The following is a 72,089-nucleotide window of genomic DNA, read 5'->3' as shown; positions in this document are numbered from 1 at the left end:
GCCTCTGACTGTCAATGACTGTAGGGCAGAGCCCACCGTTCTCATGAAGCCCTGCAAAGTCGGCTGTGGTATGGTTGACAGCGACGATGGTGTTGAGTTGAGAGTTGGAGACAGCCAGGCTCCACTCTCTTTCTTTCTCTAACAAGGTTCTATAGTTGCTGCTACTGCTCTTGCCATTGTCTTTCTTGACTGAAAACTGCCCTCTGTCTTCATCTGATGTTGCTGCTATCTCCCCCTCCCGGGGCTTATAGATGGGGTTGTTACACATCTGAGTCACAGGGTGGGGGATGTAATCATAAACATGGCCATGGGAATGTGTGTGACTGGGATGCGTGTGTGTGTGCAAGCTGGAGGTCGGCTTCTCCAGTGTGCTTGTATTGCCGGCGCTACTCTGCCTCGGTGCGTCCTCAAAAATCCGGCACTGCATCTGGATCCCTGTCAGATCCACCTCTGACCGCTTCCTGAAGGGCAGTTTCTTCCTCCGACGAAGAACAAAGGCGAAGAGCCCGGCTGCTACAAACACAGCAGAGATGAAGAGGATAAGGAGGCTGAGGATGAGGACAGACAGTGGCACTGCGTCTCGTCCATCTGCCTCCCCCATACCAGTACTTCCTGTGGGGAGGTCATCCCTACCAGGCTGAGCCGGCAAAGGGCCTGAGGAATACTTAAGTTTGGGACAAAGGACTTCAACCTCTAGTGAACGCAAATCCTTACCAAAGGCAAATTCTGGCGTCTTGCAGATAACATCTCCGACCACAATGACAGAGGAGAGCTTTTCCAACCATTGTTTGAGGGGGATGATATCGCAGGAGCACTCCCAGGGGTTCCGATGAAGATCAATCTGGACAATTGAGGACAGATGCTCCAGGACTCCACGCACAGGCAGGGCAAGGAAGTAATTGTTGCGGAGGTTGAGGCGAGCGAGGTTGGTGCCAGCGAAGACGTCATCAGGGAGGGAGCGGAGCAAATTGTCATTGAGAAAAACCAGCTGCAGATTGGGCATTAGGGAGAAGGAGTTGGGCTGTATCTCACGTATAACATTGTACTCGAAGTAGAGATAACTCAACATCTGAAGTCCTCGAAACATCCCAGGGGTGAGCCGTTCAATGTCATTGCCATTCAGATATAAACTTTTTAAGTTTGGCAGGTTGATGAAAGCGCCCTCTTGCACATAAGCTATCCGGTTATTGCCTAAATGCAGTAAATCCAAACTTGAGAAGTTCCAGAAATCAGAACGGTAGATTTTCTGAATTAAGTTCCCACTGAGATATAATTTCTTGGCATTGAGAGGCCTTGGCAAAAGGTCAGAGATGTTGTGAAAGCTTTTCTCTTTACAGTTCACTGTTAGGCCCAAGTCATTGATGTGAAGGTTACAAATACATCCTGCGGGACAAATTATCGGGATTGGAGGTCTTGTCTGGTAGCCGGCAATTGGGGGCTGGTTGACACCTGGGTAGATGCTACGAGGTGTTGGGGGGTTCCTTGTGGGCCGAGGTCGTTTGGTGGGCTTTATTGCAGAAGACGCTGTGTTGTGAAAAGAAGAGAGCATGGAGGAAGGTTTGGTAGGCCACGTGTTCTCGTTGTTGAACGGGATGCGGGGAATTCCCAGTTTGGCCTCGATCTCGGAATCGGAGAGCAAAGGACAAAGCTCACTGCGCTTGATTTCCCTTAAGTCTTTCCCATGTAAATGGAATGGGTATTCACATGTGATTTCGCCCACCAGAGCAGTATAAGGAATCCTCTCCAGCCAAGTCTTTAGTTGAACAATCTCACACACACAGTTCCAAGGGTTCTCTTCCAGTTGAATTTCCATCAAGCTCCGCCCAACGTACTCCAACGTCCCCTTATAGGGCAACGTCTTTAGTCTGTTCCCCCTAAGGTCCAAATGTGTGAGTGAAACAGACCGGAAGAGATAATTGGGGAGTGCAGGAATCAGATTGTCATTTAATATAAGCACTCTCAATTTATGTAGGTGCCTGAATGCACCACTTTCTATCTTTTTGATAACATTGTAGTCTGCCTGGAGATACTCTAAACTCTGTAGTCCGAGGAATGTGTCATTGCGGAAAATCTCTAGTTTGTTCTCATGTAGGAAAAGCCGTTTGAGTATTCCTAACCCGTTGAATGCTCCAGCGTGGATGTCTTGCAAGGCGTTATTACCAAGATTGATAGATATGGCATTGTTGAGATGGAGAAAGCTGTTAAAGTAGAGCTTCCTCATGGAGTTTCTCTGCAGGTTGAGTTTGAAGGGCCGGCTCCATATCTGCGCAATCTGGCTCACATTTGTAAATCCTTTGCTGTCACAGTGCACGTGGAAGATGCCCTCTTTGACCTCGCAGTAGCAGGGCTCGAAGCACGGCTCATCGATCTCCTCCGATTCCTCTAGTAATGGGATCGGGGTGGTCCATCCTAAGGCTATGGAGCTCAGCAAGGTAACCCACAGCATCCTCGCTGACACCAGGTGGGTGAAGTCTGGGCTCCAGGAAGAGAGCCACTTCACAGCACTGCAACAAAGAGAAAAAGGGAGAATATAATGGGGGAAGGGAGTGATACACACACAGGTAAACACACACAAATCTCGCAAAATAAAGTTCAAGGTGAGACATGGCAAGAATTGGGGGCGCATTAGTGTCAGTTGAATGGAAAAGCGCTTTGAAATGAACACCACTGAATAATACAATATCACAGGAGACTATTTGCAATGTTGCTGGGTATTTCAAACGAAATGGACCGAGTACTCTCGGATGGGTGATGCGATATCCATGCAAGAGAAACAAATCTCCCGTAGAGTTAGCATCACCAAGCAGACCCAGGTCCATTTATAATACAGCAGATATGCTGCTAAAGTCGCAATAAATCACCTCAAAGATGCTTATCGCTATGAATAAACAATGGCAACACCAGGTGGGTGAGGTTAGTGGCGATAAGAGACACCGTCCCCTTGGTGTATTTATTACATAACAAGAGACTCAGTCACCTTCTTCTTAAGTAATGAGAGTAGTGGGGAGAAAAGCTAAACTGCAGACCAAAAGTACTGAATGAATGTAAATATTCAACATTTTAGAATAAATCCAAAGATTCCATATGATTGCTCTTGATATGATATGATTGGTATATAGGAGACATTTGTAGAAGCGCAATAGGTGCAAGATGTCTAACATGAAAAAAAAAATACAAACTGTAGGGGCAAAATTGTGATAAAATTAGAAAAAAAATAACAATACTGAATTTAAAAAGTAAATCAAGTAGTTTTCACGTGGATGATCTCACTCAAAAATGGAAAAAAGGAAAATTAACAAAATTATTTTTGGGGGGGAAAATGAGTAAGTAAGTAAAAAAATTCACGTAACGCACGTAATGCAACACAGACACACACACACACACACACACATTTTTGTTGTTGTTATTTGCCCTCAGTGATGGCATTTGCGTGTTATAGGGTCAAGAATTGTGGTCTGAGAGGGGCCTCAAATACATTTGTAGGATAACCTAAATCAAGATGAAGACACAAAGGGGATTCATTTTTTTAAAATTAATAATTCACTGAAAAGTTGACAATCTAAAATGTGAAATTCTTGTTCATTGAGTCTGTCGTGTAAGTGGTTAAAAGTCACACTTTAACACACAAGTGACTTTCCATCTACTCACACGTGCACACACAATCTGTCCCTCTAAAAATGGGTGCTGAATAATCCTGAGAAGATTTGCCAGAACACATCCGCTGTCCGTGGTTTTGATTAATGGAAAAAACAAAAAACAACTCCAATGAAAGGAGTGGATGAAAAGGGGGGAAAATATGTAGGAATTTAGCCTTTGCTCCAGAGAAGATGCACCAAAAAAATCCTCCAATCCCATGGCCTTGCTGCAAAATTCACCTTTTTTTTCTTCTCTTCATTGTGCGTGCGCTTCAGGATTCCTTGATTTCCATATTTTTACCGCAGATTTATTTGTTTGTATGTTTATGAGATAGAACACTTTATTTTAAGTCGTATGCATTGTATCAAATGGGATAGTATACATACTTAGCTTAGAGGGATTCCCAGTTCTTCATCCTCCGGTGGAGTGTTCTGTTTTGTCCCGCAGCGTCCTGCTCACTGTCCGATGCCGGGCTGGCGGGGGGGAAAAAAAGAACCAGAAGTGCGGGTGAGCGAAACATTCGAGAGCAAATAGAAGACGGAGCAGATATGAAAGCACAGAGTCAAAGCTTGGATGAGATGTGAATGTGGCACTGATTCAAAGTCCCCCCCCCCCCCCCCCCCACAAAAAAGTGCACTTTCAGTCCAAAATGCTGAAGACTTTATCTTGAATTGCAACAAAATGTCTTTGAATTAGTCCTGCCGAATCCTCTCTCACACTGAAAGCTTTGAGCTCAATCGAGCAGAGAGCACCCCGTTCGCTTGTGGAAAGTGATGCCAAGCATAATGCCGCAGCATTTGGTTGTGGCCAAAAAAGAACACTATTCCACCATCTTAGTGGTTAAAGTTGACATTGATGCATGCAAGACACACAAATGCACCCATATTTAAGGAGGCAATCACTTACTGCCTAAGATCTGTCAACTCACCTTAGGTTTGTGCTGCAGCTGGGAAGCATTGGGAGAGATAATAACAATAATAAAACAAACCAAAAAAAGAAAACAGGAGAGCAATACTTTGGATGCTGTTGGTTTGCGCTCTCTTCCTTCCCCGTCTCCCGTTCTCTGTCTCCTCACCCTCTCCCGTGGCTGTGGCTAAAGGAGAGGAGAAAGAGGAGAGATGAAGACGTGAGAGGAATGTGAAATCTCTCCCTCGCTCTCCGGTGACTCTGACACTCTCCCCCTTCTTCTTCCCACTCTCCTGTTTGTGCTTAAAATGCAAGTCCTCGACTCTAGCCCGTCCTGCTTCTTCTTCTTCTTCCTCCTCCTCCTCCTTCTCCTCCTCCTCCTCCTCCTCCTCCTCCTCCTCCTCCTCCTCCTCCTCGCAGCCGCCTCTCGGGTGAGCGCGCTCGACAACTGCGCAGCCGGGTGAGAATATGCTCCTCAGGATCACGTCCTCGTTATAGTTGGAGCAATAAGCAGCAGAAATATAGACGGAATCGCTCGGCTGCTTTTATTTATTTTCATTTGCCCCGGGCAAGCTGCCTCGCTTTCTTTTCCACGCGTCCGAAAAGAAATGCTTGCTGTCGTGCGTCAGAGGAGTGATGAGGAGGGACTGAGCCAACCGGGGAGGTGGAAGTGGAAGGAGGGAAAGGGCGAGAGACGCAGAGAAGAGAGAGAGATAGAGAGAGAGAGAGGACGAGGATGGAGGAAGAACGACCGAGACCTTTTGGATTCTTGGGTGAGAAGGAGAGGGCTTTGTGCACCAAGCTATAGAAATAAAAAAGAAAGAAAGAAAACGGGGCACGTCGTGAGGTGTGGGTGAGGCTCGTGGATGTCACACAAGGTGGAATAAGACATTGATCCAATTTTTTTTTTTTTTTTTTTTTTACAATTGAGAGTAGGTGTTCAGTAGTAGCACTCCAAATAAAATCACCCCTTTCCTCTGTGGCCAAGACTATTTAAAGCAAGAAGGGAGAGGCGTGGAGCACTTGGTGTGTTTTTTTTTTTTTTTTTTCTCCTCCCTGCTTGCTTGCCTTCCCACATCTCGCCTGCAGCGGGCAACACACGTCCATTCTTTGGCGGCAGCAGCAGCAGCAGCAGCAACCCGAGCCCAAGACGTCACCTCAATTCTGCAAAGACAAACGCGGTATCGCCTACCCCTCGACATGCAAACAGAGGAGGCACACTCTGCGCCGAAGTAGAAATAAAGATACTTTTGTAAACATTTATTTATATGAAAAAAATAAAGATCTGGTAAAAGTAGGAGAACTGATACAACTCTTACTTACTTATACTTGAGTAGATATTTAAAAGTAAAAAGGTACAGACACTGAGATGGATTTAAGTACCAAAGTGACGTCTCTCTATTTGTCTTTTTTTTTACGTTGTCATCATCCGAGAGGTTGAAAACCGTAATAAGTTTTTTTATTGTATTAATTTTTTTATGCCTAATAAATGGGCAAATCTCAGAAGTCCTTAACAGAAAAGAGCATAAAATTATATGAAAAATAATATATATTATATGATCACTGATGTCAAATTATTAATTTTATTTTTGGGCAAAATATTTATTATTTTATTATTGGGCAAAAGCCCAGCTGGTTTGATGGTTCCCTTTAGCCCACCAGAGAAGATTTTGGCAGTGGACGTGATAATTGAGAGGGACATTTCTGAGCAGCAGCTGGTCGACAAAAACAGACATTCATCTTTATAAAAAGCCATCATTCAATCCGTCAGTCTGTCAGCTAATGTCAGACATTGTGACATGGGGTCACTCTAAAGCCGTCATTCAACACAAAGAACATGCTGTACATACTGTAGTTCGGCATTTGTCACAATGAAGAGCTTATGACCTAAATATTACAGCTAATAATACGGACTGTGGGATTGGATTTGATGATTTTTTTAGTTATTTTTTTAGCCATAGCGGAAAATCGACATTGATTTGTTTAGGACATACAAGTATCTGTTTAAATGGCCAAACTCAATCTTAATAAGTAGTTAGAGTAATAAAAAAGAGAAAACAATTTGTAAAGCAACATCAATATGTTAAACTTAGCGTATGGGAAATTGCAGTTGGGCAGCACAGTGATACATTTGTTTAGCGCATCTGCCATACGGTGAAAGGTTCTGGGTTTGAATCTCTTCTCGCTCTTAAACTCTACATATTTGGTACCCATCCATCCATTTTCTGAGCCGCTTCTCCTCACAAGGGTCGCGGGCGTGCTGGAGCCTATCCCAGCTGTCATCGGGCAGGGGGCGGGGTACACCCTGAACTGGTTGCCAGCCAATCGCAGGGCACAAACAAACAAACAACCATTCGCACTCACAGTCACACCCACGGGCAATTTAGAGTCTCCAATTAATGCATGTTTTTGGAATGTGGGAGGAAACCGGAGTGCCCGGAGAAAACCCACGCAGGCACGGGGAGAACATGCAAACTCCACACAGGCGGGGCTGGGGATTGAACCCGGTCCCTCAGAACTGTGTGGCTGATGCTCTAACCAGTCGGCCACCGTGCCGCCCATACTTGGTACGTCGATTCCAAATCTCTGTCAGTGTGGCTGTGAATAGTTGTTTGTCTCTATGTGTTCTATGATTGACCGTCGACCACTACAGGGTGTACTCTGCCTCTAGAATATAGTCAACTGGGTCCAGCCCCGAGTGACCCGGAACAGGATAACCGATGTAGAAAATGCATGGATGGAAATTTTAACTGAGCTTTGACAAAAAAAGTGAGTGTCTTTGACCCTAGCTACCTCAATCAACTGAATCTAAATCAGCAAACGTTTTGCTTGGACAGAATAATTATTTTAAGTGTGTACAGGATTTAGGGAAAACTGTCTAATCAGTGAGCCTGGAAAGACAATTGAATATTTGGACTGTCACAGCCTTTTTGTGATGAAATTGTGATGGAAAGTAATAACCTGAATGGGTGGTGACAGGAAAGCTTGCTGGTTGCATCCTTTATCGCGTCTTGTCTTGTGATTTCACTTTGATCCTCAGGAGGCACCACTGAGTGACTGCAAAAAATAGTGGCTGGAACTGGAAAAAAAAATGCATTCAACTCTGCAGCATTCAACAAAAGGATCTCACAAAGTACAAACTATTTCAGAACACTGATCTCATTCTTTCACTCACTCCAGCAAACATTTGACCTCATGTAAGCGTAAGAATGTAAATCGACTGGTTCTTTGAGGGTTTCATCCTCTTATTTTCCTTCCAGTAGGCAGAGCCACCCTAACTCCCTATTGAGTGCATGCGTGTCGAATACTAAGTGCCTACTTGAGCAAAATGGGTGTTAATTGAACTTTTCAGGACATCTCAGGGACAGCGATGTGAAGGCACATCACTGTCACAACGGGGAGAACAATACACTGTAAACGGCAAACCTGGATGAAACCTGATCATGAGACGGAGCATGGTCAAATTTCAACTGAGGTCTCGATGCAAGAGATGTTTTGAAAATGTTAACTTTTATACTATGAATTGCAAAGATTATATTTGCTTGATACACTGGACCCATCACTGTTAGTGAAGTACTACATTTGTCTGACTTAAGTGCAGGCAGCACGGTATGTGTCATGACTTTTTAACAAAGTTAAGGTAGTCGGTGTTGTTAATGTTTTTAAAGTGTTTATTTTAATTTTAAAATCATGCAAGACAAATCACCTCCGCAGTACTCCCTTTTCTATTCTAACTGAATAGAAGAGTTAATGTGGTTGTTTTATTGTTTTTGCATTTTAAATGTTAAGTGGTGTCACTAATGGTGTAGTGGTTCACTCGCCTAACTCGAGTAAACATGCGGCTAACCTGGGTTTAATTCACACTCTGTGAACGTGCATCAGGATTAGAGTCCAAATGGATAAATGGATGTTAAGTAAGCCCACTCTTATGACAGTTAAGAAACGGGTGGTTCAAACATTTCCTATGCAGTTAATAAAATATTTTACTATGGCAACAGTTTGGCCCATTATTTGCTAGGGGACAAACTGTTTCAAAACCCAAACATAATGAGTATTAAAAAAAATACATAATTATCAATCCATAGCTACATACATAGAGTAGATTATCTGTAATCTGTAGTCAATTTAAATGTTCTCGTTGGAAAACAATATTACAAGATCATTTTGTTCTTCTCATTTATGCACAATAAATTAGAACAACATCTTACAAGAGATGAACAAAATCACTGGTAGATGCAATACTTGCGGAGTTGTGGAGTAATAATAGAAATGGCTAGAGGAGATGGACTAAAGACTCTCACTTCCATTTAAACTCCTAATGGTCTCCATTAAAAGTTTTCCCGCTTCTCGTTATCAAGCCCACAGTCAGCTTGACTGCGTAGGAGTCACAATGTCTGAAAACAGCCCTCAATGTCTTGCATACATCCTGGTCTGGCTGCCACCCCAGTGGACCACCTGCCTGTCAGTCCTTCTACCTGATGATGGCCTTACTGTTCTACCTGCTGGTGTGCTCAGTGTCACTTCTGACTGAATTCCTCCAAAAAAAAAAAAAAAAAAAAAGAAACCGAAATAGCAAGTGGATATGATTTCCGTACTATCTCTGTTCAATTGGACTCCATCTAGTCTAGAATCTAATCACTATCTGCTCGGATTCACCCTGCACCAAAACATTTTTTTCCACTATGTTGAATTTTAATATGTACTGTATGTTGCAATTTGAAGCAACAGATCAGAAGACCTAATTATATTATATTTCAAATATTTACGAATATTTGCAGGAACTGGCAGCACAAAAGGGCCACCAAAAGCAGCTCATAATGCAAAACGTTATTAATCTAACTTCAACACTGCAATGGAAGCATGTGCTTTGTTGCTATCTATTCAGTTCACTGTTGAAAGCAAAGAATGTATATGACATAACTGACAGTAGCAAGTAATGGCAAACAAGACTTTCTGGAACTTTGGAAAAAAAGAATATTTGTTGCTGTATGAGTGGTATAAACCTCCTTTGTATGGTCTGGCCTAGAAATTCTTATAATTTCTTCATTCTTAGAATGAAAATAATGGTCTCCCCTATGCTTAAAGAATGTGAGGGACGGGAGGGGGAGTTGAAAACACACATGAAAAAGTTGCAAACGGACATATGCTGCAAATGCAGGAATGACACTGAGGTGGATTTTTTTCACCTGTGGTTCCGAGTCGGAGGTCACCCGGGAGAACTGCGGCTTTCCGTTGGGCAGGGATGAATGAAGACTTCGAGACACTTGGCGTTTGGGCTAATTCGATTTATTGAACAAGCCTTAGTGTCAGAACAGCTGCTTACATGGCCAGAACAACGAAAAAGCCCCTGAAAACGCCTGGATCTCAGTTTATCAAGGTTTAATTCTCTGGGCGTGGAATTAGCCCCTCCCTGGGTGCCCCCGGAAGATGGCCGTTCCTCATGACCATATTTGGAATCACCCCCGCCTGCTGGCTTCTCTAGCTACGCTCACACCCGGTACCCTTATTTTATAAGATCCAAAACAATCCTCTTTGCAGACCGGGGCGCCTATTGTGAACCCAAGACATGTTACTGTCTGGGCGGAGAAAGAAAACCCTAATAAACGTACAAATGGTTGAAGGAAGTCCTTTGATGTAGAACTTCAAAGAAAAGATGGTTGGCTTGAATACAGATCTCCAAACATTTGGCCCTTGCAAAGGAACTCTGAGTGTGGTACTATTGAAATATACTATAACACAAAACAAAAAACACACAAGCAATTAAAACAACAGCAAAAGAAAAATGTTGCAATTTAAAAACGCTGCAATCACAGAAAACATCTGCAAAGAAATGTTTTTTAAAAATCTTGCATCATTTTTCTTTTGCTGTTTTTTCTGAAATTGCAGCATTTTTGTTTTGCTGGCGTTTTATGTGCTTGTGTTTTTTTTCTGTGTGTGTTTTGTGTCATTCCTGGATTTGCAGCATATGGCCGTTTGTAGCGCATTTGCCCGTGTAGGCCACTATAGAGAACATATTTTTATTATTAATGTATTTAGATTAAACCATAACATTGTTTACTTTTCCTGCCTCTTTTCCATTTAGATCAAATTTGTCTCCCACCAACCTTCCATCCATCTCAGTAACATTTGTGTGAGAACAAATGTGCTAAAAGTTTTTACAATTCTGACAGATTGAATGGAAATAAAACAACTTTTGACTTGTGTACTGTATGAGTGGGTGTAGTTTCAGTTTGTTAAAATACAAATAAAATTACACTTTGTTGATACATTTACAAGACAGACGTTTATAAATCTGTCCTCCTTTAAATTGGCCTCCTTTGAGCTCTTTGCATGAGACTGCACAGGCTAAATTGTATTGCACTTTTCTCTCCAATTTTTCTAATATTGGTCACTAAGTACAATAAATGCTTCAGGCACTTTCACACTGGGTACAGCTATCTTAACCACAAGGTCTGGCCTGTTTATAAATAATATCCAATGTGTCTACACCCTGCATGGGTCCAAGCTTTGTTTATCTTCTAGCACTCTCACTGCGTGCGTTTTTTTATCAGCGATGGTGTCCTCGACAACAGCCCGTGTGGAATATGCTCACACACATGCGCATGGTCATGTCTATGACTCTTGCCTACAATCTGCTTTGTGCTGTTACAGACTCAAACTGTCTGAGAAAAATACCCACAGCCCGACAGTTCAAATACCTAATTTCCACTGACTGCTCTCGTCCCAGGAAAGATGTGCGTGTGTGTGTGTGTTTGTGTGTGTTTGAGAGCAGGCAGTATAGGTTGTTGTCTCAACAGGTTTCTCTGGTTAAATTACAACAGAACAAAGAGAAATCAATCAATCAATCAATCAATCAATTAGTTTTTACTTCTATAGCACTTTTCATACATTAAAATGTAGCACAAAGTTTTTATACAATAAAAGCAAGGAACGCAAACTAACCTTCTGTCATACATAACATACAGAATGGAAGGCAAATGAAGCACTATTTTACAATCAGCAATTTGCTGTGAGGCAACACGAGAGGCTGGATTTAAATAAATAAATAAATACATAAAATCAGCTAAAAATAATAACAAAAATAATACAATAATATTAATCATTAAAAGGAGATGGGAATAAAATAGTTTATCCATCCATCCATCCATTTTCTACCGTTTATCCGAGGTCGGGTCGCGGGGGCAGTAGCTTTAGCGGGGACGCCCAGACTTCCCTCTCCCCAGCCACTTCATCCAGCTCTTCCGGGGGGATCCCGAGGTGTTCCCAGGCTAGCCGAAGGACGTTATCTCTCCAGCGTGTCCTGGGTCGTCCCCGGGGTCTCCTCCCGGTGGGACATGCCCGGATCACCTCACCAGGAAGGCATCCGAATCAGATGCCCCAGGGACCTCATCTGGCTCCTCTCGATGTGAAGGAGCAGCGGCTCTACTCTGAGATCCTCCCGGATGACCGAGCTTCTCATCCTATCTCAAAGGGAGAGCCCGGACACCCTGCGGAGGAAACTAATTTCGGCCGCTTGTATCCGGGATCTTGTTCTTTCGGTCATGACCCACAGCTCGTGACCATAGGTGAGGGTAGGAACGTAGATCGACCGGTAAATCGAGAGCTTCGCCTTTCGGCTTAGCTCCTTCTTTACCACAACAGACCGATACAAAGTCCGCATCACTGCAGACGCCGCACCTCACTCGTGAACAAGATACTTGAACTCCTCCACTTGGGGCAGGATCTCATCCTCGGCCGACCTGGAGAGGGCACGCCACCCTTTTCCGACTGAGGACCATGCTCTCAGATTTGGAGGTGCTGATTCTCATCCCAGCCACTTCACACTCGGCTGCGGACTGCTCCAGTGAGAGTTGGAGGTCACGGAGTGTGATCCCCCTGTAGTTGGAACACACCCTCCGGTCCCCCTTCTTAAAAAAGGGGACCACCACCCCAGTCTGCCAATCCAGAGGCACTGTCCCCGATGTCCACGCGATGTTGCAGAGGCGTGTCAACCAGGACAGCCCTACAACATCCAGAGCCTTGAGGAACTCCAGGCGAATCTCATCCACCGCCGGGGCCTTGCCACCGAGGAGCTTTTTAACCACCTCGGTGACCTCAACCCCAGAGATAGGAGAGCCCGCATCAGAGAACCCAGACTCTGCTCCGTCATGGGAAGGCGTGTCGGTGGAATTGAGGAGGTCTTCGAAGTATTCTCCCCACCGGCTCACAACGTCCCGAGTCGAGGTCAGCAGCACCCCCATCCCCACTATACACAGTGTTGATGATGCACTGCTTTCCCCTCCTGAGACGCCGGATGGTGGACCAGAATTTCATCGAAACCGTCCTTAAGTCTTTCTCCATGGCCTCACCGAACTCCTCCCATGCCTGAGTTTTTGCTTCAGTGACCACCAAAGCTGCATTCCGCTTGGTCAGCCGATACTCATCAGCTGCCTCAGGAGTCCTACAGGCCAAAAAGGCCCGATAGGACTCCTTCTTCAGCTTGACGGCATCCCTCACCATTGGTGTCCACCAACGGGTTCGGGGATTGCCGCCACGACAGGCACCAACTACCTTACGGCCACAGCTCCGGTCGGCCGCCTCAGCAATGGAGGCGCGGAACATGGTCCACTCGGACTCGATGTCCCCCGCCTCCCCCGGAACATGAGCAAAGTTCTGTCGGAGGTGGGAGTTGAAACTCCTTCTGACAGGGGATTCCGCCAGACGTTCCCAGCAGACCCTCACAATACGTTTGGGCCTGCCACGTCGGACCGACATCTTCCCCCACCATCGGAGCCAACTCACCACCAGGTGGTGATCAGTTGACAGGTCCGCCCCTCTCTTTACCCGAGTGTCCAAGACATGCGGCCGCAAGTCCGATGACACGACCACAAAGTCGATCATCGAACTGCGACCTAGGGTGTCCTGGTTGTTAGTTTAAAAATAAAAACAAACTTTAAAAATAGTTTAAAGCAAAGTTAAAAAGTTAGCAATAACAAGAAAATAAGATAACTAAAATGATACACTAAAAATGATCAGCAAAAGGCAAAAACTATGTTATATAGAGGAAATGGTATAATAAAACTATGAATAAGATTTCATCAAAGGCTAGGCCATGACAAAATGCCTAAAAAAATTTACATACTCGCAGCTGTTCCCGGATCTTCAGGAAAGGCGTTCCACAGGTGTGGAACATTATAAAAGGATGCTTCACTGTGAGTTTTTGACTCACTTTAGGGACTGATAAAAGATCTCTAACTGAAGACTTGCGAGTTCTGGATGGCTCATAAATTAAAAGCATATCTGATGAAGAAGATAGACAAAGACCATTAAGAGAAAGATGACAATTATGGGATAAGTATCATGGCGAAAACTGTAAAACGTCAAATATTCTTACATGCACAGACAAGAGAGCAAAAGAACCGTAATTGTTTGAAAATTTTAAAGCAATATTGCCAACAACTGACTGACTGATTCCAAAACAGATTTTGTCAATGCAAGACAGCTGCTGGGAAATGGAGCAATAAAAGGACTGTAAAGGGAAATTTAAAAAGTTGTTGTCACCTCATGAGAGAGACACCACTGGAGTAATCCTAAACTATTTTTAAGAACCTTTTCTTTCATTTTTCGCAGCCTTTGCAGTCATTCCCCAAAGCTCTAAAACGCAACCAAAACTCAAGGCAAATGACAATCTAGAACAAGCCTCGAGGCTTCGAAACATTGATTTTTATGTACACCCTTGTTAAAATACAGTTATATAGGTGCAGTTACGATGTTCTATGTTTAAAATATATTCTAAATACATGTGCATACATGAGTAGAGTACTCTTGCTTCCTCCGAGATTCCAAAAACCTGCATACTAAGTTCAGTAAAGACTCTAAATTGGTCATAGGTGGGATTGTAAATGGTTGTTGGTCTGTCTATAACCTGCAATTGGCTGGCAACTAGTTAAGGTGTACCCCGCCTCTCGCCCGAAGTCAGCTGGGATAGGCTCCAGCACGCCCGGCACACTAATGGGGATAAGCGGCACGGAAAATGGATGGATGGATGTTCTATCCTCAGGTTTAGGAAACTATGCTAATTGTCACGTTTTGTGCTACTTTCGAGGCAGGTTTTTTTTCCCCTAAAAATTTGAAAATGTATGGCCATAGGGGCCCGTGACCCTAGTGAGGATAAGCGGAATGGAAAATGGATGGATAGATGGATGGATGGCTGGATGGCCAGAGGGGCATTCCCCTTTAGAGATTTCACTGCAGTTGGACTCAATAACTTATAAATAGTGAACATGTGGCAATCAGGGAATAAAATGGCAGCATTATTCTCCTTTGTGTTTTTGTGGGACAAATATAACCCACAACAACAAAAAGTGGCATTCTCATGACCTGATTAGATCTGGGTTGAAGCTTAAATTTGTCACAGTGAAAAAGAGAGGTATCAGATTGAGTTATCATTCGACATACACTCGATACTGCATAGATATACCTAATAAAAATAATTGCACAGAAGCCAAATAGAACAGTTTCTAAAAGCGCAATTTTGACATGGATAGATTTTCGTGTCTTATAACGTTGCATGACAAAATATAAAGTATCTTAGTGAAGGTTTAATGCAATAAATCAAATGGGTCCAAAACAGCAGAAACCTAATTGACTTACAGTAGACAATTGTATAACTCTGTGGGTGGGACCATGCTTCTCACCCAGAGGACTGCGGGACAAAAGGCATGGTTTATGTTGACTATTCACTGTCATTTCAGAAAGTGTCAGTTTAATGGTGGGAATTGAAGAGTACATGTGAAAATAGCCAAATAAAGAATCCCAATGCAAACATGATCATGATACAACAAAAATGCAGTTTTATCAATGAATACATAATAAATGCATAATACATGAGTAATAAGATAATGAGGAAACAAAAAAACAACAACAACAATGAAAAAAGACAGTGTGGAAAAAGATACATAAACTAAAAAACTATTACTAAGGTAGGTGGGCGGAGTTACAGCGGAAAGACGACACCAGTAAGGAATAACAAAAGAATATCTAACAACAGCATGAATTCTACACAAGGAACAAATAAAAAAGTGAAATAGTTACTGTTAAAAGGTAGTCAGAAAAGACAATACGAATGATCAATATAATAATTAAATAAAGAGTATACAGAATACAACGAGTAAAACAACCGCAAGTGACAATGACAGTGACCACTGCTGCATTAATAAACCACATAGATTTCAACTGGCGAGAGGTGTGATGCAAGGGGCTCCGCCCACCACTGCTATCCCCGGAAACTGCAAAGCAAAGCAAACAAACAGCTACAAAACTATACAGTAAAAACATCAAACTCATCTATGGCTCCCGTGTCATTCTTTCAACTGTTGCAACACGAAATTTAAAGGAATACATACATACGAACAGAGAACATTCTCCCGGGTGATTGCGCAAAGTAGCTCCCTATTTTTAAGTACTTGTACTTATTTCTGAACTATAATTCTTACAAGAAATTAACATGAAAAGAAAGTGTATTGCATGGAGTTTTATTTCAAATTCGATATGGGCGCCAGCATTAGCCACCAGTTTCTCAAGCCGCCTGGGAACCGCATTAACTGATTTGACAAGGAACTCTTGTTGAATGGAAGGAATAACTTCTCGTATTCGCCCTTCAAGTTCTTCCAAAGTCGTTGGTTTGGTAGAATATGACATATGAATATGAATAAATTATAAATATGTTAAAATAGGGAGTTACTTTTCAATTACCATGTATTTTCATGCAATAAAGTATATTACTATAATGAAAAGAGCCTATTATTGGAGTCTTTTTTAGCCTCTCTGTTATAAATTTTCCCTTGCATTCCAGTTCTTCGAAAAGGGAATGAACCTATAAACAGGAAAAACTGGGTCAACTATCTGACCTCTATGAAGAAAAAGTAGCTTTGGGCTCTGGACAGTTTTGGACGGCTCTGCAAGGATAAAAATATCTAAGCTGAAAACATACCAGCAGCAAAACAAAAAACACCAGTTTGTTTTGAGCTTTGCAAAGAACAGCCAAACAGATGCAGTAATATATTTACATTGTATTAACTATTGATACAGACCTATAAATAAAATGATTAATCAGTTAGTTTTCAGTTTAGACATGCTGGGCAATTTGTGGGAACAGTTTGGAGAAGGCCCTCCTCTGTTCCAGCAAGACTGTTCACCCATGCAGAAGAAGAAGAATCATCATCATCTACTGTATGTTGTCATGAACATGGGTGCATGCACACAAAATTTGTTTTCTGCATTTTGACCATCACAATAACCTAGTAAATAATGATTAAGACCTTCAACATGATGTTGTCACTTATCTTATTTTCCTGTTGAAAAACAGTAATTTGCACATATAGCTATAGAAAGAGAAAGCTACAAAGTGTTCGTCTCTCATTGCTTTGGTCAAAGTAGCAAGTCTTTTCAAGTCAAAGGGTCCAAGTAAAGTCACGAGTCATTGCTGTTCAAGTCCAAGTCGAGTTGCAAGTCTTTTAACATATTCTCAAGTCGAGTCTAAAGTCATCAAATCCATGACTCGAGTCCACACCTCTGCAAACCTTTAATGGGCGATGAGCTGTATGGTAACTTAAATGGTTGTTTTAAAGAATTAATCATTTGAAGCACATCATTTCTCCCAAGAAGCAACAAAAGATTAATATCAAGTGGATGTCATATGTCATAAAATGTGACTTACATTTAAATTAAACATCAGATTAATATCAGCAGAATATTGTATAAAAAAAGTATATATCAGGGACCAACCTCGCTGACTAGCGACCGTTGTTGCAAACACTTGAACAATGGCTCATCAATACAAGTGAAAAATTACTTTTTTGTCTTTACCAACCAGTCTTTTATTTTGCCAGTAGAAAAACGAAAAAGTGACAGATTTGTGTTGTCACTTTGAAAGATGAGCAGGATGGCCATGTATGATGAACTGACTGGGATGACTGACACTGCTTAAGAAAACAACTTTAGAATTTGTTTTGTCCTTTGCTCAGACAATAAATAAAAAGAGAAGCACTTTTGCTTCGTGACACAGCCCAAAGTCTGACAATATTCAATAGTGAAAAGACATATGATGACACTGAAGCTGTTTAATTCGCAATTACAACCACACAGACATCATTAAAGCGTAAGAATTTTCTGTGCCTGTAGTAGGCAGAGATTTTGGTTTTCACAGAGGTCCGTAAGTCTCTCCATTTGTGCTGGAGCTCGGTGATAGGACGTATTTCGATTGCAGCCGCATCCTGAGCAATCTTGGCCCCAGATTTTAGCGTTTTTGGTGAGAGTCAACCTTCAACACTCCCTGACCAAACAAAACACATGGTGCCTTTTGACACACTGCACTATCACCTGCACGTTGTCATCCTTGAAATAAGGCTTTCATATTCCTTTGACAAATTTGAATGCCTTTACACATGACTTTGCCCAATAGCATTACCAATTTCTTAATCTGTTTAATTCAATCTCGTGTGTGTAGGGAGTGGGGGCGGCAGCATATGAATTTGTGACAGGTGGAGCTAATTGATTTAAATAATCTCCACAGAGCACAGTAGTCACACCCTCATTTTTAGTGATGGACCTCCACACAGTGTTCTGATTGAAATATTTAAGTGGATTTTTTTTCATACATCCATCCATCCATCCATTTTCTTTACCGCTTATCCTCACTCGGGTCGCAGGCTGCTGGAGCCTATCCCAGCTATCTTCGGGCGGGAGGCGGGATACAACCTGAACCGGTCGCCAGCCAATCGCAGGGCACATAGAAACAAACAACCATTCACACTCACATTCACACCTACGGGCAATTTAGAGTTTTCAATCAACCTACCATGCATGTTTTGGGGATGTGGGAGGCAACCGGAGTGCCCGGAGAAAACCCACCCAGGTACGGAGAGAACATGCAAACTCCACACAGGCGGAGCCGGGATTTGAACCCCAGTCCCCAGAACTGTGAGGCAGATGTGTTAACCAGTCGTTCACCGTGCCGTCTTTTTTCATACAGAGTAATAAAAAAACAAAACAAGTTATCCTAAGGCATTTTCAAATTTAAAATGTCAGTTATCTTTTTTCACAGATTTCAAAGACATTCACAAGTCTCAAGAACTCGATGTTCCATGATTTCCAGACAACCTCCATTGTCAATAAATCACACCTCTTTGATTGGGCTGCCTTGTTTCACAATTTACATTTGGATATGTGAGAAGACTGCATGGGGATGAATGAAATGTGCGTCCCAGCATTTGAAGAATTACTTATTCACAAACAGAAGAACGAAGCCTTTACTGCATGATGTGATTTTTTTTTTCTAATTGAACTGTCTTTCAATATCAATGTTAAAAATGGACCATGTGCATGGCAAAACATAAAGTATTTCCAATGGAAAGGTCAGATGGCATAACAGTTCCCGTTGTTTATATGTTACAGACTACTGAGACTGACCAGACTGAAAAATAACCCGTCATTAAATGTGTAATAATCTCAGGTTGTGGAACAGTAATTGTGTAATATTCAATAGTTCAGGGTCCTAGTACTTTTCGAACTTGAAATAACATCAAAAGTTTTTACTTATCAAACACAAGAAGAGGGCTCCTCCATGCAACACTGCTTTGTGGCGCTATGCAAAGTGTCAACTCGGGTTTTGCACCTTTCCCATGTTGTCACCATGCGCATAGATTTTATCACACAGACAGCTAAATTCATTCATAATTCACTATAAAACTTGGCCTATAAAAAGTATTCAACCCACTCCACTTGTTTACAGTTTATTTTTTGTTACAGCTATATTCCATAAAGGATATGATCATGTTTTCCCTTCAAATCAGTATTCACACTCTTTTCTGTTGACATGTAAAAATTGAGCTCAGGTACATCCTGTTTCCATTGGTCATCCTTGAAATGGTTCTACATCTTGACTTGAGTATACGTGGGGGAAATTCTATTGAGTCCACATTATCTGGCATTAAAAATCATAGAAGGTCACACCGTTGAAAGTGCATAAGAGCACAAATGAAGACATGAAATCAAACGAATTGTCTGTACACTTGATCAAGGCTCAGATCTGTAGAAGGGTATAGAAAAATCTGCAGACCAGATAGTCACCCTGATGGAGCACTGGCGTTCCTCTGTAGGGATGGGAGAACTCAGAAGGATAGCCATCTCTACAGGCTTTCACCTATTAGGCCTCTATGGAGTGACTTAGGTGTAAGCCAATCCTCACTAAGATTAGAGGTTATTAAAATGCATCTATGAGAAACAAAAATATCTGGTCTGAAGAAACTAACATTGGCCACCAAGCCAATACCTGCCCTACAGCCTAAATGTAACGGTAACAAAGTGGTAGGAAATTGAAACTAATACCATTTATACTAGTAGTATTAGCCAAACCATTACTAGTATTACTAGTAATAATATTATAGCTATAATATTCCAAGGCTAGTCATACTTAATATAATAAGATTTGAGGTCCATCTATCAAAGATAATTTCACTATTGGCAGCATGGTGAAAAAGTGCAAGGCATGCCTGCCTCTCAGTTATGATGTGTGCAGTTCAAATTTTGGCTTAGGCTGTTGTGGCACTGCCCAACATGCCTGGAATGCAGAGTTACAACGAGCCTGGAATATTTACTATCCCAACGATGTGACATAATTCTATATGCGGAGAAACTTTGTCAGTTTGTCCTATCATCGCTGTTGGTTTGTTCCCTGTTTGCTCTTAACTTAGTTAACTTACTACACAAGAAACAGGAGTTGCTTTTACATTCAAAGCACTCTTTACCGCTCTTGCACTCTGGAACACGAGGCTAAGAATCCAATCTCCAGGGACGAGGAGAGTAAATGGCAATTTGAGCTGCAGCACTTTGCCAGTAGATTGTGTGGATTATGTGTGCTCTTTCTGCTTTGTTGCAGGTCTGTAACAAAGTCAAAAAGACAGTGTGATGAACAGAAAAATAGAACAGAAATGACACAACGGACGGCAGACTGACAACCCAGCAAAGTGGATGTAAGGATGTGAATAGTTGCCGGGATGGCTTGTTAAAGAGTTTATTGAACTTCGTTAAGTTGACCAGCAGAAATATTCATGCACAGTAGAAATAGCAGTTGTAGTTTGACCCACATGTATGAAGCACAGCTTTCATATCAGTAAGTGTAATTGTCTGCACTTGGTGAATAACTGAAAAGCAACAGATAATAATGAATGTATAGAATGGAAAAGTGGTTATGTGAGATGTATGAACTAGGGTGTAAAGATTAATTCATTATATTGATGTATTGATTTATATTCCTATGATCCAATTGGATCGATCTGTCCTTGGCTAGTTAGCCTTCCGGACAAAAATATGTCGATTTAAATCGTTTTAAAAGGTAATCAATCGATTGTATCGTTACTAGAAAATAACGCATTGGATTTAACTCTATATGGATGCGCACGTGTGTGTTTTTTTTTTTAGCAGTTTTAATGATAAAGACATAAAGCAGGTCCGACATGCTCTGACACCGCGAGAGACAGCGAGATTTCGCAGAGGAAATTTGCCGGCTACGGTGCAAAACCAGATTAGCAACTAGATTAGCAGATTTAATTTCCTCCTCATCCATTATTAGCATCCACTTTTTTCCCTCTTTTTTCAGGTCTGATTATTATTGATTACTTTTTTCCAATCCCTGCTGACGCCAAGATACCATCGTGGAGCCACTCGAAGATATCATCAACGAAACTTTCGATCGCTTCGCCATGCAAGCTAACGGATCCCACCATGACAACCGCAGCAAGCCACTGAAAAGACGGAAGGCTAACTCATCCACTAGCACTGAAGATCAACTAGTCAGCTCACCCAATGCCCATATTCAAGTCCTCTCCTCCATTGACAAGAAGCTATTACTCCTCAAACTGTTATTCCAGGAGATTAAGGAGCTAAAAACCAGATTGGAGATCACACACCAGCAAGCCAAAGAGCTGAAGGAAGACAATTGAATGATCAGTTTCCACGCAAAATCAACGAGCGACGCAAAGTCCTGTACCCTGTAATGAAGAATTACCGGCAACAAGAAAAACGCGCCTCACTGGCTGTGGAGAAATTCACGATTCCAGAGTCACTCCTTGGCTCTTCGAATAGATGAGTATTCCTGCCAAGTTTGCTCTAATATTTGGTATATAGTGTAGAAAAACCGTGAAGTAATTTGTTTAGGGAAATAAAAGGAAATCATGCATGTTCCATTCCACCCTCCACTCACTGACATGGGACATTGCCCTTGTTTTCTTTTTATTTACTGGTATGTTTCTCAATGGTACTTCCTTTTCCCTTCTTTATGCCCCCCATTTACCGAATGCTCACTCCCCGTCCTTGTCCAAGGTACATATATGTATTTGCATGCTGTACTCATGCACATGTTCAATACCTCTATACATAATACCTCCTAACATAACTTCATATTACTAGCTACACAGTAAGAATGTTCCCATTAGATATATAATATTTCTGAGAATTATCTATCTTTCACACACAGGTATAGACGATACACTCACGCACATTGTCCCACATTCACTTATAACAATTGTATACTTAATCGTATAATAATTTGTTTATGCGGGGAAGGGAATCACGCACGTCCTATTGCACGCTCCACTCATTGACATGCCCTTGTTTTTCTTTTTACTTGTTGTTCTCTATGCTGCTTCATTTTCCCTTAAGCGTACCCCCCACTTAACAAATGCTCACTTCCCCCTCCCTCCCCCAACCGCACACATATGTATTTGCATGCTACTTGTGTTTGTATGTATAACTCATGTGATATATTTCCTTGTTTTCCATTTACTTTTTGGCTACGCTGAACCTATCTACAATACGTTGTAGCGTACACGTCATGGAAAGATGAAACCCAGCACCCCAGTCTCCGGCGAGACTCGCTCGTCCCACCGAGATAGACAACCATTGCGTGCCGAGACTCAACTTCACATACAGACACTAAGTAAATCACCAGCCATGATCATCAGAAGCAAGACACAGACATTTGCTTTGGCATGCCGACGCTAAGTGAATTACCAGCACCTGGAGGATCAAAGCGGAGACCAAAGAGTTCGCACTAGAATGCTAAATTAATTAACTACCACCACCAGCCAGCCAGGATGATTTCACCAACAAAGGGCTCTCCACCCTGCTGGGTACCGTGCCACTTGGCCAGTAAAGCTGGGAGTTTGAACAGGGCAACATCGACACCCACAGGCGACAGAACGGCACTACAGACGCGGGTTCATGAAACACAGTCTGTACCTGACTTGGCTGGGAGTTAATATTTTAAGAACTTTACATGAACGCCACTAGTGACTGCATTTCTGCAAACTTGAATGTTTGATGTCGAATCTGTTAACAACTGAACCAGATGAAATATTTCACTCCACACCACAGAAATGCAACATTGAAAATAATAGTGATCTCAACAATCACATAACACTTGAAACATGGGCGTGGGACAATCCAACGCGGGAAATTGGTCTTGTTATCCTAAATCCAATAATTAATATTTTATTCCACTGGTTTTAAACCACGAAATAATCCCAAAATGGGAATTTAACACTCAGAGGCGGTCCAGCTCCCCCTTTGGTCTGAAAGGTGGTGGGAAAGGAAGGAGGGCTAAACCACCGCCTTTTGGCTCACTTCAGCCATAAAATGGCCGGAGTTATGCTCTCTGAGGCAGCCTTTGTCTCACCTGACCAAGTTGCCGACGACTGGCCCAGGCAGGACACCCACCTCACCACGAGGTGAGGAGGACACATCGGACCATCCCCGACTGCAGAGCCTCCTGCAAGCGCTCTGAGCTACCCTGTTTGGGGGCCTGAGCTCACCCCGAGGAAAGTTCTTCTCTGCCCTGCCGGTCCTCCAGTTTTAATGCATTACACACCCGTCATTGGGAAGAGGGGAGTGTCGGGCTAGGAAGGACACTCGGCCAGGTATTCCAGCCTGCTCTCTGGCCCGCCATGCTTTTCCCCCGCGGATTTTTAATGCACCATATACATTCGCACATCCTTCGGGGTGCTGGTTGGCCTGGGTGGGGGGGAAAGTTACAGGCCATCATTGCCCCGTGACTGTCTCGCTTCACCCTCACCAGTCATTCAATTTTAATGCATGACACCCCACCCCACACGATCACGCTCCAGGGATAATGGTTGCCAGTCAGGGACCTGGTAACCATAGTAGTAGGGTAGGTGGTGGGTATTCACATTTTTCTTGGCTTGACTCCTGGGGCCTGCGCCTTGTGTTCATTCACTCATAAGGTCCACAGACACGCTATAGGCTTTAATTGCTTTTGTTGGGACCACTAATAATAACACAGGTTATTTTAAGATAGCAACTCACAGGTTCTCACAGGTGTTTACACACTATAAAAAGTATCCCACCGCACCACTCATCAGTAGCACTGCCTTGCTCATTTCCCACATCCTGTCTTGTCGTTCCCTTTCCTGCCCTCTCTCATCTTGTTCTATTGGTTAGTTGTTGCATGTCACCTCCTGTCCATAATAATAATAAGAAGAACATGAGTGGCCTGTTGCCTGTTTCTTCATGATAGGACGGTTGAGAGTAAGAAAGTTGAACACGCTTAATGAGCCACAGTGCAAAATTCCAACACGGACATGCTGTAGCTGTTTCAGCGAAACACTAGCACCAACAGTTCACTAAGAGACAAAGACCGAAGTAGCGAATGAGCACATCGAGCAGGCCTACTGTAGAACAGTACCACCAAGTACCACCTCAAAAAATACTTAGCACTCCAAGTATCACCATCATGACCAACATTAATATACAGTAGCGTAGTAGGCAAAAATGTTTATCAAAAATGAGAGAGGTTTTATTGCTAAAACGTATTTAATATCTACAGTATATCATTATTGTAACCTACTGCGAAATTATGCAGTTTGCACATTAACACTACTTAAATATAGGGGAATAAAAAATAATGAAATAATGATTAATTAAAATGTATTGCACATAAAAGTTAAATAAACATTGGACCTAAAGAAATGTCTCTAAAACAGTTATAAACAATTAAATACAAGTGTATTGTGCTAAAAAGTTAAATACAACTCATTCATTCATTCATTCATTCATTCATCAGAATCAGAATCAGAATCATAATCATCTTTATTTGCCAAGTATGTCCAAAAAACACACAAGGAATTTGTCTCCGGTAGTTGGAGCCGCTCTAGTACGACAACAGACAGTCAATTGATAGAGAACACTTTTGAGACATAAAGACATTGACAAAAAAAAACAGTCACTGAGCAATAAAGGGTTGCTAGTTATCTGGTAATGCCGGTACATTTTATTTTTTGACAATTGTGCAAAAAGATGCAGAGTCCTCTAGCACTTAGAGCAGTTCGAATGACTAATATCTTCCGTTCCGCTTATCCCCATAGTAATCATCTGGTATAAAAGAACATCTTAAAAGTACTCAGTGTCTTTTTTTTGCGCAGAGAAGCATTATAGTTTTCCCAGCGGTACTACAAGTTCCAGAATGTGCTACACAAACAAGACATTTTGGCACAGAGGACAAAATCAGTAAACTCAGAGTGGGGCGCACGCCCTCAAAATTCAATCCATTATATTCAGAATGTAACTTGACCTAACATGGAAAACAGATTAGCAACATTTTTGTGTATAAATAGCATGACTATGGTTTGATTACATGATTATTTGATTGAAATTAAGTTGTAACTTGCTAATTTCTCAATCGATTTTTATGAGGTTTACCTTTTTGTCATTACCAAAGCCCGTGCTATATCTACAGAACATTTGAAAAAATACGCCGAAACAATATTTATACCTGTGAAAAGTTACTCCCAGCTCCCTTGTCATAATTACATGGCGTAGTACGCAACTGTATGCAACACAGGCCACTGGCATCCTTGTTCTTATGTTTTTCATGTCGTTTGCACACATGAAATGGGCTAACAACTTTGACCCTCCTGGCATAGCGTCGCCGTAGGCATGCAGCTCAAAGGTGGTATGTCATATCTACCTATTCATATCTGTGGTCCTATCGTTCCAACAGCGATGAAACAAAAATAGAAAGTAGCAACTAGCAACCTTAGCAACCTACCAAAATTAAAGCTTCAACAGAACTAAACAATTCTGCTCGGGCATCCACATGACTTCCTTTCTGGTTCAGTGGTAATTCCTTTTTTTATATCACTGGTACCTTTCTCTGGTGACATCACAAAAATGCAAATGCTATAGATAAAGGAAAACACTAGTAGACTTAATCCTTAGATTATTATTAAATACAGTTATTTTAACTTAATTGTTTGAACTCCAAGCTTTGTTTGAATTTGGAGTCCTATTTTTTCTCCACATTAAACGCCAAATTGTACAAAACATATATTTGTTTCACGTAATAAGCTAAAGGACTCGCCTGAAATGGGCTGGATGCATGCAAACAAACAACCTGTCATACTCCATGACAATCTTTTTTTGGACCGTCATCCAGCAAACCCACTCTTCACCTGTTGTGTGGCCTGTTGTTTTCTGTAGCGTGATTAGCACATGTAGGAGTCTTGTAATTGGACGCTGCGGTATCCAGTGTTGTACGGCCATTAAAGCTACCTGTACATGCAGGATTTGGCTATGATCCTGCACACAAAACTAATCTGTCATGACACAGACATCTTTTTCGCCTTAAATGTCCAGAATGGCAAAACAAGATCAAAAAGTATGGTCAAAGATTTTGGAATTAAAGTCCAGCCTAAAAATCCCATATTTTTTAGCATGGTTTGAATCGTGTACATCAACAGCATGTCGATATATGGAAAAAGGTTGCTCGGTTTGGAATTAAATGAAATGGCTCAATTTGGGTTAAGTAAGCAAAGATAAGGGCGTAGTCCATTGTACATTGACGAGCTAATACACAAACTGAAAGACTGAAGAAGCATTTTTTTTCTCAACCATGTTTATATATTTGTGAAGTCCCTGAATATACTTGTAGCGGACATGCCACGCAAAAGATGCCACCCGGCAGCCCAGACTCGCACTACCGCTGCTCCCTGCCGAGGTAGACTGTAACTCCAGAGTCACACGCAGACTCTAAACGGATTAACACAATAAACTATCTTCAACAAGACACAGACATTTGCTTTGCCATGCCGACGCTAAGTGAATCACGTCTGCCCGTGACTTCAAAGGGGAGACCCACGGATGGTGGGTTCGCCCCCGAACGCGAAGTTAATTAACTCCCCGTCACTCGAAGGATTGGACCCGCAGCGACGCCCCCACCCTGCTGAAAGCTGCCTCTTGGGAGTTGGAACAGGCAACAGGGACACCCATGGGCGACGGAACGACACTACAGACAGGGGTTCATAAGACAGTCTGTGACTCGACTGGGAGTCAATATTTTAAGAACTTTACATGAACGCCACTAGTGACTGTATTGCTGGAAACTTGAATGTCTAACGTCAAATCTGTTGTTAACTGAACCAGATGGAATGTCTCACCCCACGCCACAAATGTCACATGAAAATAGTAATGTTCTCCACACCACATAACATTTGAAACATTTATTACAGGTATGAAAGAGGATGAGCGTGGACCAATGCAGGGTGAGGAAAATGGTCTCGTTATCTTAAACCCAATAATTAATATTTTATTCCACTGGTTTTAAACCACAAAATCCTAGAATGGAAAAATAACGCCAAAAGGCAGTCCAGCCCCTCGGTGTTCGCGAAGGTGGTAGAAAAGGAGATGGGGGGGGGTGTAAACGCCCACCTCACCCGAGGTGGAAGGACACATCGGACGATCCTCGGCTGCCGCTTCCTGCAAGCGCTTCGAGCCACCCTGCTTGGGGGCCCGAACTCAGTCTGAGAGAACAGAAGCGGGCGCGGGTCCAAACTCAGAGTTTTTCATTCACATTGCTTCCATTCCGTCACACAATAGACATGCTGGCACAAGGACAAAGAGAAAGCTGGTTGAATTCTGTATAGGTGAGCTTGCTGTGTGACATGATAATCAGTATGTCTCATGTTCTTCAAAAGAATGAGAAAATCCCCTTGGGGGAGTGGATGTACAGCCATGCATCTGAGATTTCAAGGGTAGACTGAGTATATTAGGGGAATTCATCTTCTCAGTTATTTCTCTCTTTCATTTAACATCTCCATTGTATTGGCTTCAATCTGCTGACATGAGTGGTGCTGGGAATCCTTGGCATGGCATCATACACCAACACTTTCACATATGCATTAACCTTGGTTGAGGCTAAAATGAAATATTATCCAATAAAGCATCTTCAGATTCCCTGTTCTCCTGTCAGCGTACTGTATATTGTCAGTTGTTAACCAACCATATACTTTATCTGGAACATCTCTCTGATTCTGTCAGATCTCAAAGTCGTTTACCACGCTACAAGTTTCGCTCTCTGCACAACATAATATAGCTACATTAATAAATTACTATTGCTGGGAAAGGGGGCCTACTTGGGATACCAGTGTTACAAACAGAACTGGATGTGAGTTACATTATTAACCCTGGTTAAGTTGATTATACACCTGATTTTGTGATATGATTTGTGGCTGTGACTGTATGTTTTGCTGGTATGTTGATGCACTGATAGTTACGTTGTTTAACAGTGTACTGTATATCTATTGGTTGATTTGCCAACACACTGTGAGATAATTTCTCAAAATTTCTGCCACTGATAGTTTTCACAGCTTGTCTTTGGTCGCAAAACAAATATATATTTAATCTTTGGTCATGCCTCACTGTGAGATGCACAACGTATATTTTTTTATTACCATAGCTGATCCCTCCATGGCATATCTTTTTTCTTGGATGGCCAAAATCTTACAGCCACTAACCCAGTTCATTAGCTATAAGAAATGTGCTCCATGTACAAAGATATTGTAATAGTACTTAGTTATAAATTATTAGACATTCATTCATTTATATATTTAACAATATGTCTGTTTAATTTTGGAACCAATTTACATGAATCACCATTTCATGTCATTACAATAATTTGTCTGAATGAGCTAGACAAAGAGGTAAGGTGTTTATTGTCCTCCCACTTTTTCACTTCTCGGACAAATCAGATATCGCACTCTGCATTTGCCTAAAATACCTCTAATTATATGACTCAATTAGGCTCTCATTTTGAGATTGTGTGACACAAGAATACGGGGCCTAGAAGAAGCCTGGGTAGATCAATTATCCCCGCTCTCACAGCAAAATTCATAAAACACTTGCAAAAAATATATATGTAGTGTAAATGTATGTATGCAGTTATTTATATACGTACATACAATATATACACTGTATTTTGCTCGTAAAAGTGTAAAGAGACATGGCTCATGTCACAGTCCTGTTCCATCAGTTTTCCCTCAAGCTAAACATTTGCCCAAAAGTCACTGGTCTTCTGAAGACGATGATACATTTTCTTGCCAGGAAATGAAAGAGGCTCATTGTTTGTGCCTTCATCTTGCAGCAGAAGATTCCTGTATTACTGAAGTCAATCTCTGACCCATACAAGCGCGGGGCAGCTCGGAAACAAGTTCATGATCTGTTGTTTGTTCATGTATGATGGACACTGGCCTACTCCATTAGTAGCTTTCTGGCTTGGAACAAAATGTGTCTAAGTTGTCCAAAGGGTCATTGCATTATCAAATAATTAATGGAGCTCATAGGCCGTTTTTACAGAATGATCAATTTAGAATATGTGTTAGCTATCGTAATCGATACAGTTTTCCACATGCACAAATGTTGGAAACCAGTATACTCTCAACAGTCCTCAATACTAAGAGTGTTAAAAGGTTATATGCTGCGTGGTGGAGGTGGATTAAGGTTTGATTCACAAAGCCTGGTTCAAGCAAATTCCAAAGTTTTGCTTTCTGGTTTCACAACTGGAATATGCTTCATGGTAGCATAAAGAGAGAGAGAAAAAAAAAACTTATTTTAGGCCACATCAAATGTGGACACAAATCCAATACATATTGGATGTATACAAATGTAGCTGGAACGTAAACACACAGATCGGCTGTATCTGTGCAAGCTTAACGTCATTTAAATACACTAATTACTGATGAATACATACCCACATCTTTCCAAACAACAAAAATATATTTTCAATACTTGTATTATTTACATATTATTATTTACTTCTGTGTTGTCATTGCCCTGTGTTGACACTTTGCTTACATGCAACTTAGGCATCTGCATATGCAGATTGTTTCACGTCTTCCATCACACACAGCCATATTGGATATGTATCACTTGCAATGTACATGTAGAAATTGCATTAAATTGGAATTGGGCATCGAGCATATGACGTCTATTTCCACCAGAGATGCCTGTCTTTGGCCACTGACGCACATTGCCTACAGACAGAGGTTTACTCTTATCACTCTTTTTAGCAAGTGGCACAGGGTTTGTGACATACCATCAATATCTATCCATTTTTTTTTATACTGATTGTCATCATTAGGCTCACGAGTAACCCAGAGGTGACTTCAGGTGAGAAGTGAGGAACACCTTGAACTGGTCAACAGTCAATCGCAAGGCAATTATAGAGAAACAATGATTCATACTCACATTCACACCTATGGGGAATTCTGGGACTTCAGTTAGCCTAATACACATTTTCGGAATGTAGGAGGAAGCTGAAAAAAACCCATGTAGGCATGGGGAGAACATGCATATTCCAAACACAAAGCCACAAGCCGAGATTTGAACCCAGAAGCTCTCATCTGTGAGACGGACGTAGTAAACACTTCCCACCGTGCGGCCTAGCGTAAATGTCGTAAGATTATTTTAAAAAGAGACAAAGAAAATCTGGTATTATCGACGATGCCCCTACCTGTCCCTCAGGAGCCTCAAAGATAAAGGAAGAGTTCAAGACAGATGACCTAGCGAAGAGAGCGATGACAGACTGAAGGACATCACAGGTACAACAAAAAAACTGTGATGAATAGGAGTCATGACTAGTCTCTTCATGGCACAAGAGTGCTCTTGGATACACTTTAAAGCCCTGATTTTACCAAGCACTACTATTTGGTTCAGTTTCTTGCAATATATGTTTTTGGAGCATTGTGGCTCCCAACCGAGATCCAACTTTTCAGCATGATTGTATCGGGGTGTCATTGGTCGTTGTATGGTATACTTCACGTATAGTTCGGCTAAATACTGCTGTACATTGATCGGTTAGCAGAATTATCACTTCCATCTCACAATTGAATGTATCAGAGTGGATTGAGAGGACAATTAAGACACTGTTAAAAGAAAAAATGGTGTAACTGCTGGTAAGCAGGTTGTAACGTTTCTATATAAATAAAAGGGGACTTCCAGGCACTTACTTGGTAGCTCCATTGGGACATATGATTGCATTTCTGATTATCTTGGTTGGTATCATGCATGACTATGACATACAACATACACATTTACAACCTTAACCTTATGTAACCTGAACATAATGAATAGACCTAAATAAATAGAACCCAAGGAAATATGATGGAACAGCAAGTATGAGATGGATAGTCCCATAATTTAGGGTTTCAATGGTTTGGATTAGGGGTGTCAAACTGACGGCCCATGGGCCAAAACGGGCCCATGAGGGGATTCAATCCAGCCCGCAGGATGAATTTGAAAATGAAAAATTACCACTTGGGCTTGGGGAGAATTTTGATAGTTATTATGCTCATGTAGAAAATTGAGTAAAAATAAATTGTAGATCTTCATAAATTGATTTAATGTTACGTGCAATACTATACTTTCAGTTCCAAATTCCTGTGACTTAAAGTTTTGTGCCTTTAAATATAATCACTGCATTCAGGTATTAAGCACACGTAGATGATACATTGAAGCAAAAATTTGAGGTTGTTTATAAAATCATAAAAAATATAAAGCGTTACCCCTCTCTCTCTGTGTCTAGTCAAGTCAGGCTGTTGAGGTAGCATTTGAGGAGAGAGAAGAGAAATTACACATACATACTGCATAACATATTATACATTTCACCAATGATTAGAGTTGGGTTGAGAATAATTGTAAAATACATTCCTTGGGAAAGGCATACATAAATTACCCGTCGGTTGTGCTTTGCTAATTATGAGGGGCCGGTCTAAGCCAAATATGCCAGGGGTGATTTTTTTTGTCCCAGTCCACCTCTGGCTGTCACTGATGTGTGCCAGCTGTCTGTGGTCTACTGTCTGAAATGGCCACAAAGTAATTCATGGTTTAAGGAAATGTGAGAATCTTTATAAATTTAACTGCCTTAAAATTTTATTAATTTCGTATGCCTTTGCATAAGGTTGTGTTTGAGGAGTCTCATTGACATGATTCATGCATGTGCAGTGGCACAAGTGGCTAGAGGAGCAGAGTGGTGACGCAGTCAGAAGTCTGAAAGATAACATGTGCATAGCATTGTAAGTTCGTTCAGCGATGTGCGTCAATGGTGAGTAAATACGTAGTGTCATCCAAATACACAAGCATTCAAACACATTGTTATGTTCAACCATTGCTTATTTTACAAAACGTTTTGGGAGAGTGTTTATGTAACGTTCATTAGTGAACCTGTGGCCGTGTGGTGGTTGTCAAGTTACTGGGGTTGGTTTCAAAACAGAAGGAAAAAGTGGTACCATAGACGTAATTTTGGGGTGTGTGTATATATATATACATAGAGAGAGAGAATATACATGCATACATACATCCATCCATTTTCTGAGCCGCTTCTCCTCACTAGGGTCGCGGGTGTGCTGGAGCCTATCCCAACTGTCATCGGGCAGGAGGCGGGGTACACCCTGAACTGGTTGCCAGCCAATCGCAGGGCACATACAAACAAACACCCATTCACACTCACATTCACACCTACGGGCAATTTGGAGTTGTCAATTAACATGTTTGTGGGATGTGGGAGGAAACCGGAGTGCCCGGAGAAAACCCACGCAGGCACGGGGAGAACATGCAAACCCAAATAACATCAACAGTTTACTGTACTTACTGTAAAACTGGGAAGTATCTATTGGTGGTCAATATTTTTATAGTAATAACATAAAATGCATATTTCTCTCTCAAAAATCGTTATCGTAAAATGCATCGCATACCCGTCGCCATGGGCGGGCCATAGGGGGCAATATATATATATATATATATATATATATATATATATATATATGTGCAGTGGCACAAGTGGCTAGAGGAGCAGAGTGGTGACGCAGTCAGAAGTCTGAAAGATAACATGTGCATAGCATTGTTCGTTCAGCGATGTGCGTCAATGGTGAGTAAATACGTAGTGTCATCCAAATACACAAGCATTCAAACACATTGTTATGTTCAACCATTGCTTATTTTACAAAACGTTTTGGGAGAGTGTTTATGTAACGTTCATTAGTGAACATTAGTGAAAATGCATAAAATATGCATTTTATGTTATTACTATAAAAATATTGACCACCAATAGATACTTCCCAGTTTTACAGTAAGTACAGTAAACTGTTGATGTTATTTGGGTTTTAAGATGTTTTTAAAATCTGACTTTAAGAGTCAGCAACTACAACCCTGCTCAGGGGGCAAAAAAAAAGTATGTGGCTTATTCATACAACGCACGCTCCTGCTTTCATCCCAACACTGAAGCGGCCCCACTCTCCATTACTCCTCTCAATGCAGTGCTTTTGCCAAGCGCCTTAGTGTTGAGCTGCTCTCCTTTCAATACCGCTGATTAAAAATGTCTGATGCATCAACACGACTAAGCAGATTACGGATTTAGTTTCCCGAAGCAAAGGTTTCAACTCGGCCAAGAAGTGAGCAATATCAGAGCGCACATAGGACCGAATCAACTATGTGACTTTTAGTTACAAAGTGCATGACTATGGTTACATTTTCCTCTGTATTTATGAATTAATGACTGAATGTAAAGGTGCTGGTGTGTAAAATTACAGAAACACACAACCCAAGTTTAGGCAATGTAGGCATTTCTTTGCTGATATTTTTGTCCTGTACCAGAATTGTTGTTTAAAAAAAATTCCATGATTACTTCATATTCAGACCTACGAAAGTCAATTTTACTTTGCATGTTCATCAGACTGTGGGATGATGACGTACTTTGGTTGCACTGAGTCGTGAGCTGTAATTCCCAGTGTTAGGTAGTGCAGAAAGTATTATTATCAGGTCACATTGTGCATTTGTCAGTTGAAAATTTTTGTCCGAATGCAACAAGGGGAGAAATGTTAGTCATCAAAGTTTTTCCAATGATCAGAGGAGTACAACACAGTGGAAATAATAACTTTCAAAGGATATGCAACTGTGTTCTCACCTTTTTACCAACCTCTGTTGCTCAAAGAACTCACAGGTGTTGTGGGTGATTGAAGTGTACAAAGTTAAATGCTGTGTCCGCTTAAGAGTCTTAATGCCCTCAGAAAGGACAATGAATGGAACGACTGTACATCCTGCAACTTGGATGTAAAAAGCTTAGTCTTGGTATCTATACTGCAAAAGAGAAAGAAGCTATATGATATATAATATGATATGATGATATATAATGTAATTGCAATTGTTAATAGGGCACTTATACACGTGTACTTGTGTGTCACTAGTCGTCATTAAAGCACACAGCCAAACAAACTGACAATCCTGTACACATTCTATCTTCCACCAATTGCATTACAAGCTTCCCTCCTACAGCCACTGTGACATTATCACCCACTCAAATCATGTGAACTGGACCACTTGATAACAATAATACATAAGTGAACACGAAACTAAAAAATGTACGTTACCCAAATGTAATATATTAACCCTTTATGGGGAACTCATGAAAATAATTGCAATTTCAACATTTGTGTGAGTTTTTCTCCTTTATTTCAGCTTTTTCCGTGAATACAATTCCTCTCTCTTCGTGCATATAGATGTTCAGTTTGTTAGTGTGTGTGGTGAGGACAACATAAATTACAAACAGGCAAGGGCACGTAACATGAGATAAAAAAAAAAAAAAAAGATGTAAAGCCATTCAAGCAGCTGACAAACACTTGCGGTTGGCCCTTTTTTTTGAAACTCAAAATTGCACCACTTCTGTGGCAGGCTGACACTGAAAGGTAAAGCAAGACACAAAGTAGTCTTGCTTGGTTGAGAGAGAATCATAAAAATAACACATAATGAAACATGTCTCATATAACACTTATATGTCACTTCTTCTTGTAATGAACTGCTACATGCTAAATCAATCAGCAAAATACTGTACAAACGTACTTGATGTCGGTATTTGCTCCCATTTGTTAAGGCCGACCCTGTTTCAAGTACTTGGCACCATCCTTTGTAACCCTCGGTGGAAACACAAGCCGCATCAGGTAAGCTATTCTGTGGGTGTATTTTATTAGAAAGTAACTCAAAGTGTGTGCACTGAAGCTGTTTAAAAGTGATATGATCTGACCCAGTCAGCTGGCAGCCACCAAATGACGCATTCTTCACTAAATGACAATGTAGCGATAACTTGATTGATGCATCAGTAAATCCAAAATCCAACGTCTGTATACATATTAAAAAGATGAGGCATAGTTAAATTGGCAGCATATCACTGTAAATATTATTTAAGTTCCTCTTCCCTCCACTTGCCAGTCATTGGTATTAGAGAGACAAAGGCATTCATCTTATGACAAGTTTAAAAAATGATAACCTTGACGGACTATGCTTACAGCAATCTTATTAATTAGAAGATATTATTGGAATGGAGCCACAAGTGCAAAGATATACAGAAGACAGGACCTTGGCATGGGTGATGGTTGTGTTGTTCAGGAGTATTTGGGGAAAAAACCTGCATTTTGATAACAATGAAGCCGTCAATCATATTTGTTTTCTCATTGTCGGTACTGGTATGGGCGCACGGTGACCGACAGGTTAGCACATCTGCCTCACAGTTCTGAGGACAGGGGTTCAAATGGAGTTTTCATGTTCTCCCTGTGCCTGCGTGGGTTTTCTCCTGGCACTCTGGTTTCCTCCCACATCCCAAAAACATGCTTGCTAGGTTAATTGATGACTTTAAATTGCCCGTAGGCGTCAAAGTGAGTGCGACTGGTTGTTTGTTTGTATGTGCCCTGCGATTGGCTGGCAACAAATTCATGGCATCCATTACTTTGCAAATTGAGTGGTTGTGCTGACCCACAAGTACTCCCTGGTTCGACAAATTATGACACCATTGTTCAGTCCCAGACTCTAAATTGCCCGTAGGCATGACTGTGAGTGCGAATGGTTGTTTGTTTCTATGTGCCCTGCGATTGGCTGGCAACCAGTTCAGGGTGTACCCTGCCTCCTGCCCGATGATGGCTGGGATGGGCTCCAGCACGCCCGCGACCCTAGTGAGGAGAACCGGCACAGAAAATGGATGGATGCATGTTCTCCCTGTACCTGAGTTCTCCGGGTACTCCGGTTTTCTCCCACATCCCAAAAATATGTGTGGTAGGTACTGTAGATTGAAGACTCTAAATTGCCCGTAGGTGTGAATGTGAGTGTGAATGGTTGTTTGTTTATATGTGCCCTGCGATTGGCTGGTGACCAGTTCAGGGTGTACCCTGCCTCTCACCTGAAGATAGCTGGGATAAGCTCCAACACACCCGTGACCCTCGTGAGGATAAGCGTTACAGAAAATGGATGGATGGTACTGGTATGATGAGTGGACATTTTGCACAACAACGTCGTCATTGCCAAAAGAAGGAGACATATTTTGTCAAACCAACTTTTTCTAGTATTTTCTCAATGATGCCTCAGTAAACATGAAATATGAATTAAAATCGTCCACGCATTCCTGAGTTCCGGATGTTTTTCTGCCAGGAGGCCTGAAATAAGGACATTTGCATTTCTCAAGCTTATCTACGTCACTAGCGAAGAGCTGCGCCTTCTCTTTCCACTCTCACGCTAGCGTGCTCTCACAAGTGGGTCTTCTACACGGAGGCAACCAATCATAGGCAAGGGGGTGGTTTTAGCCAAATATAGACAAAACGGATACAAAACTAGGTCAAACAGAAGTAGCTGTTTCGCTATCCACTGCGGAAAAGGGATTTAATCAAAGCAGAGATGTACAATTTTAAGCTTTCTGGTATATGCTTCCTAGCAACTAATTCTGTTCATTGTATCTTAATCAAACGATCAACGGTTCTGAGAGCATGCCATCCAGACGTGCTAACCACTGCAACACCGTGCCGCCTGTGGCTCGTGTATATCGAGTTAGCAGAATTCATTTTTTTTTTAATTAAGGCATGTTTGTATTGACTAGGCGGCCGACTGGTTAGAGCGTCAGCCTCACAGTTCTGAGGACCCGGGTTCAATCCCCGGACCCGCCTGTGTGGAGTTTGCATGTTCTCCCCGTTCCTGCGTGGGTTTTCTCCGGGCACTCCGGTTTCCTCCCACATCCCAAAAACATGCATTAATTGGAGACTCTAAAATTGCCCGTAGGTGTGACTGTGAGTGCGAATGGTTGTTTGTTTGTATGTGCCCTGCGTTTGGCTGGCAACCAGTTCAGGGTGTACCCCGCCTCCTGCCCGATGACAGCTGGGATAGGCTCCAGCATGCCCGCGACCCGAGTGAGGAGAAGTGGCTCAGAAAATGGATGGATGGATGGATGTATTGACTATAAAAATTAACCTTGACCCATTATATTTCTGCTTGATTTTTATAGGATCAGTAGACTGATGACAACCAGCTGCCATCGACCCCACTCTGAAAGTTTGTCATTTTGCTCATACTTTTTTTTGCTGAAAAATTTGTCATCCCTGACATACCCTGCTGCACACCTTTTACCCGTTGTAGTCATGTACCAGCAGTTCTCGATCATTTGTCTCTACCAATTATTTTCCTCTCTAACTGTTTTATACTCTCCTTAATTGTCTGTCTCCTTTGAATTATGTCTGTTTATTCCTCATATGAGAGATTAATTCCCATATGCCATTGTGCTAAATTATGTGTTCTACTTTACTGTTGAGAACTGTTACCCCATTGGTGTGTGCCTGTTTTTGTGGGTTTTTTTAAGTCAATAATAATATTCATTCATTACATTGCATTATGTCATATCTGTGTTTCTACATGCTGGTGATGTCATTCTTCTCTCTGTCCAGAGTATTGGCTGGTTAATTGGTGGACGGAGCCCCTTGCCGCACCTGTTTGCTATCAGACTTGGTTGATGTTGATGCAGCGGAATGTGTGGAAGGATGGTGCCGTAGTATTTTGTTGCACACCGCTTTGCTTATTGCCGTTGCTCTTGATTACCTCATTTCTTTCCAGATGGATAACGTTTCGTTGCTTCCTTAAGCACTTACGGTTTGTTTTATTGTAAAGGTATTAAGTACTTCTGTGACTTTTGTTTTGTTTTGTTTTGTTTTTTTGTTTTTGTTTTGTTTTTATGACCTGTATTGTTTTCACACTCATGTGCTCCATTTGTTCAAGTTAGGTTTAAGAGTTTTTGTTCTAACTTTTTTCGTCTGCTTTGTGGTCCGTCCTTCGGCCGTTAGCCGACCATTGTTGAATACTATGGCCGGTTGAATGGACTACGCAGGGACTGAACAACCAACCCCAACCAACCATTTTCTGAGCTGCTTCTCCTCACTCGGGTCGCAGGCGTGCTGGAGCCTATCCCAGCTGTCATCGGGCAGGAGGCGGGGTACACCCTGAACTGGTTGCCAGCCAATCGCAGGGCACATAGAAACAAACAACCATTCGCACTCACAGTCATGCCTACGGGCAATTTAGAGTCTGGGACTGAACAATGGTGTCATAATTTGTCGAACCAGGGAGTACTTGTGGGTCAGCACAACCACTCAATTTGCAAAGTAATGGATGCCATGAATTTGTTGACTTTGTGAGTTGTGTTTTGATCAGAGTCACGCTCAAACTCCACCTACCATTCCTTTCCCGCATATAATGGTTTGTCCTCAGTCACTAACCAATTTGATTAGTGTCCTTTTCTTGTTTTTTTTAAACCCATCCTGTTCAGCTGCACGGTCATGCAGAATAGCGGATCTGTATCCCTTTTTATGCTGGAACAGTTTTGCTGTCCAATAGTGGAGTTTGAATACTCCCTCTGTGGTTTATGTTGTGATGTTGATTGAAAATGCAGCCGGGCAGAAAAGGGTTTAAGGGGACATACAGAGAGGCTGACTAGACACGGGAAATAGGGTTACCTAACGACAGCAAAAAAAATGTTGAATACTCATGATATATGACTACAAGTAACTTTACAAAGGAGTTGCATACTTATTTGTGAATGGAGGGGACACCCTGTGAGGACGGGATGCAACAACTAAACAATAGGACAGGACAAGGGAGGACAGGACGGGGTTAGTGAGCAAGTGCCCCTGATGTGTAGTGGAGTACTTATATAGTGTTTAATCACCTGTAAGAACCGGGGAGTTGACGTCTTAATACAAGCTATGTCATTGTAAGTAGTCCCAGCACAAGCAGTTAAATCCTAAAGCGTGTCTATGGAAACTTATTAGTGAATCAACACGGTCTCACATGGATGCCAGTTCATCAACTGGTATACAGAGTTGCTGTGCCGCACCCCCCCTCCCACCCACCGGCAAGGAATGCTGAGCTTGCGTTCCCATTCCGTGCGGGATCCAGTCGAGTGGACAGTACCTGACCAGCCCCCGAGAGAGGGGCAAGTGGGACTGCCGGTCAAGAAGGATAAATGTTTTTGTCTGTGCAGTGATTGCCGTGGACTGATTGACATTACCATTAGCCCCCCCCAAAAAAACACACACACACATTGAGGTATACTGTACTAAGAAATATTTTCAATTTATTTAGTTGGATGTCTATAAATGGAAAGCTTTTATACTTCTTGCTAAAGCATATGACCCCAAATTAGCTCCCTCTTCGCTTTAAAATGCCCGTCTCATTAAATAATTTCTGCTGCTCTCATCACTGACTAGAAAACAACTAAACTACACATGTAACAGACAAGATAAAACATTACCACTCATAAGATAATTGTCTTGACCCAGTCAAGCATTTCCCTCGGAGGCAAAGGTAATTGAAGAACACTGAAGACATCTTATTTGTTTACTAAAAAAAAAAAAAAGAAAATATGTAAGGACTTTACAATGGTCAAATTTAACCACATTTAACCACACGAGGTCTTTTCCTTCCAGGAGCACTTTTTTTTTCTCAAGTCTTCACTTGTCTTCAAAACAACTTGCTTAAGCTTGGCATACACTTTACGATTGCTGGCGAGCTTTGGAGTGCTATATTTTTTATGTAATACTTTAATTCAAAGAAGAAAAATCATTTTCTGAAGTTCGAAGTTTGAATAATTTGTGGTTAGATGTTGGGCGAACATTTTACTGATTCCGACAACTATCACAACATGAGATGTGTATGAGCTGGTCCACCAATATGAAATATACCAGAAAATTCAATGATCCAGGATCACCGTGGAAATGATGGATGTTTTTCTCTTTATTGCAAGTCACTGGTCATTTGTACTAATATGATAGAGTAAGAGGGAGTGTGTGCATTTTGATAGCAAGATATCCATTCAGTAATATTGCCGTTTCAATTGTGAACAGAAGTGTATGAGCAACAAATGGCACTGTTGATGGGCAACTTAATTCCGCACTGTATTCGACAATCTTAAATTTATAACTGACTAATAATCCATCCATCCATTTTCTGAGCCGCTTCTCCTCACTAGGGTCGCGGGCGTGCTGGAGCCTATCCCAGCTGTCATCGGGCAGGAGGCGGGGTACACCCTGAACTGGTTGCCAGCCAATCGCAGGGCACATAGAAACAAACAACCATCCGCACTCACATTCACACCTACGGGCAATTTAGAGTCTCCAATGAATGCATGTTTTGGGGATGTGGGAGGAAACCGGAGTGCCCGGAGAAAACCCACGCAGGCACGGGGAGAACATGCAAACTCCACACAGGCGGGGCCGGGGATTGAACCCAGGTCCTCAGAACTGTGAGGCTGACGCTCTAACCAGTCGGCCACCGTGCCACCCTGACTAATAATAATAATAATAATAATAATAATAAACTCAGTCAAGTCAATAAGCTTGTAATTTAGGTTATTTCAGGCTTTTAAACAGAATGATTAATATAATATTAAAAGATATATTACTGACACTTGCTTTTTCTTGAATACCCTTATTTGTCTCCAAGTGCCATGTTGGAGAAGCCCAACAAGTGTCAAGTCAAAATAACAAACCGCCAGCAGCTGTTTTTTATTAAATCATTCTCTCCTATTTTTGTCAAAAAGAACAGTGACATTTTTGTATGAATAGAATTCGATGGGGCATCCACCAACCACTTACTGTACATAGGGTATCATCCTGGAAAATTCTTCTTTAATTTCTTTTACATTTTTTCCTCCAACAACAACAAAAAAATAATGAATCAAAAGAATCACCAGTCATGTCCACTATAGGATTTTTGAAAAACTAATTTAAGGCCTTATGGTGCCACGACCCTGGACAGACAGCCAGCAGAAACAGGAAGTCCGACACACATTATTGACAGAAAAACAATAACATAAATATACAATTTAATTGTGGAATTGAATAACTCTCGTTTTTCACAGATATAACTATTTTTTTGGGGGCGGAACGCACCATCTCCTAGATCTGGTAGGGTCCTTCTTTTCCCTCGAACCTTCCCCTTCTGTCTCTCATCTTTGTGATAGAGCAGTATGTATATAGCCTCCAGATTCAGTGCGATCCTTGTTCGTTTTTGTCACATTATGCTGTTCATTCTTGCTGCTTGCTGTGCCCATTTAAAAAACTAAAATCTTGATTCCGTTGTCATGTATGCATTTTTTATTTGCATGACCATCCCTTCTTTCCTCAATCAAACTGTGACATGGTCAAACTGTCAAATTAACTAACTGTTAAATGTGGATACAAATTGTATTAAAGGTATTACAGCAGGTACGTGATCATTTGTACTGACCTATTCTTTCACACACAAAAAAATACACATAAAAAGAAAATATTTTAGTTTAGCAGTGATATGGTATGAAATCAAAACAAAACTGTTTATTAAGAAACACAAGTTATACATTTAAGAGAGAATGACTAGGTACTTTTCAACTTGTATTTTATTGTTAACTAATAAGGATTAAGACTTGTCTTCATGTCTGATACCATTACTTTATTAATCAACATAATCATAAATGCATTAGTAAAAATACAGATATTCCCTAATGTTACAAATAATTGAAAATACACTTTGGTTTAATAAACAGTAAGACAGAGTGTTTGCCTCAGTGCATTCAGAACCTCTGATTTTATATCATAAATATAAAATGGCAAAGCAGTTTATAGCAGAAATAGCAAGAATCCAGATTTTGTACTCTGATACTTAACATGTCCTTCAGGTCTATCCATCCATCCATTTTCTGAGCCGCTTATCCTCACAAGGGTCGCAGAAGTGCTGGAGCATATCCCAGCTATCATCGGGCAGGAGGCGGGGTACACCCTGAAGTTGGTTGCCAGCCAATCGCAGGGCACACATAAACAAACAACCATTCGTACTCACATTCACCCCTATGGGCAATTTAGAGACATTAATTAACCTAGCATGCATGTTTTTGGGATGTGGGAGGAAACCGGAGTGCCCGGAGAAAACCCACGCACGCACAGGAAGAACATGCAAACTCCACACAGGGGGGGCCGGGGATTGAACCCCGGTCCTCAGAACTGTGAGGCAGACGCTCTAACCAGTCATCCACTGTCGACCACTTGATTAGGGTCAGTGTGTTAAATGCAATTGATTTGAATCAGGTAAAAAATGTAATGACAATTGACGCTATTGTCGTAAAGAAATACTAAAAAATATGCAAATCCTCACAGAAATTGTTCACTGCAAACGCATCAATTCACCATCCCACTTCGAAAAAAAACCTTTCAAAATGATGTCGTCAACAGTGAGTATTCCCTGCGATGTAATTAAGTCAGTGGATTGGTATCATTCCAAATTGTAAGTTTTACCTATAATCATATAGCACATTTATGCCTGAAGGTTTGACGATCACCCCTCCTTGAGCTGTCACCTTGTCGTGGTGGAGGGGTTTGTGTGTCCCAGTGATCCTAGGAGCTAAGCTGTCTGGGGCTTTATGCCCCTGGCAGGGTCACCCATGACAAACAGGTCCTAGGTGAGGGACCAGACAAAGCATGGCTCAAAGACCCCTAATGATGACGACAAACAATGGACTTCGTTTTCCCTTGCCCGGACGCAGGTCACCGGGGCCCCCACTGGAGACAGGCCTGGTGGTGGGGCTCGAAGGCGGGCGTCTGGTGGCCGGGCCTGCACGCATGAGGCCCAAAAAGCCCGAAATGGTAACGTGGGTCCCCCTTCCCATGGGCTCACCACCTGTGGGAGGGGCCATAGGGGTCGGATGCAGTGTGAGCTGGGGGGTGGCCGAAGGCGTGACCTTGGTGATCCGATCCCCGGCTACAGAAGCTGGCTCTAGGGACGTGGAATGTCACCTCTCTGGCAGGGAAGGAGCCCGAGCTGGTGTGTGAGGTCGAGAAGTTCCGACTAGATATAGTCGGACTCACCTCCACACATGGCTTGGGCTCTGGTACCAGTCCTCTCGAGAGGGGTTGGACTCTCTTCCACTCTGGAGTTGCCCACGGTGAGAGGCGCCGAGCAGGTGTGGGTATACTTATTGCCCCTCGGCTTGGCGCCTGTACGTTGGGGTTCAACCCGGTGGACGAGAGGGTAGCCTCCCTCCGCCTTCGGGTGGGGGGGACGGGTCCTGACTGTTGTTTGTGCCTATGCACCAAACAGCAGTTCAGAGTACCCACCCTTTTTGGAGTCCTTGGACGGGGTGCTGGAGAGCGCTCCTGCTGGGGACTCCATCGTTCTGCTGGGGGACTTCAATGCTCACGTGGGGAATGACAGTGAGACCTGGAAGGGCGTTAATGGGAGGAACGGCCCCCCCGATCAGAACCCGAGCAGTGTTCTGTTATTGGACTTCTGTGCTCGTCACGGATTGTCCATAACGAACACCATGTTCAAGCATAAGGGTGTCCACACGTGCACTTGGCACCAGGACACCCAAGGTCGCAGTTCGATGATCGACTTTGTGGTCGTGTCATCGGACTTGCGGCTGCATGTCTTGGACACTCGGGTGAAGAGAGAGGCGCAGCTGTCAACTGATCACCACCTGGTGGTGAGTTGGCTCCAATTGTGGGGAAAGATGTCGGTCCGACCTGGCAGGCCCAAACGTATTGTGAGGGTCTGCTGGGAACGTCTGGCAGAATACCCTGTCAGAAGGAGTTTCAACTCCCACCTCCGACAGAACTTTTCTCATGTTCCGGAGGAGGCGGGGGACATCGAGTCCGAGTGGACCATGTTCCGCGCCTCCATTGCTGAGGCGGCCGACCGGAGCTGTGGCCGTAAGGTGGTCAGTGCCTGTCGTGGCGGCAATCCCCGAACCCGTTGGTGGACACCAACGGTGATGGATACCGTCAAGCTGAAGAAGGAGTCCTATCGGGCCTTTTTGGCCTGTGGGACTCCTGAGGCAGCTGATGGGTACCGACTGGCCAAGCGGAATGCAGCTCTGGTGGTCGCTGAAGCAAAAACTCGGGTACGGGAGGAGTTCGGTGAGGCCATGGAGAAAGACTTCCGGACGGCTTCTAGGAAATTCTGGTCCACCATCCGGCGTCTCAGGAGAGGAAAGCAGTGCACCACCAACACTGTGTATAGTGGGGATGGAGCGCTGCTGACCTCGTACTGGGACATTGTGAGTCGGTGGGGAGAATACTTTGAAAACCTCCTCAATTCCACCGACACGCCTGGCCATGAGGAAGCAGAGTCTGGGTTCTCTGAGGTGGGCTCTCCTATCTCTGGGTTTGAGGTCACCGAGGTAGTTAAAAAGCTCCTCGGTGGTAGGGCCCCGGGGGTGGATGAGATTCGCCCGGAGTTCCTAAAGGCTCTGGATGTTGTGGAGCTGTCCTGGTTGACACGCCTCTGCAACATCGCGTGGACATCGGGGACAGTGCCTCTGGATTGGCAGACTGGGGTGGTGGTCCCCCTTTTTAAGAAGGGCGACCGGAGGGTGTGTTCCAACTACAGGGGGATCACACTCCTCAGCCTCCCTGGTAAGGTCTATTCAGGGGTGCTGGAGAGGAGGGTCCATCGGGAAGTCAAATCTCAGATTCAGGAGGAGCAGTGTGGTTTTCGTCCTGGCCGTGGAACAGTGGACCAACTCTACACCCTCGGCAGGGTCCTCGAAGGTGCATGGGAGTTCGCCCAACCAGTCTACATGTGTTTTGTGGACTTGGAGAAGGCGTTCGACCGTGTCCCTCGGGGAGTCCTGTGGAGGGTGCTTCGGGAGTATGGGGTACCGAACCCCCTGATACGGGCTGTTTGGTCCCTGTACGACCGGAGTCAGAGTTTGGTCCGCATATCCGGCAGTAAGTCGGACTCGTTCCCGGTGTGGGTTGGACTCCGCCAAGGCTGCCCTTTGTCACCGATTCCGTTCATAACTTTTATGGACAGAATTTCTAGGCGCAGCCGAGGCGTAGAGGAGGTCCGGTTTGGTGGCCTCAGTATTGCATCTCTGCTTTTTGCAGATGATGTGGTTCTGTTGGCTTCATCAAGCCGTGACCTCCAACTCTCACACGAGCAGTTCGCAGCCGAGTGTGAAGCGGCTGGGATGAGAATCAGCACCTCCACATCTGAGACCATGGTCCTCAGTCGGAAAAGATCCTGCCCCAAGTGGAGGAGTTCAAGTATCTTGGGGTCTTGTTCACGAGTGAGGGAAGAATGGAACAGGAGATCGACCGGCGGATCGGTGCAGCGTCTGCAGTGATGCGGACTTTGTATCGGTCCGTTGTGGTAAAGAAGGAGCTAAGCCGAAAGGCGAAGCTCTCAATTTACTGGTCGATCTATGTTCCTACCCTCACCTATGGTCACGAGTTGGGGGTCGTGACCAAAAGAACAAGATCCCGGATACAAGCGGCCGAAATTAGTTTCCTCCGCAGGGTGTCCGGGCTCTCCCTTAGAGATAGGGTGAGAAGCTCGGTCATCCGGGAGGATCTCAGAGTAGAGTCGCTGCTCCTCCACATCGAGAGGAGCCAGATGAGGTGGCTGGGGCCTCTGATTCGGATGCCTCCCGGCCGCCTCCTTGGTGAGGTGTTCCGGGCACGACCCACCGGGAGGAGACCCCGGAGACGACCCAGGACACGCTGGAGAGACTATGTCCTTCGGCTGGCCTGGGAACGCCTCGGGATCCCCCCGGAAGAGCTCGATGAAGTGGCTGGGGAGAGGGAAGTCTGGGCATCCCTGCTAAAGCTACTGCCCCCGCGACCCGACCCGGATAAGCGGTAGAAAATGGATGGATGGATGGTTTGACGATCACTTGAAAATTACTCTGACGAGGATTGTTTCCCTACCTTTTTGACCTTAGGTGCCGCAGATATTTTGGTGCCGTTTAAGATTAACAAATCATCAAAATTATGCTAGGACCGGCACAAAAAAAATCTAAAGCCACTTCATTGCTTTGCAATGACTAAAATAGCTTAAAATGCTACACTCAACTCACTATATTATTTTGTATTTCATTGTATTGTATTGTACTTTATTGTATTGTATTGGATTGGATCTTTTTTATTATTATTATATTGCTCCAGCCAAACATGAAAGTAAAACTTGACTGGTTGAGGGAGACCGTACTGTATATCCCATAAAGAAATTCCATTAACTCTGCTGGACTTTTTTGCTGCAAGCATTACTCATGAACACAGTACACACACGTGCACAAATAGATTATGTGGGCATTCAGGCAAGGTACGGTTGTCAGTTGTGAGGGGGTGGGCTTGCTTGCTCAAGGCTCAGGGAGCAGACTACCATCTTGCCCACAACTAGTACAGAGTGGTTAATACAACCAAGTACTTCCCCTCTATTTGGTATATGGGCATTTGACAGTCAAACTCTTTGGAAGACAGATTTGCTTCTTGCTCCACTTACAAACAGATTAAGATGATAAACAATGAAATAACAAGGAATGTGCAACTATAGTGGAGCATTATGCCATTTGCAGTCATACAAGCCTGTAGATCGTCTGTGGACAAAGACACAGAAACATATACTTGGTTGATAATAAAAAAAAAAAAAAAAAAAGTGATCAATTATAATTCTATATAATGATACAATAATAATTCAAATTAAATACTGTATAACAAACTTTTTTTTTTAGCACGTTTAAAAAGATGTGTGGTTTGCTTGATCAATTGTATGTGGTGGACTTCAAAATGTCCTTATATTTCATGCATTTTTTTATTTATTTTTTCAAATATTTAGCAGGATTAGATGCATATTTTCTTCCAGGCAAGTGTGTTTTTGCTGAGCCTCCTGCCACTAAGTTCTCCAAAGGTCTGTGTGCTAATAGATGGGTTCTTACCCATCTATTAGCGCACAGACATGTCCTACCTGAAACCTTCTGTATTCGTGGCATCAATTTATTCCACAAGTAACACTCTTTGGCTCTCATCATTCTTCTTTTTTCTGGAAGGTTGGAGTTCAGCGTGACATACTCTTGGCGTTCAGGGGTGAACAAGGGCCATGCAACCCCATCAATTTCTGGATTTCTGAATGGAAGAGAAGACAAGATTCAACACACACAGACGCATGCACATCACGTACACACAGGCACACACAAAATTACAAGGGAAGATTACACTTACGCAAGCTATATGCATGAGTGTGTGTATGTGTGTGTGTGTATATATATATATATATATATATATATATATATATATATATATATATATATATATATATATATTTAGCAGTATGACCCGACAGTAGAATATTATTAAAATTATGTTTTTGAAAAATCATCCATCTTTGGCCTTGTTTTATGCATTTTATTTAATTGTAATTATTATTTTAAAACTTGTCCCGCCATAACAATTCTATCCTATAAGAGACAGAAGGTGTGATAGACGAGTTGTCAATAATTTTCTCGTGCACACGCAGAAACTCGCAGTGTACCAGTAGCCTTGCAGTGGCCTAGATCTATGGGAACAATGATGGAACAATAAACAACACTGGAAAATACAAAAATGTCCATCCTTCATGTGCCAACAACTAAAAGCACAGCGAAGGAACCAGAAAAGTTAAAAAGAGGGAATTTCCCAAGACAAAACAAGGGTAAACAGGAATTGCCTTTCTGAGGTGCTGAGAACTCAGGAACCTGATGGGACTCAAAAGCGACGTAGAATTTGTGTATCAGAAGTGTATCACCGCTATTGATTTTTAATTGATCGGATGTTGCAAAAAATATAACTTTAAACCAATAACATTGAATGTTATGGTAGCAGTACATTACAAGGTCATAGCAACGTAGCAGCTGTGGCTAATGCTTAGTATTCCTCGCAATGCTATTTCGTTGAAGCTCGGAAAGGTTGCGTATATGTTTTTTCTGTGACTTTGTGACAACTAGGGATAGGACGGCGTTCGGTACACTCTGCATGGAAAAATAAGCCCTTACGGCTTTAAAGTGCAATTCACGGACATGGATAAAATGTAAAACCACTTGCACGGTGTACTGAAAAGGATGAAAATTAGAAGAAAAAAATCTTTGTTGTGGATTAATATTGCTTTGATAACGGCTGCATGGCATATTTTCAATATCTGATCGTTTTGGGCTTGGTTCATCTGCAAGGTAGGTAACGGTGTGTGTTGGTGAAGGGTGTGGCTTTAGTCAAGAGACTGGGTGGGGTGGAGGATTAGTGAAGTGAAATATTGCTAGCAGCTTGAAAAATGCATACTGTACCTTTAAGGAAACCTTATTCTCAATATCAATTCCCAGTAAAAGAGTCATGAAGAAAGATGAACTTCGTACCCATTGCTGCATTCTAACTTTATGTGGTCTGAATTGTTGCTGTCTCAGCTACAACTGACTGGGCAATAACTAAGAGGGAAGACATTTTACAAATTGACTTGTTGCATTGGTGGTATTGTAGAGGTTTGTTGTGGTTGTTTTTAGAACAATCCACTCTTTCAGAAATGTTTGAATGGAGCAGAATGCACTGTTGAGTGATTGATTAAATACGTGTGTGGCAATGGAAGCACACAGAATCATTGAGTAAGGAGTGTGGTCCTATACTTGTGTCTATATTGTCCGTTATGTATTTGATGATGCATACCCCGTCCTTGCAAAGTTGGCCCAGTGTTTCAGAAATTTCTTGGTCATGTTGACTTCAGTGTTTGTGTATCCCCAGGTTACATTCAGTGGCATTCCGAACACAAACTCAATCTCATAACCATGTGAAATACCCATCCATGCTGGCCAAGGATTTATGGAAGACTGGTGGTCGAAGGAATATAGGAACATTTTACCGCCCTGATGTGAGTACCTGGGGGCGGGAAAAAACACAGTAATTGAACTTGTAGGTCATTAAAGAAATAAAGTTGCAATACAGAATACTGCTTGCTTTTAGAATGACTGATGGTAAATCACTTTTTTTTTCTTCAATTTTGTTTTTCCCAGTAATTGGATGATTTTTACAACAGCCCTCTCCTAAACAGCATACATGTGTTCAAAAGAGACCATCTATCATACAGCCATTTTCTATACTGCATATGCTGTTCAGGATCACGGCCAACTGAAGCTTATCCAGAGTGACTTGAGGGGAGAGGCGGGAAACCTTGTGGCTAAGTCACCAGTAACTCACAGAAAACACAAAGACAAACATTCATATTCGCATTCACGCCAATGGGCAGTCTTCGATTAACCTAGCATTCATGTTTTTGAACTACAGAAACTTGAAAAAAAAGCAGATGTCAACTCTACACAAAGTCAGATTCAAGGCCAGAATCTCTGAATATGAGACAGACACCCTAACCACCACAAGTCATTAATACAATTGAGAATCTTGTGCTTACATGTGAGCAAACTCTAACAAAGGACAAACAAAAAATCGGTCTCCAACCAGATTCCCCAGGGAGTCACGGTTTTTCATCCTGTCATGCTCAGCCGTCCAATCGGTGTAGTGAAAAACCGCTCCTTCTTCTCCGACAGCGTCAACGTCCGCCATTGCCAGCCGCACTCCTTCCATGAACTCCATCCTGGTGATGAGACTCTCACCAGTGATGTTAAATCCTGGCATCCCATAGATTAAAATGTAGGTGCCTTCATTCCTGGTTAATCCAAACAACACATCTTTCTTTGGAAGTATATTACTTTGCAGCAACACCTGTAGAGAAAAATTATTTTTTTTTTTTTAATAATATATATTTTGACTTCTCAGTCAGTCTTTTTTTTTCATTTATACAATTCTTCTGTGAAGCAGATCTATGTTCACATAGTTTCCAGATTTACTCTTTGTCTGACCCATCATTTGCCTGAGGGTACCTACCAGGGTAAAATAGCTCTCCAAAACATAGCTCCTAGGGCACAAAACACACTTGGGCACTCGCCACCTCCACCACAAGGTTATTCATTCCACTTGTCTTTTCCTTTTTCAACCAGAAACGTAAAGTGACTGGTAAAGATTACATCATTTAATTTGCCTTTAATCTGTAGTTTACAAAGACTTAATATATGTCAAAAGTCACCTTTTACTGTATATTAACTCAAAAAGGTTGCACTTGAGTTTGCTGAAAGTCTGATGCACCCTGCATAATGCTTTTTTTGGAAATGAATTACTGATGAAGGTCAGCATTGGTCAACTGGTAACTTTGAAGATAAATCCCATGATGATGGTTTACAGATGAAAAACAAAAGTGGTTGTTTGTGGTTTGTCTGTTTTCTACAGATCATTTATGCAGAAAGTTATTCCACTTCATATGACTATTGTTCATTAATGAGTGTTTTTGTAGCTCCAACAACTTCAAAGCATGAAATCTCTTTTCCCTGGTGGAACATGTATGCTAGTTTCAGAAGATGAATTCTCCAATTTTTTTTTTTCATATTATGCTCATTAACAGATACCATCAATGGCCTCAAATTAGGATATGAGTTTAAAATCGACTACTAATGCTCAATGTACAGTCTTTGTGTAAAACCTGAATATAAATGAGCATGTTTGGCATACCCATATTGACATGACACAACACTTTACATAGAATCAGACCTACTTCAACTTCATCAGGTAGGAAGTCCCCATCCACAACGGGGACAAAGGAGAACTGCATTATTGTAGGCTTTGTGAGAACATCAAATTGCTTTGAGGTTATCACCCAAGGATCAATCTTCTGTAAACAGATGTCCTGATGAGCTGGAGAAGATGTGGGACACCCCAATAATGTTGCCAGCATCATGGATCTGGATGGTAAAGCAACAATGTAGCTGTTTAACCTTTAACATACCAGGTTCAGATACTCAAAACGGTGTACTGGGTTGTAATCATAAAGTAGGAATTATGCATGATATGATTTCACTCTTTAAAAATGTGTCAGATTTGAAATCTCTAACAATATATTGGCAAAGCAATGGTGCATTTACAGTAAACATAAATAAATAAATAAATAAATAAAAGTAACCAATCAGGTAGGAATGAAGAAAACCTTTTACTACCTTTCATAGGCAACTGTCTTGCTGACTGAGGCCCATGGTGCATTTGGGGAAGCACTCTGCATGACAGCCCTTTGAAAGAGGTCTTGACTACCTGGGGAGAGGAGGTGGAAGCCAACAGATGCAGAGCCAGCACTCTCCCCAAAAATTGTGACCTGTGCAAAACAGAAAACCCAAAGGAAACAGTTTGCATTACTTTAGTTAATACAACTTTACAACTTAATCACTACGGGCCATATTCTCACGTGTGCGTGAGTCATTTAAAAATCTGTCATTTACACACCCTCATGAGCAATCCAAAATATGGCCATTCTCTGCCAAATTTGGATCTGCGCGCAGTTGTGCGCCTTCTCCCGTGGACTTAAGCACTTTTCCTCTTCTGCACTCCAGTTCCTGTGGTAAGTCTAGCGCCCCGTGAAGGTGAAACATCATACTGCACGTTTTGATTCTGTTAACTGCTGTCGAAAGCCTAGTGACAGCCTGGCGGCGGCTGACTGTCTCATGCTAATTGTGCGGGACGCACCTGGCCCATGACGCTCACCGACGCTCATCGGCTGCCTAGCCGCCATAATGTGTCGCTTCCACATTATGCCCACAGCTGAAGGTCGACATATTATGTGATATAAATTGGTGAAAAAAAATCTGCACCAGCAGACGTTTTTTCACCTGTGAGGAGGTTTTCTGCTTCAAAAATGCTGCTGGTGGCTTGGAGTTTGTTTTTTGAAAGCCCAGGGTTCCCACTACAGTCATCAAAATGGTGCAATAATGAGTTAAAGTTCAAATATCTTCTTTTATTTTATCTATGTCAGTCGTGAAGTACATTAAAGTGACTTGCCCGTGTTCTGTGGCACAAGGTGCTTGTAGGGCCATGTTGATAACAAATTTCTAGTAATGGACCTCCAAACATCCTTTCAGTCTTAAGAACAGTCTCCTGATTAAATTACTTTTATTTGATTTATTTGACAACGAATACAAATTTAAAAAAAAAAAAACATGCTCTTTCAAAGTGTAGCATGCTGGACGAGCGATGCGCTCATCTCTCTGGTGACCTCGCATCTGCTACCCAAGTTAATTTCAGATTTAAAGTGTGTTATATTTTCCAAATTATTTCTATGTCATTCCAAGTTTCAGGAAAAGGCCATGCTCCATGATTTACAGCCAGCCTCAGACTTTAGTCAGTCATGCCTCACACATATCCCAGTGGTTGGGCCAAAAGTCTTGACGAGAGAATGTGTGTACCTGGAAGGTACGTAAGCCAAGCGTGTAAAAACAACAACAACAACAAAATGTATGAACGGGAGAATATGGCCTTATTAAATCACCAAAAAAAAAACAATCAAAATGCTGACCTGTGAAGGATCACCCCCAAAAGCAACGATATTATTGGCTACCCATTGGAGGGCTAAGCGTTGGTCCAGGAGGCCTGCATTGCCCCGGATGTTGTTGTCAGGCAAAGCCAAGAAACCAAGAGGACCAAGTCTTTAATACATGATACAAGTTAGTTACTACGTACATTTAATGAGAGCCTGAACATGTGATTTACAATTTTCACACAACCTAGTAATTGGATTGGGAAAACATCTCTTTAATCTATTTAAGTAAAATTGTTCCTTTATTTCTTCCTATATTTAAGTGCAGTGTTACTGTTCAAACTGTGTATAATGTAATAGTGGCTTACAATAATAATAAATATAATATTTTAGGACTAAAACCTCTGTCGTTTTTAATGAACACCTATGCCTACGCTATAGTAAATTCATGTTAGTCAAGATGGTGGTAAACCACTGCCCTAGTTAAGAGCCAGTCAATCACAGGCCAGTTCCGAATGTGTCATTGAGAAGGAGTTGATCCCAGCTGCAACTAAGTGCACTGTATGAAACGTGACACTACCAATGGGCCACAGTAACTCATTATCAATTAATCAGGTTTACACTTTAAGTCCTCACCTGTAATTCATTGATACCACAATAACACCTTCAACTTTACTCAGGTATCGGCCATCATAAATGTCCAGAGATGACGTTCCTGAAATAAATCCGCCTCCATAGATCCAGACAAGTACAGGAGCCAGTGAACTTTGGCTAGCTTTGGAAAAGGGGGTCCAGACATTTAGATATAGACAGTCCTCACTCAGTTTAGTGTTTGCGTTCCACATCTCAGCACCCCTGAAACCTGTTAAAAAAAAAAAAAAAAGCTTATATTCATCAAGAGTGAAAGTGACTCAGAGACTGCTACAGGGGTTGGCTCTCTTCTCTTAGATCTTTGGAGGTGCACTTCATTGTTAGTCATAAGTTGAAGTGCTTCATTTTATGAGCATGTATTATAAAAAGCTGGCATGCGTAGGTTCTGCCAACGGAATATCTAATCCTGTTTTCAAATCTATATTTGGAGAATCTTTTGGCATTTGCAGTGTACATACGCCTGGCGCTATCTTGTTTCCAAACAACCATCCCTGACAGGTGGTTGCGTCTATAAATAGCGATGTATCCGTGACCCAGGCCCGGTTCCATCTACAGTAGGAGGGTTGTCTTGTCGAACTACACACCTACAGTAGATGAAAAAAACAAAAAATACTGATAAAAAGAATTAATATAAGTAAAGGGTCCTCTTCTTACTCTCAACCATGTTTTACCCCTGCCTACATTTTGTATTGACTTTTTCCAGTGATATCTTTGTGGAGCTGGTAGCCTTTGTTTGACTTCCTTCCAAATGACTATTATGATGTTTTGAAATATTAACACACTGTATTTGTCGAAATAGTCATATAGCCCAAAAAAAAACTAAAACATTTGTGGCAAACGATGGCATCCTCAGTTCCCACCCACCACACACTCTTGCCAAATGTTCTTTTGCAGTTTTCCAAGTGTGTACAGTGCCATAGACCAAGAAAGGAAGACGCGAAAAGTGATTGTGAATTGGAAGTGAGACGACGCGGCTGCCTGCGTGTAAAACGTGTCCTACCTGGGTAGACCGTATCTGGAATCTGGTAGCAAGAATTTGCATAGTTTGTGGCATCTAACACCCCCTCCCATCTTTCTGCAGGCTCCGGAGCTCTGAATCTCAGTTTGCCAAGAGGTGGTTTTGCATATGGAATTCCAAGGAAGACTCGGATTTCACCACCGAGAACAGAAAGCTGTTTTCCTTGGACTTTCCCATTGCGAGTGTTGACTATAAGGTCATCTTGTGTGGTGAGTGACACAGACAGGATCGAAAGCAGCATGAGAAGAGCATAGTTCTTCTGTGCCGAGCGCGTCGCCATTGAAGATCCTGGCAGAAACAGAAACATACATGCCCAAGGTCCGATATTAGATGTTTCACGCTACAATAATTAGAAAATGTTTTGAGCTCGAACTGCTGTCATGCATGATGTCTCGTGGGACCTTAGTTCAGAAAGCGTCAAAGCATTAACATAAAACATGTAAACGGTGATATTGGCTTGTCTTTGGGGACCCCTGGAAGATACCTTTTCGTAAGCTGACTCACAGTCAAGTATTAAGAATGGTTGACTTTTTACAGTTGTGCTGTGTCAGATTGTTAAGAATGGGACATTTTTAAATGACATTTTTTCATTTGTAATTTTTGTTTGTTTGTTTGTTTTTTCATTCCTGGTTAATTGAATGCTGAAAGGTTTTTGCCTGGACAAGTCATACAATTTCCTATTTAAAAAAAATAATGTTTCCATGATTTTGTTTTTAACAAACCAGAGGTTGACATGCGCACCTAAGTGATTTGTTAGGCATTTACAGGTTCCGCTGTATTTGTATAAACACTCAGCATTTTTTATTTTCATTTTTTTTTTTTTTTTTTTTTTTAAATGAACTTTACACAGGATGATTCGACACAGGAGCACAGATAATATTTGTGCAACAGATATTTGTCTCTGGAGAAAATCAACATGTTAATACATTACTGTGTAAAGCAGGCAAATGCAATTGATAAGCAAATTAAGCAAGACATCACAGAAAACCTCAGGTATCTTTGCTGTAAAATGTGTGAGAGTTGAACAACCTGCGCCAACATGCGCACAAGTAAGCGTTGAGATTGTGTGCGCGTGCGTCTGCGTGCAGTCCACATTGCACTTCGCAGCGTGTTGCGATAAACCTTTGATTCGCCGATTTAGCGGACATTCCGCACGCACGCAGAAGTCTCAATGCAAAATGTGCAAATGCCGTGAATCAACGACGTCACTGAAAATAACCTGCGCGCCGAATCAATTAATTAGCAACCAATCTGCAAATTATTCTATGACGTCTTACCTGGTCAGTTGCAGTTTGAGTGTGCGTGGAGTGGATAAGTACACACGCTGTTGTTGACACGAGGAAGGCGTGGAATCACTGTCCTTGTCCCGCGTCTGTGGATTTCCTCCCCTCCCAGAGTCATACAGTGGCTGCTCTCCAGTGTTATGTTATTTCACAAGTAGTATTACTATAATCACCTATGTGATCATGAGAGGACAGTAAACTAAACATTTTGACCCTGTAACCAAGAAGGTGGGAGCTTTACATGGGCCCATCCTCCAGAGGTAACACACCTGAAAAAAGAGACTAGTCTTCTTCTTTTTCTTTTTCATTTTTTTTTTTTTTATTGGTGGGTGTAATTCTATTCAAGACAGCCAAGACTCCATTCATCTTTACCGCAATGACCTTTATTGCAGCTTACTAGGTTCCAAGATACCAGATGGTCACTTGTTTATGTTTTATTCCTAACTCTTATTGGTTAGTGATATCCTTTACATACAGACTGTATGGTTGCATGGATAAGCATTATATTTCCATGACTTCCATGTTTTGTAGAAGCAAGCAGGTATACGTTGATACAACCTTTATTGTGTTGAATCGCACTCGATTGTGCACGTTCCTAATGAGCTTGACTGTATATAGAGAAAGTACAGTATATTATTATTAGCATTTTTTATTACTTTGTCAGGCTACATATTTAATTATAGTTAATAATAGTCATTGTAATTATAACACAAACATTGATAACAACAGAATAAACAATCTATGAGAACAAAATAGAAGAAAATATGTCAGTAGTTTTACAAACTTTGTCTATTCTAATATTTGTATTCTAAATGGTGTCTTTTATCCCGTTCCCTCATCCATGTATTGCAGAGTGGTGTTGAAGTGAAAAAACTCCACAAATTCCACTTTATTTTATTTTGTTTATTACAAGGAATTCCAGCTTGTTGATGACTTTACTGAGAGTTCCAAGATTCCACAAACAATTTTATGAGGAATCCTTAAGCAGAGATGTATTCTTTTGTCTCTGTGCCAGTCTCGCATCTGTGTCGAGCGATTTCAACACAGCAGCCCATGAGAAGGGAGTTTGCTCCATTGGGAACATGAAGCTCAGAAGTACAGCTCGCCTGTTGAACAAACATGTTAGAAGAGTGATATAAAGACAAAACAGGGCATTCAAATGATTCAAGCACACTTGCCATGTGTGAAGCGTGCGAATGTGTATGAGCACTGAAACTCGCTGCCGTCTTTCTAAACTAAACAAAGTTAGCAAGAGCTAACGTTTTGGCTAACACCGATCACGTTTGCTCCAACATTCAAAATGTTTTTTTTGGTTTTTTTTATGAAATAAAAACCTCCAGGTTAAATGAATAATTGTTATTGAATCAAAGCTAAAAGTTTAACTGCAACGGGTTGCTTTTTTTTAAAGTTAAGGCAGTGTTTTTTTTTTTTTTTTTTTTTAGTGCAACGCTATCAACTCATCACCACTTGTTGGTGAGTTGCTCTGTTGAAAGGGAAGACTTACACAGAAACTCATTTCCCAAATGAGTGTACATAGCCAGGGAGAGCACGTAATTGACCTGCAGTGTGCTCTGAAGGTTGTGCAATCAAAGACAAAACTGTGGCGAACTGCCCCCAGAGAAACAAATCATTGCAGCTGTGTCAGAGACAGCAAACAGCTGCTGTACTCCACGCTTCAAGAAGTTTTACTGTATGTGAAGTCATGTCTTCATACACATGTACGCACACACACGCTATCCAAATTAACCTGTGACAGGAGCTTCCCTAATTGGTATAAAAGGCAGATTGAGAACAAGGACGGACCGAGAGGTTGGGAGACGTTACTTGCAAGCCGGTGAACTGAGAAACAGGGGGAATGAACGCGGGACAGCTGGTTAAGTGTTTTCAGAACACCGCTTTAACGAGGTAATAATATAAAAGAGTCACTGATGGTGTAGTGGTACACTCGCCTGACTTTGGTGCAGGCAGCGTGGGTTCAGTTCCCACTCAGTGACGGTGTGAATGTGAGTGCGAATGGTTGTCCGTGTCTGTATGTGCCCTGCGACTGACTGGCGACCAGTTCATGGTGTAGTCCGCCTTTCGCCCGAAGTCAGCTGGGATAGGCTCCAGCGTCCCGCGACCCTAACCAGGATAAGCGGTGTTGAAAATGGATGGATGGATAATATAAAAGAAGTGGTTGATGGACATTGACAGGGCAAAATTCAATTGGGTGAATAAAGAAGTCATATCTGCCATTGGTGTTTGTGTATCTTGGGTTTTATTTTTGGTCGGCTCTTGACAATACATAAATAAAAAGTGATTTTCTGAGAGCTGTGAGTGACTATACAGCTTAACTTTAAAGTTGAAGGTAGTATGATTCACAATTCTATCAAAAATTGGGAGAAAAGTACAGTATGCCTTTAAAGTTGCACAAACATAGTCACTGACTGTCAGTATACTATTTTTTAAACAAGCAATTAAATAATCAAGTTTCCCTATTACATGCCTATTCTGAAGGTTCCAAATACATACTTAGGCACCTATCAAAATGTATCTATTTATTATTATTACTTATTTATTTATTTATTTTTCTTTGATGTCCTTTTATCTGGTTTTCATGATAATTTGGGGTAAAAGTGCCCAGAAAGTCCTTCTGCAAGCTATTCTAGCTAGACTTTTACACTTGGCAGTTGAGTTGAGATGACTTGTTTTCTCATTAATATGCAGCAGGTAAATAAACTTTGCTCGGATTGTGTCACTCCTCTTCGCCAATTTAAATATGGAAAACAGCTTGGTTCTGATTGGCTGTTGGCAAATGGTGATATCTCGGCAGCCGGGCCAAGCATTCATAGTGACCTCGCTTTCATTTAATTCGATGTTGGAGGGTCTTACTATCGTCGTGAAGGAGAATTCACCAAGCGTTGTTTTGTTCACCCGCAACTCACAACCCCACAGAGAAACGGACATGTCACGCGCTTGAAGTAAAAGCGATGAGGATATTTTGAGAAGCGGGTCCCATTCAATCACTATAATGTATCTGGCTCACAGTGTTCATTTGCTTTGCACATTTTGGCAAAGGTGACCGCGGTTACACTCAACATTATAAAACACAAATCATGCATGCTTTTATATATTGTATTTGCATGGCTTATGACGACTACCCAGCCAACTGGCTCGCTAACTCCAAATCCAAAAATGCACTTCTCGCAGCATGTGAAAGCTTATTTTAGGAAGCCATCCTCCACGAAATGGGCCAGAAGACAGAACAATTCTGGTTCCGAAATGCTTTCTCCCCCCCAAAAATTGAAGCCATTTATTCCTCAAGTTTGGCGGGTGACACAAAGTTTAAGCTTTGCACACGACGCGGCCGTGTTTCCACTCAGCAATTTTTCCTGACATGGGCGAGCATGTAGCAACCAAGAAGTGGGCAGTTAGTTGAAAAACGAGTTAACTTTTAATGTCAGAAATACGCAGAAATCTCATCCGGTCATTTTGCAAGCCTTATGCGTTCATCATCTTTTGAATTCAATCGACAAACCGCATAGATGTCAAACAAAGTCACAGAATCATTTTGACCTATGTTATGCATGAAACAGTTAAAAAAAAAAGGGATTTTGGTGGAATGGGACCTATAAAACATTGCCTGCACAGTTAATAGGTATTTATTTAAATGATTATTGATTGTTGATTATAACAGATTGGAAGATGACCAAATCATCAACTTTATATTTACTGTAGGTTACATTATGTTTTATAAACTCCTACAAATGTAAAGAATCGAATATTTAGGTCAGGTATTGTCCACTTTACAATTCACAATGGTATCTATTTTTTCTTTGTGCTATCGCACTTGTGTCGTCATCCTTATTTGGGTCAAGCGTCATTCTTCAGTCAACATATTCGTCACAAATGTCATCGACAGATTATGAGGCATTAAATCCTTATGGTGCAGTATGATGGTGCCTAAAGGTTACAGTCCGGTGAGTCCTGCGGGGCTGCAGCCGAGCAAGATTTTTCTGTGTAGGTTGTGTGTGGGCATGTGCATGAGAGGGATAGCAAGAGGAAGAAACAACATGATAGATTATAGAACTATTTCAGTAGTGTAAAATTTCATTTAAAATCCTACTTTCCATTCAATCTTGATAAAACAATTGCCTTGCGACCCATATAACGCACCTTTGCACCCGCACCTTCCACAAACTCAATTGTCTTCCTCACTTGCACAAAATATTACTAGTTTGTATGGCTGCTGTGTGTCTGAAGTGTTGTTTTTATATTGCGGCCATATTTCATTTTGGCCTACTTTCTTTAAATTGCCTGTGGGGTTTTGTATGGGGAGAAGAGCCATCACGTTTATATATGAGATTGAAGGAACGGGAAGGAAGCTTGGAGACTTGTTTATGTTCTTATTCATTTTCTCTACATTTTTCTGCCTGTCTTCATACTACCTTTCTCCTATTATGTTTCCTTCCTTTACCCTCACTTTTCTCAGCTCCTCACGAGTCGTCAGTATCTATTACGCTTCCCTACATGATTCTGTTCTCCCCAAGTATGCATTTGTTCCCAGAGTCGGTTGTACCTGAACAAGTTCAATGCCCCCAAGTTCATGAACTAGTTCATACTTTGTGCGAATGTGAACTGAACTTACTTCATTTCTGCCTGATGAACGTAATTGAGAGCGCGTTCATTCTGGCGTCAATGAACGTTTTTCGAACGAAGGTTAATTGTCATTCAAGAGTGCCAGGTTTTGCTTGGGACTTCCAGGACAAAACCCGTCTGAACACACGATATACGAGCCTTGATATGTCGGGGATGAACACCGTGTTTGACATTGCCATTCATGTTTACATTCGGCAGGCATGTCGCAGCAGCCTGTGTGTGCGAGGTGCATTCAGGGACACTGCATAAATGGGAGTGAATGTGTTCTGTGGTTGTTTTGTAATGCAGTACATCATTGTAAAAATGTATTACTGGGAAAATTATTATTTGTGTCAGAATGATTGTCATCATATGGAATTTATTTTTGTTTTGCAATATACAGTAAGAATAGATAAGATCAAATATTTTGTTAATATAGTCAGCCAGAGCTGCAAGGAATGCAAAGTTCTCAATGTCCTTTCACCATGGTTCCTGTCATATTGTCTAGCGTGTTTTTGTTTGCACATCAAGGACAAAAGTCCTGTTTTTGTTTTAATTCCTCATTTAAAAAGGACAAGTAGTCAAGCAACAAGTTTTTTTAGGTTGTAGGGTGAAAGCTGCAGCTGGCTACTAGTGTGGACTTGCAACAATGATGAAATGAAATGCCAGTATTTTGAGGGTAATAGCCTGTCAGCATCATATTGGGGAAAAAAAACTATGAACTACTTCATTTTTGGAACGGCGAGCTTAGTTCAAAATTTTGGATTATGAACTATAAATTGAACCAGTTCATTTTTGGAACGGCGAACTGTAATTTGAAGTAGTTTGCGTATGAAATGAACTTTCCCAGTTCCCGTGCAACTGGTTTTGATTGCCGTTAGGACAGAAATCAAGAGATGCATAACATCTATTGCAACATGATCTAAGTCACTGGGAAATCTCCCATACATTTTGCAGAACTCTATGTTTGTACACCTTGACTAATCTCACTTTATTGTCATGTATTTTACACTTTGTACAACATTTGACTAATCCATTTAGCCCATCACAGTAGGGAACACAACAATCACACACTTCAGCAGTGGACAATTCATAGAACCCTGGGAGCAGTTTTTAGGTGTCTTGTCAGAGGGGACTACAGCCGTGGGCGTGAACCAGGACCCCTACAGAATATTTCATATCACATTAAAGCAGATCTGTGTAAAAAGTCAGAAATGTCACCGTTTTCAATAATATTTCCTTTCCTGCTGTTCCATTACAAATTTAAAATGTTTATGTGTACACTATTTGTTCTGGACCGAGTCACTTGATACTTGAGGCATACAATTTACTTCTGTGCATGAAAGAGCAGGATTCAAGTGCATTTATTTTGAAGTTAGAATTGATATACTGTATAATATTATTTTTATACACACACAGGCACAAAAGCATTATCCCTCACAATGCATTTGCCCTTTGACACATCCTTTGACACAGTAGATTCTCATTTGCATACACACTATCTTGAATGATATTTATCATATTCGTGTGTGTGCACACCTGCGTGCGTGCGTGCGTCCTGTGTGTATGTGAAGGAAAACACATGCACCTTGGGTCAAATGATGAAACCAATTTGAAACAACATGCATTTCTATTTGACTGTACTTATCAACCGAATCAGACAAGGGTGAATGGAATTCATAAAACAGCTATGTGCCTACGTAATTTAAATAAAGCTGTACCCATTTTAAATCTTATCAACTCCTCAATGGAAACCACTGTAGCCCCAAATTGTCCCATGCTCTTAACATCCCAAGCATAGTTAGTTTTGGGTATGTGTGATTGTGCATGGGAGGCAATAACTGCTTGATTTACAAGATTATATTCTGCGCAACTCACCCATAATTCCTGTATGCATTTCAAATGTACATACTGGGTATAACCGGATGTATATATATATATATATATATATATATATATATACTTTTTTTTCCAACAGTTGCTAATAGCACTATCATGAGGAGTTTTCACTTTTTTGTCCCCATACTGAGGGCTACTTTGGAGCAAAAAACAAAGATATCTGCAATGTGTGTGCATAGAGCCAATGATGTTTAGGTGTCACAAGAAAAAGCACAAGTGAGTGTTCCACAGCCATGAAACAACTGTTCGTGAACTGGGAATATTGTGTGAATCAAGGTAATTTTTTATTCGTAAACTGAAATGTTCATGAACTGGGCCATTCGTAGACCAAGGGTCCACTGTAATCAGTGATCTTAACAGAAAACTACACTTCATCACGTCATCAAATCTTTAGTTTTGTTTGGGAAAATATTGAATAGATCCATCCATCTTCTATACCGCTTATCCTCACTCAGGTCGGGGACGTGCTGGAGCATATTCCAGCTATCTTCGGGCGAGAGGTGGACAACACCCTGAACTGGTTGCCAGTCAATCGCAGGGCAATATTGAATACGGTCCAATTTTATTTTCAAGGCAGGCTTTGGGTAAAAAAAAACAAAAAACAAAAGGTGTTTTTTAGGAAAAGACCATGTGTGGGAGGCAAGAAACAGATAACAGAACACAGGAGACAAAAATAGAAGAAAGTGGGTGGATCTGCTTTTGGTGCTGAAGGGGAATTTTCTAAGGCTTTTTAGTCATTCAAAACCACACAACCACATTAAAATGTATAGTAAGTTACCTAAAAAGCATCCATACTTAATCGTTGTCTGTTTCTATTAATACTAACAACATTCAGTGTCTCACAGAAGGACATTCCTGAAGTGGCATTACTTTCCCATGCAACAAAAGCTCAATGAAACTGTCAGAATGTGTAGCTGTATATCATGTCTTTGTTTAAGAATGAGAACATTTGAGGAATGGAAATATGGTACAATGTCTCATATGAAAGACCCCCTTTTGATCTCATTCTGAAAGGAGTGTCCTGTGCAACTCCGCATTAATTCTGCATGATTTATATTTCCTGGCGATCCTCCTCCCGCAATGTATGACTGTCTCATATTGCAAATATGGAACTTTTATTGTCTTGCATTTGTGTCAAGGACATGCATCAGTTTATGATTTTCAGCCAAGCTAATTATTAATTTTAAAATTAGATCTGCATCTTTGCGAATCCTCAATTCATTTTGATGAATGGATTTGTGGTGGGATGAAGTAGGGGCAAAGATAAATTTTGCTGATGGGAAATAATCCCTGGAACACACGCTGAAGGACAAACTGGGTATTATGAGCCCAGAAGAATTTGCAACTATGACTATCCTTATAATATGTCAATGTTAAAACCTAAAAAAACAACATGCCTTTGTATAATATCCAAAAGGACAAATTAGTTGGCGTGAATACACTGAGGGCTCTATTTTCGTAGACTGTGCAATGTGCGCCGGAGCGCAAAGGAGGACATCTTGATTTTCGTGCAAGCGTAAGACTCACTGACGTTTTTGCCAATTTGGCAGGCCAGCCTGCGCCAAGATGGATGTACCAACGCAACGAGTGTATGTCATTTGACATCCGCCCAGCGCACGTGACAATTTGGTGACTGAAAGTTTGTTTAAACTTACATCTGCCATATATACACATAGTATCTATTATTCAGTATTTTTATTTTAGTGACACGATTACAGAAGATACAATTATATATGTATATTAATTATATGAATATTTTGATGAGTATGTTGTTCCCCTTGTTAAGATTTTTGTGGATGCCTTGTTTGTGAGTCTGATAAAGACATTATTATCTGGACCATACTGATTTTACATGTAAGAATTTATGTGCAGGTTCCATCCATCCATCCATTTTCTGAGCCGCTTCTCCTCACTGGGGTTGCGGGCGCGCTGGAGCCTATCTCAGCCGTCATCGGGCAAGAGGCGGGGTACACCCTGAACTGGTTGCCAGCCAATCGCAGGGCACATACAAACAAACAAACAACCATCCGCACTCAAATTCACACCTACGGGCAATTTAGAGTCTCCAATTAATGCATGTTTTTGGGATGTGGGAGGAAACCGGAGAACCCGGAGAAAACCCACGCAGGCACGGGGAGAACATGCAAACTCCACACAGGCGGGGCCGGGGATTGAACCCCGGTCCTCAGAACTGTGAGGCTGACGCTCTAACCAGTCGTCCACCGTGCCCCTTGTGCAGGTTCCACTATATTGTAATTAAAGTTAAATTTAGAGGAAGTGAATATACGTATATGAATTGTATATAAAAAATGTTGTAACATCATGATGCCCTTCTATATTCTTATTTCATTTTATCTTATATTTGACTGGTTAGCACATCTGCCTCACAGTTCTGAGGAGCTGGGTTCAAATCCAGCCTCACCTGTGTGGAGTTCGCATGTTCTCCCTGTGCCTGCGTGCATTTTTGAGGATAAGCGATTTGGGAATGACTTGCGTGGTTCAACAAAATCTGTCTAGCAACAAGTGGCCATCCAAACTTGTGACCAGGAAAAAGAATCTGAACAATAAAGTTGAGATGGGTTGTTATGCCTTAAGCGTAAGACATTTTCAGTTGTAAAAACATTTTTAAAGTTGTATCTGTTGTCTTTGTAGTACACTGGGATTGTAAAGAGAATGTGGAAAAAAAAGCACATCAAACAAAAAGAGAGTATTATCATTTGTCATTGTTTTGGGTTCTCGGCCTTTTTCTTCTTAACAACTAAATACAAAGGAAATGTTTATATAAGGGTGTGGTATTTTTTGGAAACTCACCCCCTTCCTTCTGACCATCTGAGTCATCTTTATTTATTTATTTTTAAATCACATCTTTTCACACATTATCTTTAGGATTTCCTGCACCCAAGTGTGCTTTTAAGTTTCACTGTCTGCAGTGTTCGCCAGCCAGAACATCACTCATCTCCTTGTCTTCCTTTGTGGATATGGATGAGGGCATTGCCATGCTGAAAGTGACCGCTACCTTCCCAGTATAAATGTTTCATTGTAGGACAGAGGTTATAAATCAGAACAGTTTGGCATTTTTCACAATGACTGTTCCCTCCGAGGGGACAAACGCACCACAGCATTGCCAGCAATATCACCCACCAGAGCACAACAGAGCCACTGTATCCCCTTAAGGTGGGGTCAAGCGTTCAAATGTATAATGTCCACTCGAAGTATACCACACATGCACTTGTCCATAATAGGATGGAGTATGACTCACCCAACTCTTATCATTTATGTCCAAAAATCTTTCAACCTTGTGTCACTGTGTGTATGTGTGTGTTTTCTGTTGGCTAAGGTTCTTCCCAAAGTTATGTAAAAGCAAGTTAAACAAGTTCTATCACTTTCACACTGGGACCGCAATGCTGCTGTTTAAACCTCTCCTTTTTCCACGTAAAAATCCAAAAGACAGAACAGAGAGAGAAATAGTGCTGCATTGATACAGCTGAAATAGCCAGGAAGATCATTCAAACACCAACATCAATGATATGATATGCGTGTAGAACTGGAACTGCTCGACATGATGATGTAGTCTAACAGCCATTAGCTTCTCAATCGCTTGGAATGAAATCTCTAGACTGGAGACTTTCCCAGTTACCCAGGACTGATGAGACTAGCATCTATTTTAATTTGGTTTACCCCCTTGGCGTGCTTTATTTGGTCAGGTGTGAAAACAGTAATCAAACTTTCTGTGGATTGTGTCTGACACAGTTCAGTTGTGATGAGACAATGTTCTGACCTTGAAGCGATGTGGCAAATGGACAGGTACCCCATTGAAGTGAGCTGTGGTACATTTGTGTGCAATGAATTGGTGTGCCGCTGTAAATTATCAAATTTCACTGAATTGGTCTGAAAATTATTCATTGTATTATTGTATCAAATAATTCATCTTTGTTCATCTATCTGTGCCAGTGATGTATCGGGACAGGCAGAACACTGAACTTCTTTTCCACAAGACGGCAGGCGGTACATACTGTAATTAATAATGCACTCGGGCAAGTTGTATGGGAATATACGATGCATTGAAGATGTCTAGCTTCAACTCATTTGCAGTCTCAGTCTCTGGTCAGGCGTTAGAATACAATGAAATAATGTGCTGAATACAATAAATACAACTGATTCATACAATGAATAACTGCCATGAATAACTAAATATAGTAAAGCAATTTAGACATCTAACTTATTATAATTTTAAGCAGGAAGGGGGGGGGGGGGGGGGGGGCTTTACAATATTTGAAGTCCCTCTAAAATAGGCCTAGCAATACCACTGCCTTACACATTACCAAGATAGCTATGTCATACACTGAGCTACCTTGTTCCTCTTTTTCCATGAAATCACAGCCTGATGCTCTCTGTTTCATTAGTTACTTTACCTGCGTGCTACAGGATTGATTTTAAGAATCTTTTATTGGTTTTTAAAGCTCTTAATGGTTTTCCATTTCATTTATGAGATTTGCTTCTAACTTACAAGCCATACAGAACTCTCAGGTATCCAGATAGTGGTCTTCCATCAGTCCCTAAATTTAGAACAAGAACTCACAGTGAAGCATCCATTCATTGTTATGCTCCACAATGGTGGAAAACCACACACACACAAACACTTGAGTACAATTTTTGGCTTTACTTGTCCCACTTGTCTGCTTGTCAAACACGTCTTCGGTTGTATTTGCAGTTTGCATGTTGTGTTATAGAGGCACCTTTTCAGTCTGAGGATTGTGATTTGCTCAAGACATCCACTTAAAGTACACTCTGCTATTTGCACTATAGATAAAAATGCCAAAGTGAAAGTCTTCATTTAACCTAGCATACTGGACATGTCAGAGAGATTCTTGCTGAAAGATAGTGTGAATCACTCTATCATTCTCCTGCCCGAACTGAAGTTTCAATTCCTAGACAGTTCAACTGACTGCGACTGTCATCCCCCAATACACACCAAAAAAGCTGACTCCACTGACTAGACTACCTGTGATAGCATCATCTTCACCAGTGAATGAATCCACTGCATCCATTTTATGTATATTTGACTTTTTCTTTTTAACCCCAGCGTAGCTCTCTGCACCGTCCTCGCTGTGTGGACTTAATACCTCTGCATTCCTATGTATGCCCTGTAGACCCTTTCCTTTTTGTCATCGCAACTGTTTCAATGTTGACTAAATTCCTCCTATATCTATCAAATGACTTCACCTTTCTGTGCCCTCTGACATTTCTCTTTGGCTTGGCCTCATTGTAACCCTGTGGCATGGCCCCATCACTGCACAATTTATATCATTGCTAAATGGATATTACCCAAAATAAAAACTCATTTGAATGAGTGTAACTATTTTTAGAGCTCTCTGTGGCATTACAGTTTAAGGGGGCGACCAAACTAGCACATTTAGAGAAAAAGCAATTAATTCATGACTAGCATGATTGCGATTACAAGACGAAAAAGACTTAGCACAATCATTCCTTTTTTTCTCATAAGGACCTGGTTCTTTTGTTTATATAATGTTCAAGAGTAAATGAAAAAAATCCCAATATCCCAGAGTTTGTTTCTACATGCTTTTCACTTATTCTGTTGTATTTTTCTGTCAATGTAAGTCTGATGTGAATGCCATGTATTACTTATTTGTGAAGTGTAAAGACACACAATCTCATATGTTAATGCAAAATGGTAAAAAAATGTTTAAAATTCACACTAGTGTAGAAGTGTGCTGCATGTGTTGCATCAAGCTTTAGTGCGAGTGGCCAGTAACACTGCAGTGGCACTTGAGACTGGACCATTCTACAGCTGGGTCAAAGGCTAACAGCCAGGCGGTGCGATAAGCCCCAGCTTGGCACATACTGTGGGGAACACAGAGGTGCTCTCTGCTCTCTTGTTCTGTCACTGAATCCTGCTCTGGAACATCGAGGTCACATACTCTGTCCTCGTAATCCACATCAGTAGCTAGCCGAGGGCCGTGCCAACAAACCTTAAAATAGTACTCACATAAATATTGTACATAAAATGGCTTTTATGATATTAATAAACAATATTCAGTAAACATGGAGACAGAACATCCTCTAACAGTGTAAACCACTTATACTGTAGACCAGGGGTTGGCAAACTTTTTGCCGAAGCGCCATTTTAATGTAATTAAAATTGTAATTTAGTGTCCCTTATCAAACGTTGTGTTACTATGAACAATTTATTTATTTATTTATTTACCTGTCCTGTTCAGCTGCATGGCCATGGAGAATGGTGGATCTGTATGCCTTTTGTGCTGGAACAGTTTTGCGGTGCAAAAGGGGAGTTTGAAATGCTTCCTCTGCTTATTTTGTTTTATTAATTTATTTTCATCATTATGATGTTTATTGAAAATGCAGCCAGACAGAAAAGGGATTCAGGGGACAGCCTGAGGGACAGAACGGACAAGGGGAATAGGGGTCCGAACCACAGCACAACAATAGTTAGACGGTGGAGCTATTTGACTGCAAGTAATGTTACAACAGTCAAATTGTAAATTGCCATCTCCCCGTGGCCTGACAACTGGAAGGAGGGGGGCAGACACCCTGCGAGTCAAGCCAAGAGAAATGTGAATACCCACCACTCACCCTATTACTGTGGTTACCGTGATCGTGTGTGTTGGGGAGTTGTGCATTAAAACTGGGGAGACTGGTGGGGGTGAGGCGAGACGGACATAGGGCATTTATGACACGCAACCGTCACCACCACCCAGGCCAACCAGCTCCCCAAAGGATGTGCGAATGTAGGCTGGAGTGCCGGAACACCTGGCCGAGTGTCCTCCTCAGCCCGACACCGCCCTCCCCCCACTGACCGGTGTATGATGCATTAAAACTGGAGGACCGGTCGGCCAGAGAAGGCAAAGATGTGCCAGGACCCGGCCCAGCGTCCGCCTCATCATGCCTTGTGCCAGCCCACCAGGGGACCCTGAATGAGATGTGAATGTGCCTAGTGTGCAAAATACTGTATGTACAGTGACAGTAATAAAAATGTGCAGAGTAAGTGAAGTAAGAGGCTAGACTCCTGCGGGCCTGGCCCCACCAGCTCCCCCACCCACCTACCGCCACCCAGTGACAAGAACAGGGCACATAACACGCCGACACCCTACCATACTTCCCTAAGTCAGACGGGGATCCCACACAGCCTGAGTGAGAGAGGGGTGACGACCACGGCAGAGCACCCCAGGGAGAGGGAAGAGGAGGACACAGCCCCAGGGGTCATCTCAGTGTTGCAAACGGCCAGATCCCGTCTGTAGTCTTGCAAGTCTCGGCCAACTCTTACCCTTTTCTGTATTAAAACAAAGCAGTCATAGTGGCAGTAGTGCTCCATGTCCTGTTACCAGGGCATGAGCCAGAGATCTGCTGGGGTTGGATATGAAAAAAATCAGAATTGTACTGTTCAAATTGATATAAAAAAAAATCAGATACCTAACACGTTGGGAAAAGAAAATTGGAATCAACCTGCAGTGTGAATGTAGCCTTCAAGAGTGCTATAGGGCTTCTTCAAGTGTAGCATATTTAAACATGCATAAAAAGCACTCACACTTGACATTGGAACATTTAGCAAACAAAAGATGGCTTTGAGCAGTTTGTAAGTTGCTTCTTGCGCTCTTTCACTCACACACACACACACACACACGCACACACACGCACACACACGCACACACACATGCACACACACACACTGAACTGCTGCAATCAGCACATCCCTGCCATCTAAATAAACAGACTGCCTAAGCATATGTGCAGCACTGAGCTGATACTATAATTAGCTACCTAATCATAATCATTGTTACATTTCTCCCCTTCACTTCCTGTGCAGAGGGAAATCTCAGTCCAATTTATATCATTAAAGTAATTGCCCAACAATTGCTAATGCACCAGTTAATGCCAACTCGCACTATTGTAGCCTCCCTTCTAGCACTCATTTTCCATGATTAGCCACTGATGCTAACCGAGCCCATCAGTGGGAGGCCTATCAGGGGTTGTGTGCTGGCTGCATAAAGCATGACAAAAATACTGGCAAATGGAGCTGTAGCGTATATTGGGGGTTAAATAAAAATGTAATTAATTTGGAAAAAGATATAAAGGAAGTTAAACGCCTACGTTCACTTCCGGATTAGTCCAATTTACGCTTTAAAGTTAAATTCAAACTAAGTTGTCACGTAAAGGGGCACCACATCACTTTTTATATGTATAAAATTTAGGGAAAGTGATGAGAAACCTAAAATAACACTAATAATGATAAAAAGAAGAAAAATAGGCATACGAAAAGGGAAATAGAACACCGTGTGTTAGACTAAAGTTGAATCCGCGAGCATTTAACGTTTTCAGTCTGGATGGGAGAGAGAGAGGACAAAGTTATGATTTTGTGTGAAGCTAGTAATTAACCCCAAATTATAAGGCACTAATATTGTACAGTCTGGCAAACACTGGTGTGTCACTCATGAACGTAGATCAGATTGTGGGTGGTGGGGGTCAGTCTCAGTCGTTTCGGGAAGCATGGAGACCGGTTTGGTCGAATGAGAAAAAGAATGCAGCAAAATGAAACAAAACGAAAGACAAAAAGTTGTTGTTCACCACGCCTCGTTGGGAGAATATGACCATCCCTCTCCCCGCCTTGGGTCCGGGATCAGCTCGCAAGTTCAGAAAACTCATGTTTGGCTGGGAGCGCATCTGGTAGCTCAGCAGCAACTGTTCTGGAGGCTTAGTAGCGGCGATCCACAGAGGCTAGGGAACCGGGTCTCCATCCCCAAGGTCTGCGGTTACTGAGCCGCGTGCCCGAACAAAGAAAGGAGAGGAGGGAGGGCGAGGCCGAGGCCGAGGCCAGCCCGTGGCTGGCGAGGTTAACCAGCCAGGACACAAATAGAGAAAATACACAAGAGAGCGCAAGAAGGCGGGATTCAGGAGTTAAATACCTCGGGGGCGTGTCGAAGACGACCGAGGACCAGACAAGACCACACCCATCAGCTTGAATCTAGTCTACAATTTTGACCCATAAAATGGGTTTAAAATCATATATTCATATAAAATACCCCAAACTCACAGGTCAAGCATATAGAGTGAATGTTTAAACTTTAGTCTTGGCAGAAAGAGTCAAAGAAATAGTCTCAACTGCTTATGGTACAAATCACATTTCATGGTGCTTGGAGTCAAGCCAAACAGTTCTCAAAATCTCGCAGCTGCGCTTGTAAAGTTGACACACTGACACAGACATCAAGGCATACATTTGGAATAATTCGGCAGAGTTCGTAAAATATCAAAACACAAATTTTCCTTTGGTTTAACAACAAATGCAAGTTCACGGATTGGCTTTGCAGTTCCTCTCAATGACAGCGGGTCTCGCCTTGTGTGCACATTTGTCGACTCGTCCCTTTTGGCTGGTGCCAGTTCAAATGAATAAAAGGACTCTTTAATGACTGGAAACCAAGATTTCGACGGGACCTGCTAATTACTTTAGGGTCCACTTGAAGTACCCCAGGCGTCCTCTTAGTGACTGTCTCACAGCAGGGCGGCTTCAAAGAATTCAGTTTATCAAGCCATGGGGAGTCACTGTGTCACCTCAGGTTGCGGGGAGCATGTCCACTCCAGAGCGATTGGCTTGGTGTACCATCCTTAACTCTCGCTGAAGTCAGCTGAGGTAGGCTCCAACAGACCTACGACCCTAGTGAAGAAAACTGGTATAGATGATGGATGTATGGATGGATTGTCACACGACATTGTTTTATAGCATTCTAATTAAAATTTAAAAGGGGGCTTAGTGTGAATTTTAGATGGTTTTATAAGAACAGATGAAATTGAAATAATAACTCATCCACTGAAAACATTTGGCCATCAGTCATCCTGCTTTGTCATACAATGGTCAAATAATCATTATAATTCTTTCTATTTGACTTTTGGCCCTGGAAAGGCCAAAAGTGCGTGGCGATAGGCTGTATGTGCCCACGCTGCATAGTATTGCATATAAAACATGACAGCGCACCAGAAGAATTGCTCTGGGAGAGATGAGCACTAATCATCACCATGCGCTGAAATGAATAATTTTGACCCCCAAATGCATGTGCATGGCTTGTCCTAGATTTAATCTGATGATTCCTCTAGCGAGTTATTCAAGATGATATCGTCAACGTATAAAAGTGAAATAAACGAAACATCTACTAATAATTACGACAAAAAACGTCTACAGATCGCTTGGTCTCACATGTGTTCACTTGTGTATGGAGGAATTAAAAATTACTCATATGCTTGCACAACAGAAATAA

The 72,089-nt window shown here is 41.9% G+C and overlaps 2 protein-coding genes across 3 annotated transcripts in view; both read right to left on the bottom strand.

Moving 5' to 3' along the window:
* The window catches only part of slitrk3a (SLIT and NTRK-like family, member 3a), a 5,625-nt gene extending 706 nt beyond the window's left edge, over positions 1-4,919 (bottom strand). Inside the window, exons 1-4 of one of the 2 annotated variants that reach the window (XM_061782756.1) lie at positions 4,652-4,919; positions 4,565-4,582; positions 4,023-4,109; positions 1-2,504 (exon numbers count right to left, since the gene is read on the bottom strand). The exon at positions 1-2,504 is cut by the window's left edge and continues 706 nt beyond it. In XM_061782756.1, the coding sequence (XP_061638740.1) occupies positions 1-2,446 (2,446 nt within the window). In that variant the 5' untranslated portion in view covers positions 2,447-2,504; positions 4,023-4,109; positions 4,565-4,582; positions 4,652-4,919. Of the gene's footprint in view, positions 2,505-4,022; positions 4,110-4,564 lie in introns of both variants that reach the window. The other variant, XM_061782755.1, reaches the window with a different exon arrangement.
* Positions 4,920-41,514: 36,595 nt separating this feature from the next.
* LOC133482373 (acetylcholinesterase-like) lies at positions 41,515-55,547 on the bottom strand. Its single transcript, XM_061782436.1, has 10 exons — positions 55,285-55,547; positions 53,990-54,295; positions 52,975-53,200; positions 52,378-52,507; positions 51,032-51,183; positions 50,593-50,779; positions 49,399-49,709; positions 48,660-48,869; positions 46,939-47,096; positions 41,515-46,570 (listed from the first exon to the last, which is right to left on the bottom strand). Exons 2-10 carry the CDS (start codon positions 54,285-54,287, stop codon positions 46,473-46,475), a joined length of 1,770 nt encoding a protein of 589 aa, XP_061638420.1. The 5' UTR covers positions 54,288-54,295; positions 55,285-55,547; the 3' UTR covers positions 41,515-46,472.
* Positions 55,548-72,089: the final 16,542 nt, after the last annotated feature.

This window comes from Phyllopteryx taeniolatus, chromosome 8 (assembly GCF_024500385.1).
Source record: "Phyllopteryx taeniolatus isolate TA_2022b chromosome 8, UOR_Ptae_1.2, whole genome shotgun sequence".
NCBI lineage: Eukaryota > Metazoa > Chordata > Actinopteri > Syngnathiformes > Syngnathidae > Phyllopteryx > Phyllopteryx taeniolatus.
Note: the sequence above shows the minus strand (reverse complement) of the source record. Positions and strands in the feature narration are given on the sequence as shown.

Bases quoted from the DNA above. Each gene is read 5' to 3' on its own strand.
- LOC133482373 (XM_061782436.1), bottom strand. From the start codon at position 54,287: ATGGCGACGCGCTCGGCACAGAAGAACTATGCTCTTCTCATGCTGCTT. The intron at 48,870-49,398 runs GTAAGCACAAGA...TCCCGCCCCCAG, and splicing joins TTGTTAGAGTTTGCTCACAT to GTACTCACATCAGGGCGGTA. The intron at 47,097-48,659 runs GTATGCATCATC...TCTTCCATTCAG, and splicing joins GCCAACTTTGCAAGGACGGG to AAATCCAGAAATTGATGGGG.